The sequence below is a fragment of the Antechinus flavipes genome, chromosome 2 (genome assembly GCF_016432865.1).
Source record: "Antechinus flavipes isolate AdamAnt ecotype Samford, QLD, Australia chromosome 2, AdamAnt_v2, whole genome shotgun sequence".
Taxonomy (NCBI): domain Eukaryota; kingdom Metazoa; phylum Chordata; class Mammalia; order Dasyuromorphia; family Dasyuridae; genus Antechinus; species Antechinus flavipes.
This window is the reverse complement of record NC_067399.1, coordinates 435,414,459-435,485,934: the sequence shown is the minus strand read 5'-3', so window position 1 is coordinate 435,485,934 and position 71,476 is coordinate 435,414,459. Positions and strand designations below refer to the sequence as shown.

Below are 71,476 nucleotides of genomic sequence, written 5' to 3'. Positions count from 1 at the left end.
ACATTTTGTGACTCCTTATTAACAAGATAAGGAACAAACTGCTACTTTTGCCAAAGGAATATCAGAGGATAGTTTAGCATTAAGATGTTAGAAAACTCTGGATTGCAGGCAGGAAATATTCACTGGCAGTAACTTAATCAGTCTTTAATGTGGTATCAGTGTTGTGAGCTTGCACCCAGCCACATACCTCAGATGTACCTGCCTTACTATGAATACTAATTAGTCAAGTGATGATCACATAAAGAGAGAAACTGAATCACTGCTAGTTCTAACAATCTAGACACACACACACACACACACGCATTCTCTATATATATGCATATAGATATCTATATGTGTGTACATGTGCCCTGGATCAAGACTTTAAAAGTGAGACCTGATACAAAAAGAAACTGGTGGAATACAAAGCATCTAGTTCCTTGCCAGCAATGTATCCCCTCTTAGTTAACTACATACAAAGGGAATATCATGGAGGTAGAAGAAAACAAATAATTCTCAAGTCAAGCCACAAGTTGGCAGTAGGGCAGTGATGGAGACTTTCCTGGACCAAGTATGTTAGGCTCAAAGGAGAAGTTCCTGGATGATAGTGACTGCCTGTACCAGTTAAAAGAACTCCTGAACCGAGCAAAACTCAAGCCAAGGAGCAGCAGCAAGGGACTAACCCAAGATGGAAAAAAGTAAATCTGAAACTGCCCCCAAATTGTAGTCTGAATCATGAATCATGTAGATCTGTGAGATCTCTAGTAACTCCAAGGACTTTCTTTCATTGAGGTAACCTCAATTCTCAGGTAATTACTGTAAATAGAGGATCATATAAGTGGCTGAGAAGGGGGGGATCACTAAAAGGGAATGCTCTTGTACCTCTTGAGTGTTATCTCTCTGCCAAGGCACTCACCCCTCAGGGTAGGACTATATAAGTCCCTAAGGAAAATAGAGATCTCCAAGAGAGGGAAGGAGAGGGATGACAGCATAACTCTTTGTTCTGTGATTTCTTTTGTCATGAAGATCTGGATGTTCCAAGGTTTTGCAAGGGTGAATGTTGAAAACTATCTTTGCATGTATTTTGAAAATAAAAAGTAATAACATTTTTAAAAAAATAAAAGCAAAAAAAATCCAGATATTCTCAAAGGAAACACTAGGTGGAAGAATGAGTTAAAATAAAATGTGGGGAAAGGTTTTCAAGATTGAACCTGGTCTGTGTAAATCAAGAGCTCCAGTCTTAGAACACATGTAACATCTAAATGCACCTGAAGATGATCCTCTTTTTCCCCCCAGGGATTTTGTTTGCTTTACCCAAGACATATGTTGGAATTATTTTTGTGTGATTAAAGCCTAGAGACAAGATTTTGGAAAACCCTTCAGGAGACATTATCAGCCCCCGTTTCCAGGGGTTCCATCAACCTGTGATGATGTACTATCAGAAAGTATCCTGGGAGATAGTTGGAACTGATGATATAGATAGAGGGCTGATTGACAGGTATAACTCAGGTATAGTACTAGCCATTTATTGTTTTATTAACCAGCTCAGGGCTATAGGAGACTTTCTTCACACATGGAAGACCAAAAGAAAGTACAGGGGGGTTCTGGAATAGAAAAGGAGAATGCTTGTGGCAGATGAAAAGTATGCAGAAATATACAAAATAAAATTCCTAAAGAGATTGATTGCTTAGAGACACTCAGCCTAAACAAGAGCTTAGAACAGTGGGCAAGAAATCTATTTCTTGAATATACCAACATCAACTTGACAGACTGAAGTAAAGGAAAGAAACTGAAACTGTTTCATCCCCTCAGCTATATCAGTCAGGAAGAACTGAATTCAAATCCACTCTCGGACACTTAACACTTGCTAATTGTGTGACCCTGGGCAAGTCACCTAACCCCAATTGCCCTCTCAAAAAACAAACAAAAAGCAACATGGGCTAAAGAGAAGATCAAGGTTCATCTTCAAAGGAGGAGACTGAAGTAAAAAAAGCTTCTATCCCAAAGAACAACGTGAAATGGCTACCTGCCCGGAGAATGTATAAAAGAAATCAAAAAAGAATTTTAAAATCATATGAGAGACATTGAGAAAAAACTTAAAAAAAAAAAAAACCACTCAAGAAAAACAAGATTATGAAAAAAAAATGCTAACCAACTAGAAAAGAAAGTACAGAGTCTCAAAGATTAGAATAATTCTTTGAAAATTAAAATAGGGCAAGGAGAAGCCAGTGAAGCTATGAGAAACCAAGAAATTACAAAACAAGATGGTAAAAATAGAACAGAATGTGAAACATAAGAAAAATGAGAGCTGAAAAACAAATTAAGAAGAGAAAATATAAGAATAATTGGACTGCCTGAAAGTTGTGACCAAAAACAGAACCTTGACACAATAATACAAGAAATAATCCAAGAAAATTGTCCTAGGGTGATGGAACATGAGGGCAAAGTAGAAATAGAAAAAAAATCCATCAATCAACATCTCAAAAAGATCCTTTGTGGAAAACACACAGGAATATTGTTGGAATCCTTACAAAGTGTTAAGTCATTTGAATTGATAGAGACAATGATTATCTAATTTAGCATGGTTCAGTATGATTGATCTGATCCTACAAGGAGATGTTATGGATCAGAACTTGAAACAAGGTACTAAGTAGAACTGATAGAAACAATGCTTGTGTTCACACCTTTAGAGAGCTCATATAAGCAAGAAGCTCTTAGGGCCAGAGAGCACTCTGGGAGGAAACCCATAATCCCACTCTCGGATCCCACAATCCCACTCTCAGAGAAGGAGCATAAATAGAGCTAGTTCAGAGAGAAGCCCTCTCTCGGAGGCAAGACAGATTCATTCCATCTTCCTTCCACCTTTGGTGCTGGCTGGAGGCTGAAGGGAGCAGAGGCAGAGGACTAGCGCAGAAAGATAGGCCTCTAAGAAAAACTAACTGGGCTATTTTGGAAGGAGAAAATAAACGTTTGCATTTTATCAGCTGACTGCATTTGGAGTGATTATTATTTTTAACTGAAACTAAGGCTGCCTCCAGAAAACCTCTCCAAGAAACCTGCTCCCAGAGAGAACCATTATATTTTAAAGAAGAAAACACCACAGAATATTGTCAAATTTATAAAAACCCAGATCAAAGAAAAAAAATTGCAAAAAACAAGAAAAAAACAATTCAAATATGCTGGAGCTACAATTAGAATTGTAAAGGACTTAGCAGCAGCCACAATAAAAAAATCACAGGTCCTGGAATCGTATCTATTGACAATCAAAAAAACTAGACCTGTGGCCAAAAATATCATATACAACAAAATTATCTATAATATTGAATGAGAAAAAATGAACATTCAATGAACTTGCAGATTTTCAGAACTTTCTATCAATCAAATCCAAACTTAATATAAAAAATTTAATATAGAAGAGCCAATCCAATATCAAAGATCAATTTTAAGGAATTCAATATGGACAAATTGTTTATGTGTTTTTTCACATGAGAAATGTATACCATATATTTAAGATTGACATCAATAATAGGTTGGGGCAGAGTTAGAGTAATAATAGTAATTATGTTATACAAATGAAGTACAGAGGAATAACAGACATTATTATTAGAACAGGGAGAAGAGCTTATAGTACTGAAAACCTACTTACTTCAGGAACAGGTTAAATAGATAATATTACATATATACTATGAAGGGTATAGCACCCTCCAAAATCTATTTAAAAAAAAAAAAGGGAAGCTAGGGTAGGAAAGAAGACAAAGGAAGGATCCTTGGATGGGGGGTGTTTAAATAAGAGCAAGACAAGCTAAGGAACAGAACTAAAACAAAGACTCAGCTGAGATAGGAAAGATATGTGTATGTGGGAGTGGTATGTGTGTATATGCTGCTAATTTTTTGTTATATATTTTGAATCCTCTCTGATGTTCTGCTGAGCACAACAAAGCTTTGCTTTATTTTGTTTTGTATTCCTTTACAATTTTTCTTTTTTCTAAAAAAGAAAAACACAAAACAAATCCCAGGTCTGTCAAAACCTGTCTAAACTTGAGTGAATCACAACTTCTAATCAGGCTGGATCCAGCTCTCTAGAGTCCCTTCCAACTTCATGCCTAGCTTGAGAAGTATTTTGGATTTGGGTTCTTCCCAGATTTCCTCTTACCTTGTATATTCCATCTCTCCACTTCTATTTTCATCCTAATCCTTAAAATCTGTCAGTATTGCATCAATCCTCTTAAAACACAACTTTTATCAGCTATCGCCCCCTACTTGAAAATCTATAATGACACTCTGGGCCTCCATGGGCAAGCATTTAAGGCCTTCAACAAAATGGCCCATACTTACTTTTTCAAATATATCTCTTATTGCTTCTTTCTCTTCTGTTTCATTGTCTAGTCTACTCATTGCTCCTTCCCCAATGCTCTACTCATTCTCCCCACTGTGCCTTTGTTATTTCCAATACTCTGCTCTCTCCACTTATCCAAATCCATCTTTTCAGTTCTAATATCAGTCTCTTAAAGCCTTCTTAATCTATTTTAGTCCATACTGAGATAGTAATTACTTCTTCTAAATTCTTAAGGCACTTAATTATTCCTTTCCTTTGACACCTAAATATATATACCATTTTTACCTGACTTTTTATATTTAAATGTCTTATTCTCCCCAACTAAACTGTAAACTCCTTGAGAACAGAAATTATATCTCATTTCTCTTTGTATCCCAATCACAGGATTCTAACATTTGATCGTTGGTTAATTTGGTTGCCTCTTCCCCTGCTTGGCTATCTCCTCTTCCCTAATGCTTTCTTGTCTTTTCTAAACTTAAAAATCTTCAATAGTTCCTTATAGTTTATAGAATAAAGTCCAAATTCCTTAGCCTGACATTCAAGAACCCTTGTAGACAGCTTCTGGCTAGCCCCTGCAGATATATTGTTCTTAGTTTCCCTATATATATTTTACAGCCCAACTAAACTGAAAACTACCCTCTCCCAAAACATAATACACTTTAGCACCTTTGCTTGTAATGTTCTCCTCAGGCTCCAGTTGTTTCATTCCTTATTGTTCATCATTTCAGTCATATCCAGCTCTTTGTGACCCCATTTGGAGTCTTCTTAGCAAAGAGACTAGAGTGGTTTGCCATTATTCTAACTCATTTTATAATTTATAAACTAACACAAACAGGGTTAAATGACTTGGCCACATGGCTAGAAACTGGAAAATGAATGGATGCCTATCAATTGGAGAATGGTTGGGTAAATTATGATATATGAATGTTATGGAATATTATTGGTCTGTAAGAAATGACCAGCAGGATGATGACCAACCAGCAGGATGAATACAGAGAGACTTAGAGAGACTTACATGAACTGATGCTGAGTGAAATGAGCAGAACCAGGAGGTCATTATATACTTCAACAACAATACTGTATGCGGATGTATTCTGATGGAAGTGGATTTCTTCGACAAAGAGAAGATCTTATTCAGTTCCAAATGACCAGTACTGGACAGAATCAGCTACAGCCAGAGAAGGAACACTGGGAAATGAGTGTGAACTGTTTGCATTTTTGGTTTTTTTATCAGGTTATTTTTACCTTCTGAATCCAATTCTTCCTGTGCAACAAGAGAACTGTTAGGTTCTGCACACATATATTGTATCTAGGATATACTATAACATATTTAACATGTATAAGACTGCCTGCCATCTAGGAGAGGGGGTGAAGGGAGGGAAGGGAAAAGTCAGAATAGAAGTGAGTGCAAGGGATAATGTAAAAAATTACCCAAGCATATGTACTATCAATAAAAAGTTATTTTTATTTATTTTGAATTTTTTAGATTCTTTATTTTTATTTTTTTAAATAACTTTTTATTGACAGAACCCATGCCAGGGTAATTTTTTACAACATTATCCCTTGCACTTACTTCTGTTCTGATTTTTTCCCTCCCTCCCTCCATCCCCTGCTAACATGCAAGCAGTCCTATGCATGTTAAATATGTCACAGTATATCTTAGATACGGAAGGTAGAAATAACCTAGGAAGAAAAACAAAAATGCAAACAGTTTACATTCATTTCCCAGTGTTCTTTCTTTGGATGTAGCTGCTTCTGTACATCATTGATCAATTGAAACTGAGTTAGATCTTCTCTTTGTCAAAGAAATCCACTTCCATCAGAATACATCCTCAAACAGTATCGTTGTTGAGGTATATAATGATCTCCTGGTCCTGCTCATTTCACTTAGCATCAGTTTATGTAAGTCTCTCCAAGCCTCTCTGTATTCATCCTGCTGGTCATTTCTTTTTTTTTTTTTTTTAATAACTTTTTATTGACAGAACCCATGCCAGGGTAATTTTTTACAGCATTATCTCTTGCACTCACTTCTGTTCCGATTTTTCCCCTCCCTCTCTCTACCCCCTCCCCCAGATGGCAAGCAGTCCTTTACATGTTAAATGGGTTACAAATTATTCTAGATACAATATATGTGTGCAGAACCAAACAGTTCTCTTGTTGCACAGGGAGAATTGGATTTAGAAGGTAAATAACCCGGGAAGAAAAACAAAAAATGCAAGCAGTTTATATTCATTTCCCAGTGTTCTTTCTTTGGGTATAGCTGCTTCTGTCCATCCAATTGAAACTGAATTAGCTCTCTTTATCGAAGAGATCCACTTCCATCAGAATACATCCTCAAACAGTATCGTTGTTGAGGTATATAATGATCTCCTGGTTCTGCTCATTTCACTTAGCATCAGTTCATGTAAGTCTCGCCAGTCCTCTCTGTATTCATCCTGCTGGTCATTTCTTACAGAACAATAATATTCCATAACGTTCATATACCACAATTTACCCAGCCATTCTCCAATTGATGGGCATCCATTCATTTTCCAGCTTCTAGTCACTACAAACAGGGCTGCCACAAAACATTTTGGCACATACAGGTCCCTTTCCCTTCTTTAGTATCTTTTTGGAGTATAAGCCCAGTAGTAGCACTGCTGGATCAAAGGGTATGCATAGTTTGATAACTTTTTGGGCATAATTCTAGATTATTCTCCAGAATGGTTGGATTCGTTCACAACTCCACCAACAATGCATCATTGCCGCAGTTAAAAAGTTATTTTTTAAAAAATGACTTGCCCACAGTCACTCTGCTAGTAGCTAGTTAAGTGTCTGAGACCAGATCTGAATTTTGGAAGATGAGCCTTCCTGATTTAAGGCTCTGTGCACTATGATGTCACCTAATAGCCCCTGTCTCATTCCTATCTTTTTTCAAATACCTCTTTAATGAAACCTTCCCTGATCCATTACCCAGAAGTTGTCTCCCTACTTTGAGTACACAAAGAATTTTTGATTTTGTATCTTCTTTCACTTTCTACTGTAATTGATAATTATTTGTCTATATTTTTCTTTCTAGACTAGGTACCAGATTTTACTCTTCTTTGAATCTCCCACAGTGTGCAGAACATTTACATAGAGCATTCAAAAGATATGTTGAAAGAAGCATAGTTTTAGAATGTTAAGCTTTTAGTGAACAGCAATGGAGTATGAGAGAAAGAGTGAATACCAAAAACCAGAATAACAAGGTTCAAGGCTCACTTCTGACACATGCTGGTTTTGTGATTCAAAATAAATTAGCCTCTCAGGATTCTAGGCAACTCTCTAATGCTCTAAGTTGGAAGAGGATTAATGAGTAATGATAAATTGGAAGACAAGAGAATGAAGCCTGGGAGATAAGTTTATATCTATTTTATATTTACTTATGGACTACTTTTTCAGAGTAGTGAGACTTTTTCAGTAAAGGGAATATTTATGTTGACAAAAAAATTACGTATGACAAAATCATAGATTTATCTTATTTTGACTAGAATCTAGTTTTTAATTAAAGATCCCTGAATGAAAAGCTGTTCCCCACCTTTGTATGCTTCAATACCACAGTTCAAAAAAGAACCCCCAGTATTGAGATTCAAGTATTATTACATCTCTGAAATCAGTAACTTTCACTCTCTCAAAGGCTTTGGTCATTAATTTGATAGTAATAAGATTATAGATACACTGTTTTTCCTCTAATAAACAAGTTCTTAGTCAGATATAAGTCAAAGGCCAATAGTTGGAATGAGGAGTGAGGAAGAAATCTTACCACTCTTGGTTCACCTTTTTGAGACAAAGTAAAAAAATCAATATGAGTAAATCACCATGGCGTTCCAGTAATCCCAAACAGAACCACATGGTGGGAGTGTAGCCCAATGGGATCACTCCAAATATAAGGAAATACTCTGACCTCTTGCAATAGACCCTCACTAATAATATCCCCAAATTGTGGTTGAGGACAATTTTTTTTTTTTTTTTTTGTAGCTGAAAAAATAAAATGAAAGAACAGTGTGGTTGTAAGGGGAGTGGGGAGAAGGGAAGCATTAGAGTCAGCATTAGAAGACTTGTCTATAAGCCCACACTCTGCCATTTGCTTATCATTGAATTATGGACAATTATTTTATCTTTTGGGATAATCCTGCTTCCTCAGAAAACAGTGATAACAATGCATAACCTAATCAAATCCTACAGTTGTTGTTAGAAAATCACAGAATCTCAGAAAAATTACAGAGGCTATCAGTACCTGTTCAATCTCTACCTGAATAGGAGTCTCCCTTGCCAAAATCCCTGATAAATCATCTAGTCTTTGCTAGAAGATTCCCAATGGTTCAGAACACACAGTCCCTCAAGACAGTCCATTTCAAGGAAATTTTCTTTGTATTCAGAAAAAATTGGCCTCTCTCCAACTGTAATCCATTCCTCCCAAGGCCAAGCTGAATAAATCTAATCCCTCTCTCATAGAGTAATCTTTCAAATATCTGAAGGCTAAATATCATTAGTTCTTTGAAATTCATATGCCATACTCTAATCCCCTCACTATTCTGGCTACTTCCTTTAGACACAATTCAGATCATTAATATTTTTGCTAGAATGCAGAACTCAGAACCAACAAAGCATTGTAGGCACTAACATCTAAAATCACTCACTTTAGCATCTTTCACTACCATATTATATTCCCTGATTCATGTTGATCTTATATCTTATATAGTTCACTAGAACCCTGGTATTTGGTTTTTTTTTCATAGAAATTACTGCCCAGATGTCAACCCTTCCTCCTCCCTCTCTTCCATGCTACCAGTCATATCTGTAGGACTCTTGCATTTAATTTATGTCTATTAACTTTCATCCTAGTAGATTCATCCTAATGTTTTAGCTTGCAAGATCTTTTTGAATCCTGACTCAGTCATCCCAAATTGTAGTTATCCCTCTCAGATTCAAATCACTTTGATAAGTATATTATCCACCACCTTCATCTGGGGAAAGGGATTAAAGAATGATACATATGAACCCATGATTCAGTGATGTAGGGAAATCCTAGTGAGGAAATACTCTCTAGCAAGACTTATCAACACCTTCACTATAATTTAGTCTTCTACAGTAGGCCTACAATCACTGAGAAGGTTAAGTGGCTTGTTCAGAGTGGAATAGGAAGTATATATTCAAGACAATATTCAAACTCAGGATTGCTCTCACTACATTATCAAGTAATTCATATCAACATCTTCATGGAGTGACATTGTAAAGCTTTGCTGATATCTTGTAAACAATGTTTCCAGCATTCCCCTGATCTGATAAGTTTAGTAAGCCTATTTTAAAAGGAGATGTGGTTAGTCTAATATGTCCTATTCACTTTTAATAAGCCATAAAGTACTATGCATAATTGCTAATTCCAACTACATGTTATTAATGCCAAATGTATTATTAAACAGTCACCATAGCAATTAAATTGATGAATGAGAGCCAAGTCACCATTCATTTTCAGGAAAGCAGGAAGAAAACACACTATGATGAGGACACAATGTTCAATGGATTCAATTATTTGCCAACTATGAAAAGGATCAGTTGCCAGCAAATCTACCAACCTCTCCAATGGATAGGCTGTCAACATTTTGGAACATTCTTTGTTAGTCTTCAAATACAAACTATGGCTCTAACTTAAGAATTCCTTTGCTTTCTAGGGGAAGCCAGCCCTGTCATGAAGCCAAAGAGAAGTACCTTAACTTAATGTAAAGTTGGGAGGCATGGGAGTAATGGAAGATAGTATGCTAAACTGATTCCTGAGTACTAGAAGAGGAAAAAATCTTTCACAGGCATTTTCTGTGGAGTCTAGCTAACAACCTGGCTAGAGACAACATTTTTTATATACAATTCTATTTTAAATACAATTCTATAATTTAAAATCAAAACCAATTATAAACAGCAACAACAACTGGGCACAAGCAAGCAACAGACTGAAAGGTACCACAAAAGTTCTCTCTTTTTTGTAAATTTAAAATTTAAATAGAAAATAGAAAAAGAAAAAAAAAAACATTGCCATGTGTAATATTCTCTTTAAAATGTAATGTTCTCTGTTGAGGTTTTTTCAGGGTCTCTGGAGGCCTTTGTTTTAGTTCAGTAATCACCCACAAGAGTAGCCAGGGGTTAAAGTCCAAATCCTTTATTGTCTCTTTCAAAGTCTTCTCTTCTTTCCTGAGGCCTGGTTAGTTTTCTTAGAGGCCTATTTCTCTCCTTAGTTCCCGAGAACTTAAACTCCTGCCCCCAATTCTTTGCCTTCTCTCCAAATGTCTCTGAATCTCCCTGGCTGAGACTTCTAACTTATATGCTCCACACTGAGTACAAACCAATCATTATATCACTAGGAAACCATTATTTGTTGTAGGATTAAATCAATGCTAAACTAGATTTAACTACTCTCTCTCCTCAATTCCACTCAGTAACTTGTTTCAAAAGTTCTGGCCCATAAAGTCTCCTTGTAGGATTAAATCAATCACACTGAACAATGCTAAATTAGATAACTATTGTCTCTATCAATTCCACTGACTATTAAGTTTCTTACTACTGAATACAAGATTCTTACCTTGTAAGAATCCTTTGTTTCAAGTTCAGAGTTCTGGTCCATAACAGCCATGTACACAGAAAAACATGAGAAGATTCAAAATATGTAATAATAAATTTTCATTTCAAGAAATATAATGTTGGGGCAGTTAGGTGGCACACTGTATAGAGCACTAGCCCCTTAGTCAAAAGGATCTGAGTTCAAATCTGTCCTCAGACACTTAATGCTTCCTAACTGTGTGACCATGAGCCAGTCACTTAACCCCAATTTCCTCAAGAAAAAAAAAACGATTAAGAAATATAATATAACACATTGTATTTAGAGCTGTGTATCTTTTCTCTGCTTACTCATAGGTTTTCTTTTGTTCTCTGCTATGCACTTTTTTACTTTATTCTTTTTTCTCCCTTTCCTCCTTTGCCACCCCCCAGAAGGCTACAATTAAACATAGATATATTTATGTACATGTATTTGTGTGTGTGTGTATAATGTAGAAATGTGTATATATATATATATGTATATATGTATATGTATATACATATATGTATATACATATATATACACACATACATAAATATATATAGATATATCATACATATATATGTATACGTTCATATGCATCTATGTAAGGCTGTACTATACTTGTTTGTCCTCTGTTTCTCTGAAAGTGGATAACATAAATCTAAGTCTTTTCATATTTTTAAAAATCTATCAACCCATCATTCCCTACACTACAGCAATATTCCAATCTTACACTATCTAATTATTTTAAATAGTCTACAATAATATTAATATAGCTGACATATAGTCTAATTTCCCTATTTTTCCTCTTTTGATTAAATCTACTGTAGCTTTAATTTTGACTGAGATGAATGATTACTATTCCGGCTTTTTTGTAATAAATTTTAATCCTGAATATGTTTGTCTACATCTTTTATTTTCTAAACCTGCTAACTCCTCTGCTTTATTTCTACCAGCTTCCTTGCCTTGTTATAACATAATCTATTTTCCTCTTCAAAGATCCCTCTCGTCTTTTCCCTTCAACCTTTCCCTTCTATATCCTACTCCCATTCACTTATACAACCTTCTATATCACTTCTCTTTATCTTGTTTCCTCCCTCATTTATTTTCTACTAAATTTAGAAGATTTTTATATCCTTTATTAGAAGGGAAGCAATAAACTGGGAAAACATTTTTACAGCTAAAAGTTCTGATAAAGGCCTCACCTCCAAAATATACAATTGACTCTAATTTATAAGAAATCAAGCCATTTTTCAATTGATAAATGGTCAAAGGATATGAACAGACAATTTTCAGATGAAGAAATTGAAACTATTTCTAGTCATATGAAAAGGTGTTACAAATCATTGTTGATCAGAGAAATGAAAATTAAGACAATTCGAGATATTACTACACACCTGTCAGATTGGCTAAGATGACAGGAAAAGATAATGAAGAATGTTGGAGGGGATGGATGTGGGAAAACTGGGACACTGATGCATTGTGGTGGAGTTGTGAACGGATCCAACCATTCTGGAGAGCAATTTGAAACTATACTTAAAAAGTTTTCAAACTGTGCATACCTTTTGATCCAGCAGTGTTACTACTGGGCTTAAAGAAGGGGAAAAGGGACCCATATGTGCAACAATGTTTGTGGCAGCCCTTTTTGTAGTAGCTAGTAACTGGAAATTGAAGAGATGCCCATCAATTGGAAAATGGCTGAATAAATTGTGGTATATGAATGTTAAGGAATATTGTTGTTCTATAAGAAACAGCAGGATGAATACAGAGATGCTTGGAGAGACATACATGAATTGATGCTAAGTAAAATGAATAGAACCAGGAGATCATTATACAACAACAATTCTACATGATGATCAATTCTGATGGATGTGGCTCTTCTTCAATAACAAGAGGATCCACATCAATTTCTATTGATCTGTAATGAACAGGACCAGCAACTCCCAGAGAAAGAACACTGGGAAATGAGTATGAACCACAACATAACATTTCTACTCTGTTTTTCTTTCTTTCTTTCTTTTCTTTTTTTTTTCTTTTCTGTTTTTGTTTGCTTACATTTTTGTTTTTTCTTCTCAGGTTATTTTTACCTTCTTTCTAAATCTGATCTTTCTTGTGCAACAAGATAAGTGTATAAATATGTATACAAATATTGTATTTAACATATAACATATTTAACATGTATGGGATTACCTGCCATCTAGGGGAGGGTGTGGAGGGAAGGAGGGGAAAAGTTGAAATAGAAGTTTTTGCAAGGGTCAGTGTTGAAAAATTACCCATGCATATGTTTTGTATATAAAAAGCTATAATTTAAAAAAAAGATTTTTATATCCTTCTAGCATAATATGTATTGTTCCCTCTATAACCCACTCCTACTAAGAAGCAGGGTTTGTACTGGCTCTTCTCCCCTCATCTAATTTCTCTATATCAATTCTTCCTCTCACACATCATTCATATAATATAATCACTCTTTTTACCTTTTCCTACATGATGCTGCTTTTTAGAATCACATCATGTTCAGTTCTACCCATAAAGCTTTCAAAAAATTAGAAGATCTCGTTACACCCACAACTTGCTTTATTTTGGGCTAATCATTTTTCAATTCCTGGTATCTTCACCTGTAAAATGAAGTTGGACTAGAAGATTTCAAAGATATTTTCTCTCCCATGAGGCTAAATCAAATTCCAGGGCCAAAAAAGGGGTTGGAAATAAAAAGCCATATTTTTGTAGTCCCAGATATGGGGGAGAGGGAAGACTGTTGGATATACTAAGTCAATCAGTTGATAAAAGTTTATTAAGCTCCTATTTTATATCAGGCACTATACTAACAGCTAGGGATACAAAAAAAAAAGATTAAACATAGTTCTTGAGAATCTCACAATCTCATGGAGCAAAGAATTTGAAAATAACTATGGATAATAAAAATATTTACAGGAAAAATTGGAAGCAATCCACAAAGGAAAGACACTAGAATTAAAAGAGGGATCACAAGAAGCATAAAAATACTGCAAATATAAGTTACAACATTTGTTAGATGAACACAGAACAGTTAAGCTGAAATCACTACCATTTGTTCTGGAGGATTTTGGAGGTTGGAAGGGTTGGGGTTTGGGGATTGGAAGTAACTGGCGATAAGTGATTATATAGTTAGAAATAGTCTGAAGCTGTATTTAAAACTCAGGTCCTCCTGTCTGCAAGGCTGATGACCCATTACAACATCTAAATACTCCATTCATCATTCATTCTTTTGGAGTTTTAAATCTGGTCATAATTCCCAATCTGACATAACTATGTGTTTGTTCATTTTCCTTAGGCATGCCCTCAGTGTCTTGGCAATTTTCTCACTAGAGCTTTAAAAAGGTTTTAAGCTGTCCCTCTCCTAACATAACCAAGTAAATTAGACTCTAATTTAACTTTCTGTCAATCTTCACAACTAATGCCAAAAATAACAAGAATCCAAAAGAATAAATGTTTATTTCTAATACAAAGACCAAGTTTCCTTCCACTTGAATGCCAGGTCTTAAAAATCACAGAATCTTAAGAATTGAAAAGAACTTCAGAAGGCTCTAGTGAAAACCATACTGAACAGCAATCCCTCTACAACATTCCTGATTATTAGTCATTCAGCCTCAACTTAAATGCCTTAAATGAATAGGAACTCATTCTAGGCCTTCTCTTCTCCAAATTAAAAATACCAAATTCTTTTAAATGATCTTTTATATAATTTCAGATTCCGTCCCCTATCAACCTTAATACCTACAGAATCATAAGATTTCTGAGTAAAAAAGCCCTTCAAAACTAACTACTATAACTCTCTAGGACAATCCTGAACAATAAGGCCTGCACCTCAGAATTCCCAACAAATGGGATCCAATCTCTGCTAGATTTACCACTAATAAGAGAGAATCCTACTACCATCCTGAGGGAACTCATTCCATTTTTGGACAGCTCTAACTGCTGTGAACACAAGACACCAAAAACAAGGGGCCCTTGTTCTCAAAATCAAGGCCTACAACTATACAAGAAGTTTGGGACATTGACCCCTGCATCACAAGAGTAGAGCTCAACCATAAAAAAATCACAAAATGGAAGGTGAAGAGGGAGGAAAAGAAAGAAAATGAGCAAGAAACAGAAAATAACTATAACAGAACAGAAAAGCTATAATAGTGATAGAGAAGACCAAAACACCATTTCAGATGAGGACAAAATGTCCACATGGGAAATCTCAAAGAGTGATATGAATTGGTCTCAAGCCCAAAAAGACTTCCTGGAAGTGCTCATAAAGATTTCAAAAGGCAATTAAGAGAGGTAGAAGAAAAATTGGGAAAAGAAACAAGAGAGTTTAACAGCTTGGAAATGGAAAATGATTCCCTAAGAAATACAATTGACTAAATGCAAAAAAACAAACAAAAATCCACTGAATAAAATAGTTCCTTAAAAAACACAACTGACCCACTACAAAAAAATCCATTGAAAAAAATACCTTGAAAAGTAGAATTAATCAAATGGGAAAAGAGATTTAAAAAGCTAACTGAAGAAAATCACACTTTAAAAACTGGAACTGGGTAAATGGAAGCTAAAGACTATGAAATATATCATGAATCAGACCAACTAAAAAGAGTGAACAATATAAGAAAAGGTAAAATACTTCATTGGAAAAAACAGTTGACCTAGATCCGAAGAGACAGTTTCAAAATTATAGGTCACCTAAAGGCCATGACCAAAAAAAGAATCTAAATATCATTCTTCAAGACATCATATCAAGGAAAATTGCCCTAATATACTAGAATCAGAGGGCGAAATAGTCATTAAAACAATCCACTAGTCACCTCCAGAAAGAGATCCCACAAGAAAAACCCTAAGAAACATTGTTGCAAAATTTCAGAACTATAATCTCAAGGGAAATACTGCAAGCTGTCAGAAAAAAAAATTCAAGTATCAACAAAATCACAAAATATAGTAGAAAAAAAACTAGGGAGGTTATAGAATCTTAGAAAATTGAGATATGATAGACTTCTGGAATATAAACTGAATAAGAATAGAAAGGAATATACTCTTTCTCAGCAATACATGGCATCTACATAAAAATTGACATGCATTTGGTCACAAAAACTTCAAAAATGCAGAAAGGCAAATATAGTAAATGCATCCTTTTCAAATTAGGAAATTTTGCAATAAAAATTACAGTCACTAGAGGGCCAGGGAAAGGTAGACTAAAAACCAATTGAATATTAAATAATTTAACTTTAAAGCATGAGTGGGTCAAACAACAAATCATAGAAGCAATCAATAATTTTAATAATTGTATATGTTTAATATATATTGAATTACTTGTCATCTGGGGGAGAGGATTAGGAAAGGGAGGTAGAAAAACATTTGGAACACAAGATTTTACAAGGGTTAATGTTGAAAATTATGAATATGTTTTGAAAATAAGTTTTAAGAATATATTATCTACCAAAAAAAAAAAAAAAAGACAATATGGAAGACCTTACTATGCATAACCATACTTCTACACAGGGAGTGAAGCCAAGATGACACAGTAAAAGACAGGTACTTATCCAAACTCTCCCCCAAACTGCTCCAAATTCTTTTACATAATGATTAAACAAATTTTAGAGCATTATAACACCCCAAAATATAGATAAAACATTTTCCAGCCAAGGGCAACTTAGAAGCTCAGCAGGAAAGGTCTTTGACTCCAGGGTGAGAATTCATGCAGTCCTGGTGCAGGGTGCACTGGCAGCCCCGTCCTGCTGGGCCCAGCCAGATCTCTGAACCAGGGATAGTACTGGTGGCTTCCAGATTTCTCATTCCAGAGACACCAGAAAGGACCTGAAAGGTCAGAAGAAAGAGTCTGTCCAACCAGAATGGAAGACCAGTACATAATCCTATCTCAAGCCTGGCCCCAGCCCCAGCTTCAGCCCAGAACCCCAGCTTTAATTAGCAGCAATGCTGGAAGCTTCTGGAGCTCTCAGCCCAGGGACACCAGAGAGGACTTGGAAGATCAGTGGAGAAGATCTGTGGCAATGGAGTGGGAGTCTGATGTGCAGTCCCAGCGCAGCCCGGGTCAGTGGAGCTCCAGTCCCAGCCTGAACACTAGATCTTACACCTACAGAGGAGCAGAGACCCTCCTAACAGCTCCAAAGCAGAAAAGAGTGTTTGTGGTCAGATTCTAAAATCCTAAATCTAAAATCCTAAAAGGATTTCTGAAAATACAAAACCCCTGAAACTTGAGACAATGCACTCTCCACCCTGGAAACAGAACCCTATTGTAGCAAAGAGTTAAAAGCAGAGTAATAGGCTAGGAAAATGAGCAGAAAACAAAAAATTTCTGATCATTGAAAGTTATTATGGTGACAGAAGGATCAAAACACATACTGAGAAGATTACAAAGTCAAAGATCCTACATCCAAAGCCTCCAAGAAAAATAAGAATTAGGCTCAGATCTTGGAATAGCTCAAAAGGGACTTTGAAAATCAAGTAAGAGGGATAGAGGAAAAATTAGGAAAATAATTGAGAAAGGGGTAAAAGAAAATACAAAAGACTAATGAGGAGAGTGCCTTAAAAGGCAGAAGTGGCCAACTGGAAAAGGTTAAAAAGTTAACTGAGGAAAATAATTCCTTAAAAAATAGAATTGAGCAATGAAAGCTAATGACTTCTTTAATGAGAAATCAAGATACAATAAAGCAAAACCAAAAAATTTTAAAAAATAGAAAAAAATGTGAAATATTCTCATTGGAAAAACAACTGACCTAGAAAAGAGATCCAGGTAGTAGTCTACCTGAAAGTCATGACCAAAAAAAGAGCCTGCACTAAAATTATCAAGGAAAACTCTCCTATCTAAAATCAGAGGGTAAAATAGAAATTGAAAGAATCCACCAATCACCTCCTGAAAGAGATCCCAAAACAAAAACTCCCAGGAATATCATAGCCAAATTCCAGAACTCCCAGGGAACAAGATAAAAAACTGCAAGCATTCAGAAAGAAACAATTTAAGTATAGTGGAGCCACAGTCAGGATAACACAAGATTTAACAGTTTCTACATTAAAAGACAAAAGGGCTTGAAATATAATATTCTAGAGAGCTAGGACTGCAACCAAGAATTACCTACCCAGCAAAACTGAGTATAATTCTTCAAAGGAAAAGGTGTCATAGGTGTCATTCAAAGAGAGGATTTTCAAGCAGTCATGATAAAAAGATTAGAGCTGAATGGAAAATTTGATTTTCAAATATAGAACTCTGGAAAAGCATAAGGAGGTAATCAGGAAAGTGATATCATAAGGCACTAAATAAAGTATAACTGTTTACACTCCTACATGGGAGAATGATATTTAAACATTCTCATTATTATGACAGTTGGAAGGACAGGAACACTTGTGAGTAATGGCAAGATCTAGTGTGTGACCATTCCCCTATATGTGACTGATGTAGAGTAAAAAAGATGGTCATGGGACTTTTGGGAGGTTAGAGAATTTAAGGGAACATGTACATGAACAGCAAAATCCCCTTAAGGGCAGGAGCTGAGAAAGAGAGGAGGATGGGTGAGCCAGGAGTTAAACTCCTTGAAGAAGAGTATGACCAGAGGTAGGTATATCAAAGCTACTACCACATTCTGATTAGATAGGAGATTTTTAATTGTATGGATTTCAAAAAAGGAAGGATTACTGAGTGAAGAAGGTATAAGAAAAGTCTGGACATACCAAGAGGAAGCTAGGAGTGTTCTGACCCATCACTAGGATCAGTGTGACCAAGTGTGTAAGAGAAGGTACAGCTTATACTAGAAAAGATTGCTAGGGATACACTGTACAAGGAGAACCAGATCTCTATGATAGTTAATAAATAGAATGTAAGAGGTTAAAAAGACAAATTAGAAACGGTCCTTGTCTTTGAGAAACTTGAATGTCTATGTCATTTCCTTTACCTACCAATATAATACTTATGTAAAAAAAAGGGAAGGGGGAGAAGAAGCTAGATTAATCTGGCTTAACTTGTTCTTAGTGAAGCCATTCTAGGTCTTAGTGATCTTTTTTTCCCCTAAATTGTTCCCAGTTGAATAGGCATATTTTCATTAGTGTGGGTACCCTTCCTTATATTAATGTACAATCTTTCCCTGTCTCCCTTATTCTGTATGTGGCTCGTCCATTTCCCCCAGTTCAAGGGGGAGGAGGTGTGTAAGAAGAAGGTGGAAGTGGTGGTTCAACTAGTGTGTTGGGGACCTTGCTGGATTTCCCCAGATGATATACCTGAACTGTCCAGGTGTTAGACCTTGCTCTGACCACTCGATTATACCATCTTCTTTGATGTTCATACTTTTGTCTGTTGACATTTTTTTAACTCCAGTTCTTTTAATTTCTTTATATTTTTTATGTTGTAGACTTCTCATATCTACTCCATCTAATAAATGCTCATTGGAATGCTCATTTTTAATTCCTCACCATTGTAGCATATAATTTTCAGTCATTTAACACTGGTAGAAAACTTGTATTAAAAAGTTAAGCATTTGTTTTTGTGCAATTTTCCCAAACCAATCTAATTCTCTTCATCTTATTTAAGTCTAGGCCTAATTCACTGTCCATTTGTTCATGATAAAGCTATTTATAGATGGTCTCTATAAGTTGTTCCTCTAAAAGGTACTTTTCATCTTCCCATTTTTTTCCTCTGTGGAAGCTTAGGCTAAACTTTGTGTACCTACTGATCTTTTCTATGAAACTCTGCAAGTTCACCAAGAAACTCAACTAAGCAAAGCTATTCTAAGATTACTTTAAAGATAAAAATGGAAGGAAGGCAACGAGACTAAGAAAAATGGAAAATATTTATAAATATTTTTATGATAAACTTTTTGCCACTACCAAGATCAGTAATAGGAACCACTGCACTTGAAGTCTAATATCACAATCCCAGATATGCCTAAAGGAGAGGAAAAAAATTAATAATAAAAAGAACAAAATCAGGAAAAGCAGCTGGTAGAGTTCCATGCTAGAAGTGACACAATTGAAAAGGCATGATTCATAAGACTCTGAAGGAAGAGAAGATATCATAGGCATGCAAAAAAATATGCATATTATTATCAAAAAAGTACACCTGAGAGAATATTGACAACTATAGCCCCACATATCTACTTTTCCATAAATGTGAAAATTTACATGTTTCCAGTCCTGCAAGCACCTTTCTGTGCTTCATGACTTGCAAAGATCAATAATAGTGACCCAACAAAATCATACTCACCAGTTCTTTCATTAATTTAGGATATTATGCATTCAGACTTGATGGCCAACTTGAAGGCAGTACTGACAGTAGGCCTCACTTATCTTGGTTTTCTATTACCTGCATATAATTTTTTATTCTATTCTTCTTAGGCCAAAGATTATTTTCCTTACAAAAGAAAACAAAAACAATATATAAATTGGGTAATTCAATCTTTTCATTATCATCCTATCAACCTTAAGCAATAGTTCTTTTCTCTTGCCCCCAGCAAGGGCATGCCCAGAATTAAACAGAAAGACAACTATCTTAGGAATTACATACTTCTTTAATAAATCCTTTAAAAGTTTTTTGTTTTTTTTTTTAATCCCTCTTTGTTAACTTTACCAAAAATCACCATAGTTCATTCTAAGTTTTAGAACTCCTGGCATTTTTCATAAAATAATGCATTTTTATTCACCTTAAGTTCCTTACCCTTGTTTTCCAATTTCTATATGCATCTTTTTGAGATCTAAGATGATCCCTATTTCTCCAGCCTGTTCTTAGTCTCTTTAGATAATTTTCCTTTTCTTCTTCACTCCTTCACTATTATGTTTGTGCCAACAGATTTCATGCAGGTTCTTATCTTTCTTGGATAAATTTACCTTGAAGAACCTCTGGGTTCCTAGGTTCCCCATGGGGATCCTACCTCTAAAACTCTTTAAGTCTGTTCCCCTCAAATCCATTGTATCCATCTGACTCTGCCCAGCTTTCCTCTTCTCTACCCCAAACTCTAAAATTAAATATCCTCTTATAGTTTCTCCCCAAGATTTCCATAATTGAATTTTAGCAACCAGATTAACCAAGAGTTCTGATTCCTACCAAAAGCTATGATATGTCTATTTGAATAAGATTGCATATAATACAATTACCTGGTTTACATAGTAATATCCATAAAAGATCCTCCTCTAGTTCTGTTATATTTTACAAATACCAGTACAGCATATGGTTTATGGATTTGTTAGTCCACAATCCTAATCTGATTAGCCCATTGTCTTTTCTAGTCATATGTACTTGATTATTGCAGTTATCATAATCTGATATAAATCCTGTATCCTGCAATATGAGGATATCAACTCGAGATTTTTTCACTTCCCTTCAGTTTTAATTTTTCAATGCTCATGGGGATACTAAATTTGCATATCTAAAGGATCATCAGGAAAATATTTTGTTGTTTAGTCATTTCAGTCACATCTGACTTTCCATAACCCCCATTTAGAGTTTTCTCAGCAAAAATACTGGAATAGTTTACTATTTCCTTCTCCAGCTCATTTTATAGATGAAGAATTTAGGCAAGTAGAGTTAAGTGACTTGTCCAGGGTCACACAGCTAGTAAAGCCAGATGTAAAATTCAGGACAAGTCTTTCTGGTTCTCAACCCAGTACTCTATCCATTGTACTCCCTGTTTCACAGGAGAACAGTTTATTTTATGTGGTGTTAAAGTGATAGATTTCTTTTGTGGCAAGGAACAGTTAAGGATTATTTTGCTCTGAAATACTTTTGGCAAATCATTTCTATTACCCTTAGTTTTTATCATAAGTCTCAGGTTATTCTGAACTTTAATATCCCAGAGATTACCTGGCCAGACAAATATTTCATTTTACCTTCACCACAAGGCCATGTTTCCCAATTCTCACACAGCTTGTCACATTTAAGTAGGGCACTGAATAGATATACCTACAGAATCAATAAAATGATACGTAATTGTACATATGAAACACTAAATTAAATTAGAAGAGAGGAGTCAATTTTCACACTAAGGCTAATAGGATATTAATTATTAGCATTTAGTTCTCTACATTTATTAAGGACTAAAGGGTTTATGCATAACATATAAGAGTATATTAGGGTTTAAATCTTCATGAGTCTAACTTATTGCTTTGTCATTTTCACAGGGACTTAAAACATAAAGGATTCAGTAGTAGCATTTTTTAAAAGCACCGAAGAGTTCAAAAGGAGCCATGGAAGCAGTATATCTCTTTAGTAACATGTGAAATGCATTATATACTTTTAAAGAAAACCTACCATATATATGAAATGTGATGGAATATTATTGTCCTATAAGAAATGATAAGCAGGCTGATTGCAGAAAAGCCTGGAAATATTTATGTGAACTGATACTGAGCAAAGTGGGTAGAACCAAGAGAACATAGCAACAATAAGATTATGTGATCAACTGTAATGGACTTGGCTTTTTTCAACAATTAGATGATTCAAGACAATTCAAAAAACTTGTGATGGAAACTGCCATCCACATCTAGAAAGAGAACTACGGAGACTGAATGTGGATCAAAACATAGTATTTTCATCTTTTTGTTGTCATTGTGCTTTTTTTGTTTGCTAGTTTTTTCTCTCTCTTTTTTCCCCTTTTTGAGCTAATTTTTCTTGTGCAGAAATATGTTTAGAAGAATTGCACACGTTTAGCCTATATCAGATTGCTTGCTGTTTTGTGGGAAGGAACAAAGGAACAAAAAAAGTCAAACTATCTTTGCATGTATTTGGAAAAATAAAATACTATTAATTTTTTAAAAAGAATAGAAAGTTATGCATAATAGCTTTGCAGTTTCAAGTGCAACCATCTTTTTATTATGCTTTTTATTCCATAAATTAAAAATAAAATAAATCACATGTAAAATAGATATACATTATTTCACATTTAAACCTCTTTTTCCTTCCTATTTTGTATATGGATATGTTTTGCATTTTGGGGGTTTTGTAAGTACAGAATTTTTTTTAATTTCTTAAAAGAAAGAAAAGGTAGGGAAGATTCTGGGGAAAATGATGGCATAGGTTGGTAAATTTCAAACTCTCCAGATTTCCCCCATAAATAAAACAAATTTGCGCCTCAGGGCGAACATAAACTGGTGAAAATCAAGCAGGACAGGGGTCCCCTAGATACAATCCCAGAAGATTAGCAGAAAAATGCCGGGTTTGGGATTAAGGCTAGCTCTGCAAAGTCAAGTGGAGATCCCTCAGGCTAGATGGGTGTGTCTGGAGCTTCAGCAGAAACCACAAAGACTTTCACCTCCTGGATAGTTTGAGTCCATGAAGACTGTAAACCTCCACTGATTGGGAACTCCAGAAGTGCTGCTGAGCAGGGCCCTGGACAAGAAGAAATCAGCATCCTGTGAGTACAAAGGAAACTTTGGGGCAGAGATACTGCTGGCTGTAGGCACTTGCAAGAGAGTGAAGTTCTTGGTTTGGCATTGCTGGTCAGAGTGGAGAGCTGAAGGGAAGCTTGAGGCACCATCTCCCCACCCCATGATTAGAGGTGCTTACATTAATACCGCTTATTAAAAAAAATAATGAACCTACAAAGAACAAAGAACCATACCATAGAAGCATATTATGGAAACAGGGAGGACCAGGGTTCGTCTTCAGAAGAGGACACTGAAAGTAAAAAAAAAAAAGCTTCTAATCCAAAGAGTAAAGTGAAATGGCTCCCTGTCCAGAGAGATTTTATAGATGAACTTTTAAAAAATTAAAAATCAAATGAGAAACATTGAGGAAAAACTAAAGCCATTCAAGAAAAATAAGGAGCATATTAAAAAAAAAAGTTAACTAGAAAAGGAGGTACAGAGTCTCAAAGATGAAAATAAATCTTTGAAAATTAGAATTGGGCAAGGGAAGGCCAGTGAAGCTATGAGAGACCAAGAAATAACAAAACAGATTGTAAAGAATGAAAAGATAGAATGTGGAATATTTTATAAGAAAAATGATAGATCTGGAGAACAAATTAAGAAGAGTAAATATAAGAATATTGGACTGCCTGAAAGTTGTGACCAAAAAAAAAATCTTTACACAATAATGCAAGAAATAATCCAAGAAAACTGTCCTGGAGTGATGGAATATGAGGGGAAAGTAGGAATAGAAAAAATTCACCAATCACCATCTCAAAAAGATCCTTTGTGGAAAACACATAGGAATAGTATTGTCAAATTCTGAAACACCCAGATCAAAGAGAAAATTTTGCAAGAAACAAGAAAAAATAATTCAAATATGCTGCAATTAGAATTGTAAAGGACTTAGCAGCCACAATAAAATAAAATAAAATAAACCACAAGTACTGGAATCACATCTACTGCCAAGCAAAAGAATTAGACCTGTGGCCAAAAATATCTCCAGCAAAATGATCTATAATTTTGAATGAGAAAAAAAATGGACATTTAATGAACTTGCAGATTTTCAGGACTTTCTATCAACCAAACCCAAATGTAACAGAAAATTTAACATATAAAAGTTGATACAAAAGATCAATTTTAAGGAACTTAACAGAGAAACTTTTTTTTTAATGTTTTCTTAACATGAGAAAATATATACTGTATGTTTAAGATTCACTTCAATAATAGGGCAGCTCAAAAGAAAGATTAGCAGAGTCAAGGTAAAAATAGTAATCAGGTTATACAAATAAGGTGCAGAGAAAGAATAGACACAGAGGCATTAAAACTCTGAAAACCTACTCATATTGGGAATGGGTTAAATAGGCAACACTACATATATGCCATGAAAAGTATAACATCCTCAAAAAATCTATAAAGAAATAAGGGGCAGGGGAGAAAGTGAAGGGTAAGGGAAGAAGACAAGGGAGAGATCCTTGTGTCAGGGAAGGTTAAGTAATAGCAAGGCAAATTATGGAGCAGAATTTAATTAAAGAGGCAGCAGGATAGGAAAGATGTGTGTGATGTGGAGTGTGTGGGTATATGAGTATATGTATATATGTATACATGTATATATAAGTATATATAAATATATCTTTTCTTAATTGTAGTTTGCTTAGGAGTGTGAGGAATGAAAAAGGGGGAAAAAAGAATAAAGTAAATAAGGCAGGCACAGTGGAGAACCAAAAAACAATTTATAAGGAAGTAAAGAAAAAAATGGACATTCATGAATATAATTTCATATATATATATATATATTTTGATCTGGTAACTTGTTATATTTTGAATCCTCCCTGATGTTTTGCTGGGCACACAATAATGTTCTCTTTTGTTTTGTATTTCTTTTCTGTTTTTCTTTTTTTCTTACTGTTTTTTCAAATAAAATAAAATTTAAAAAAAAAAGGTGGAAAAATCAGCTTTTTAGGAGGGAAGAAAATGCCTACACAATAGGATTGCCTTATCAATTCATAATCAGAAAATGTGTAAGCTGAAAAGAACTTCAACAGTCTTCTGGTCTAGTGGTCTCCAAAGTTAGGGGACATGGTATAGCCCCAAAGGAGTACATGATCAACCAATCAGAAGACAGATGAGCAACATTTCACCCTCTCCAAAATCAATCCTTGGGCTTGTTTTCTGGCTACCAGTGGTTGTGCAAACTCCAACTTCTCTCAACACTGAGCATTGGCCCCTTAGAACTTGAACCCTAGCCCAGGCACCAGCGACCATGCAAGCAAAATTCTAGTACTCTCCATACAAATATAAGGCCCCCCCAGATCATCTTGCAATTGTGGCAGGCTTCTCTGGGAAGAAGGTAGGTCAGGCAGACTCTGCATTCTGGAGCATGGTCTATAAAAGTCAGGTTTCCCCTTTTATTTTGGTAGGATAAAGTAACCCCTATAAGGATGGCTGGCACGGATAGATTGCATTCATCCCAGATATCATTCCATAATCTTTCCCAAAAAATCTACTCTACTTCCAAACTGCCGTATTTCTATTCAAGGCACTACTATTTTTTCTGCTTACCCAGAGTGAAAATATATCTATCACACTGAGGACCTCACTATTTCCATCCTCTTACATCCAACCACAGTTGCTAAATCTTAATAATTACTAACAAATAACTGCAACTGTACTCTTCTTCACATAGACACATTTCCTGATATAGGACTTCATTTATCTCTTTCCTAGACCAGAAGTTCTCTTACTTTTTGGTCTCAGGATCTTTTAACACACTTAAAAATTATTTGAGACCCCAAATAATTTTTGCTTATATCCATTAATTATGCCACATTAGAAATTAAAATTGACAAATTTTAAAAACATTTGTTAATGCATTTAAAAATAATAAACCCAGCATATGTTAATATAAAAAAACATATTTTTATGAAAAAAACTGGGTTTTTTCCCAAAACAATTTAGTAATAAGAGTGGCATTATTTCACATTTTAAAAATAAGTTTCTTCAATATCTGACAATAAAAAAAAAAGTGGTATTCCCATATCTGCTTCTGTATTCAGACTGTTACAATGTGTTGTTTTGGCTGTAGTATACAAAGAAAATCTGGCTATGATATTAAATTTGTAACATCACATATGTAATTACATAAAGATATAAAGGAGTATTTTAATTATGAAAATAATTTTGACCCAAGAACCCTCTTGAAAGAGTCTCAGGGACCCTCTCAAGAGTCCACAGAGTATTATACTTTGCTTCCTTCCTTCCTTCCTTTTTTTTTTTTTTGCTTTTTACTGAGGCAATTGGGGCTAAGTGACTTGCCCAGGGACACACAGCTTGCAAGTGTTAAGTGTCTGAGACCAGATTTGAACTCAGGTCTCCTGACTTCAGGGCTGGTGCTCTATCCACTGAACCACCTAACTGCCCCACTATTATACTTTGAGCACCAGTGTCCTAGACTATTCCTACAATAGCTGCCTCATGGGCACCCCTGCACCTCATGTCTCATGTTCCACACAGCTGCCAAAGTAATTTTCCTAAAGCATAGATTGAACCATATCACTTCTCTATTGAAATTCAATGTCTCTCTATTGGAATCCTTACAAAGTGCTAATTTAGCATGGTATTTAGCAAATCCTCTAGCTCACTAATGTATTTAAGTACTCGTTGGACTTCATTCTTTGGGAGATTTTCAGGGTTTAGTATGAGATATCCGAATTCATACCTCCCTTAATCCCTGCCTCCAGAAGGAGGAGTCAACCTTTGGGAGGATCATATATAAAGAGGCTCTTAGCTTCGAGTTAGGGAGTTACTTCAGAACACTGACAGGGGTCAGAGAGGGGCACTCTGGGAGGAAGCCCACAAGCCCTTTCTCTGAGGTAGTTAACCTATCTAACTCCCTTCTATTTACCACTTTGGGGGTTTCTCCTCATCCATTGGCAATTACCTTGGAGCTGTTTGCATTGGACACTGCCCTGTTAGGTTAAAAAACTTGTATTCTCCCCAACTGTAATCCTGATTGCTTTTCTGTTGGTTGGTGACATTAGAGTCCTGAATTTCTAAAGACTCTCTGGGTGTAACAGTTGCTATCATGCCCCATCTGTCTTTTGATTGATACCTTGGAGATGGGCCCTGCCTCTCATTTCTCTGGGTCAATCTACATTCAGAGGCCCAGTGAAAGCCTCGGTTACATTTTGGACATGGGATTCTGGGTTTTCTCTCACCCTGTCTTCTCATTCTATCTCCATATCTACAATGGGCTCTCAACTGTCCAACTTTTCCACACTGAAAACATTGATGATTTTTTCTAGAAGTCCCTTGCCAAGAGGGACCCTGCCTTTCCATATTCATCATAGTTTGGATATAATAAGCATTTGTGCCCACTGTGGCACAGTGTCTTATGATCTCCTCTAAAGGAGCATCTTTGTCTAGTCCCCATATAATTCTTTTGCCAACCTCATTGGCATTTTTCTTAACCAGATATCTGGTCATTATTTCTGTGGCAGCATTATCTCCAATGGTTCTTATGACAGCTGTTTGCAAACATCCCACAAAATCAGCAAAGAGTTCATTGGGACCTTGCTCTATTTTTGTGAAAGCTTTACTTCCATCTTTCTGTCCAGGGAGAGAATTCCAAGCTTTTATTTCAGCCACAGAAGTTTGCTCATACACTGTTATGGGATAATCTGTTCTGAATTCTCTCCATACTGACCTTCACCAATTAGTTGGTCAAAAGTGATTTGTCCAATAGCTCCTGTTTGCCTATTGCATTGGGCTTGAATCCTACATAATTCATGAAACTCTGAAAGCCACAATAAATTTTGTCCAGGTTCTAAACATGTCTTTGCTATAGATTTCCAATCATTCGGGGTTAAGACTTCATAAGACAAATTATCTACTAACATCTTTACATAAGATGATGTAGCCCATAAAGTCTCCCTATTTTTATGTAAGTTTTATAATTATATAATCATCAATAAGAAGGAAAACGCATGTATCTTTTGAAGTGCATGCTCAATTTTTTAAATGGATAGGAATATACAAAAATTTAAAGTTTAGAAACTACTGTATTAATGAATATCTTTCCCTACCCATACCTCAACACCTCAAAGAATAGTGAATAACTCTTTTTCTTTGCTTTTTTCTTTCCAACCATGGTTAAATTACTTGTCCCTGATTTTACTGTCAAGGGTATGAGGTCCCATTTGAATTCAGGTCCTCCTGACTTCAAGGACATTGTGTTTTCTAGCTGCTCCAAATAGCTTTTCAAAAAGTGAATGTTTGGGATCAATGGGTAAGGGTGGTAGTGTGCAAGAAAGGATAGTAGATATGAGAGTGAAATGGCTGCGCCTACCACCTCATATTATAAACCCCTTTCATCACACAACCCTTCCAGTTTCTGTTATGAGTTCAAATGTTGGAGTTCCTGTTCTTCTCAAGGCAAAGCCGGTTTAGAGGCTTGGAGCCCTTCGAATGTCTCCAAATCCAAAGGTTCTGTCCTTCAGCCTCTGCCTCTGCTTTCTTCTGCCTCCAACCAAGACAGAGATGGAAGGTCTCTCTTATCTCCTTCTGGGGAGCCCAGCCACCAACTTGCCGCGGAGAGAGGGCTTCTGGCGTAGCTCCACTGAAATCCGTCAAAGTGTTCTCTGCACCAGAGTCGTTCCTCTCGAGTCCAGCGCGATCAGCCAGCCAAGAGGAAAAAATGTATTCTGCCATAGATCCCTCATCGCTGGCCTTTTATCTGCCTCTTCTGAGAGAATGGGATTATGGGTTTTCTCCCATAGTGCTCTCTGGCCCAATGAGCTTTAAGGGAGGTGTGGACTCCCTGAAAGTAGAAAGTCTACTTTGTGAAGCTAGCATACTTGTGGACTCCAATGAGTAAAGGTGGGAACACAAGCCTTGTCTTGATTAGTTCTACTTAGTACCTTGTTTCAGGTTCTGGCCAAAACATCTTCTTGTAAGATTAGATCAACTCTAATTAGTTAGCAGTTAGTAAGGATTCCAACAAGTTTCCATTACCATCAGCCTTTTTGGTACCTATTTAGTACAATGAAGGGTATTCTATATAGGAGACATTAACAAAAGCATTTTCAAAACAGAATTCAAATTAGATTAAATTTGGTCGATTTGGAATTAGAAATTTTGGTTGATTTGGTCTATAAAATGCTTCTCCATACTGTTGAGGGTGAAAGACATCCCAACAAGATTAGGGTACCCCAAGTCGGTGTCACAAGTATGGAGAAAGAATTCGCAAACTCAGCTTGTCTCCAAGTTAAGGGACAAAAATTTATTATGCTGGCAACAGCCACCTAAATTCTAAAATGGATTAGCAAAGAACCAGAAGCAAGAAGATAAATTTATAGGAAAAGGACAGAAAGATCTGGTGCTTCATGTCATTGATATGCTAATTATGTCTCTCAATATTGAATTTTATGGTTTAGAGATAGAAAAGAAAGAGTATTTCACCATTTGTCTCGAGAAACCCTGTTACCAACAGATTGGTGTCTGGCAGCCAGCATTATCTGTGGAACTACAGCACTTCCAAGGCCAAGGGGACCTCAGAGTTACTGCCACATTTCCCCTAGAAGCTGTATCTCCCCCTCAATACCTATTACTTCCTCTGAATGGCAAAATCTTTTCCATATACTCTTATCCTAATCATTCAGTATCAGTCTGCAAAAGTGGAAACTCCTGTGCTACATTCCTCCCTTATCCCATGAAAAATTAAGATTAAAAATTTGCATTTATGTCCTAAAATTTATGAAATTATATGCATTTATGTCCAATATCTGATAGTCTTGATTGTAAAACCACAGGCAAATTATCTCAATGCCCTTGGCAAAACTCAAACTTTAAGTTCTGAGTTTAAAAATATGATCCTTAAATTATAAATGAGTGGCCAATCTGTATCAGTAAAAGGAGTTTCCAATGAAATCACAGGTTTGAACAAAAAAAAAATCCTTAAACTCTGCCTTATCTTCTCACCCATACGCACATACCCCACCTCTGCCACTCTGCCTATTCTCTATTCCTTACCCTTCTTTAGCATCTCTAACTCACTTTTAATAAACTCCAGATTATTTTATACTCTTTCCATCTTCCTACCCTCACAAAAATATGGCTTTTCATATCATCCTCCATGCTTGGAATATATGAGCTTATTTCTGATTTTTAGAAACTATAGATTCTTTCATAGATTGGCTCCTATCCTATGGGAAACTTTTTCCAATCCCATTGTGTTTAATTTCAATTTATCGTGTGTGTGTGTGTGTGTGTGTGTGTGTATGTAATGTGGGCAGTGGGATGGGAAAGAGAATGATTACTTCTCCTCAGGAAACAAAGCTCCCTCCTAGATATTGGGCTGGGTGGAGGGGAAGGGATTCAAGAAAGCAGATTGCCTCTCCATTCCTCCCTGAACACTAGACATGTGCCAAGTCTTTTGTGGGTTCTCTGATTTCAATGTTTTCATTTGGCAAGATGTTTGGAGTATTTTTTTTCCACAATAAGCTGGTGGGCTCTGCAAAGTTTTTTGTTTTTTTTTAAATTAATTAATCTAAATTAATTTAAATGCAATCATATTCAAATAAATAAAAGATACATTATTGAGGAGGAAAACCAGAAAAGAGGGGGAAGGGAAAGTTCACATGGCTTCCTTATCAAATCACACACACACACACACACACACACACACAAAATAAATAAATGAATATATATATATATAATACATATATATATATATATAGAGAGAGAGAGAGAGAGAGAGAGAGAGAGAGAGAGAGAGAGAGAAAGAGAGAGAGAGAAAGAGAAGGGTAAGGAATAGGGAATAGGCAGAGTGGAAGAAGTGGGGTGTGTGCGTATGGGTGAGAAGATAAGACAGAGTTTAAGGATTTTTTTGTTCAAACCTGTGATTTCATTGGAAACTCCTTTTACTGATACAGATTGGCCACTCATTTATAATTTTCCAGTCGCCCTAATTTATATCTACCACTGGACCCAGATGGCTGGCTCTAGAGGGGAAAGTGAGGCAGGTGACATTGTACAGCCCTCCTTTCCTTAAATCCAGTACACTTGCATATCATGGCATCATCTCCGAGAGCATGGCCCTCTTCAAAAATGAAGGAAAAAATGATTCTGTCAATTCTCAAAGCTAATTATAAAGAAACTCAAAGCCAGTGTGTTGACCAACCCACTATTAGTGAATAACTATTATATGAATGAATTTTTTTTAGCATTATCAGTACACTAAGATTTTCCAAGGTTACTGGGGATACCTTGATCTCTACTAGTAGAAATATTCATACCTATGCAGGCCTCAGGCCTGGATTCAAGACGACCTGAGTTTCAAATCTGGCTTCAGACATTAACTGGCTTGCAACCCTGGACAAGTCACACTTAACTCAGTTTGCCTCAGTTTCTTCATCTATAAAATGAGCTGGAGAAATGACAAAGCACTTCAGTATCTCTGCCAAGAAAGCCACAAATAGAATCTCACAAAGAGTTTGACATAATTGAAAAGGTTGAACCACATATCTATAAGGTCCCAGATATTTAAATTATTGAAGTACAAACATTTCATCACCGTTCCCAAAATTCTCCAGCAAGGTACTTTTTTTTTTTTTTATTAAAGCTTTTTATTTACAAGACATATGCATGGGTAATTGTTCAGCATTGACTCTTTTGTTCCAAATTTTCCCCTCCTTTGTCCCCCCTACCTCCCCCTCACCTAACTGGCAGGGTAGTCTAATACATGTTAAATATGTTAAAATATATGTTAAATCCAATATATGCATACATATTTATACAGTTATATTGCTATACAAGAAAAATCAGATAAAGGAGGAAGAAAAAAAAACTGAGAAGGAAAACAAAATGTAAGCAAACAGAGAAAGTGAAAATGCTATGTTGTGATCCACTCAATTCCCACAGTCCTCTGGGTTGTAGATGGCTCTCTTCATCACTGAACAAGTGGCACTGGTTTGAATCATCTCATTGTTGAAGAGTCCATCAGAATTGATTATCATATAGTCTTATTGTTGCTATGTATGATGATCTCCTGGTTCTGCTTATTTCACTTAGCATCAATTCATGTAAATCTCTCCAGGCCTCTCTAAATCATCCTGATGGTCGTTTAAAGAGCAATAATATTCTATAACATTCATATATCATAATGTATTCATTCTCCAATTGATGAGCATCCACTCAGTTTCCAGTTTCTTGCCACTACAACAAGGCCTGCCACAAATTTTTGCACATGTGAGTCCCTTTCCCTCCTTTAAGATCTCTTTGGGATATAAACCCAATAGAAACACTACTGGGATTCAAAGGATATTGCACAGTTTGATAACTTTTTGAGAATAGTTCCAAATTGCTCTCCAGAATGCTGGGATCCATTCACAGTTCCACCAACAAGGTATCAGTGTCCCAGTTTTCCAACATCCCCTCCAACAGTTTTGTTTCCTGTCATCTTAGCCAATCTGAGAGGTGTTAGTAGTATCTCAGAGTTGTCTTAATTTGCATTTCTGTGATCAATAGTGCATTTGGAGCACCTTTTCATATGATTACAAATAGTTTCATTTTCTTCATCTGAAAATTGTCTGTTCATATCCTTTGGCCATTTATCAATTGGAGAAAGGCTTGAAATATTATAAATTTGAGTCAGTTCCCTATATTTTTAGAGATAAGGCATTTATCAGAACCTTTGAATGTAAAAATGTTTTCCCGGTTTATTTCTTCCCTTCTAATCTTGTCTGCATTAGTTTTGTTTGTACAAAAACTTTTTAACTTAATATAATCAAAATTATCTATTTTGTAATCAATAATGATTTCTAGTTCTTCTGTGGATGCAAATTCCTTCCTCCTCCACAAGTCTGAGAGAGAAACTATCCTATATATTCTTCTAATTTGTTTATAATATCATTCTTTATATCTATATCATGAACCCATTTCATTCTTTTCTTGGTATACGGTGTTACGTGTGGGTCAATGCCTAGTTTCTGCCATACTAATTTCCAATTTTTCCAGCAGTTTTTGTCAAATAGTGAATTCTTATCCTAAAAGCTGGGGTCTTTGGGTTTGTCAAACACCAGATTGCTATAGTCATTGACTTTTTTTTTTTTTCTGTTTACCTAACCTATTCCACTGATCAACTGCTCTGTTTCTTAACTAGTACTAAATGGTTTTGATGACTGATGTTTTATAATATAGTTTTAGATCTGGTACAACTAGGTGACCTTCATTTGCTTTTCTTTTCATTAATTCCCAGCAAGGTACTTTCTAGGCAGTAGTATAACAGTTCTTCCCCTCTTTTTCTCCCTGCTTCTCAAAGATAGTCTGATACCAAAGAATGGCAATTTCCATAGCAAACTCCTATAAAACCATCCTAAAACTTGTTTTTACAAATTAAGGAATTCCTTTGTCTGACTGTTGATTCATGTAGCTATATGTGGATAAATTAAAGAGATAAGTAAAAATTTAAAAAAAAAAAGTACCACAATGAAATTAACAGCAGGAAACTTTTAAAATGTCAGTCTTTTCTCCTCAACCTTCATTTATTTGCTTTCCCTCTTTTTTTCTTTCTTATGAAACCTCACAATTTTTAAGACCTCAGGTTTTTATGCATATTTAACAATCAGTCCATAATTGTCTTTACTAAAACCAAGTCAAAGTGGACTGACCCTTTCAACTTCTATATAATCAGTTCAGGTCTCCTTATTACTGCAGTAGCTATTATGTGGTAGCACAACCTCATCCTTGAAGATGCCTTGATGAATATGTGAATATAGCTCAACTTTCCCATATACAGCAAGTTTATTCCATCTTTATCTTTCTGATCATTAAAATTTACTTAAGTGTAAAACACTTATTTCTGAACTAGTTAGTTGTTACCCAAGGTTTGGGGAAGAAAAATGAAGAGGCAGCCCAAGTACAATGATTTCACTGCATCATACAGAGCTGGAAAGGCTCTAGATGGTCAGACTGTCTCCAATCCAGAGGCATTATCTCTCCACATATCCCCATGGGGGAGGGATGTCATCCAACCTCATAACCTTTTAAGTCTAATAAGTAACTGGCAACTCAGTACTTCCAGAAGCAGTTCATTTTATATTCATCATTAGTGAGCATTACGGCCTAGTTATAGACGGGTCCTTCAGAGGCCATCTTGTCAAACTCTGATTTTACAAGATGAGTAAACTGAGGCACAAAACTGTTAAATCTGAAACAAGAAACGGCAAAGCCGAGATTGAAGCAATATGACTTACCCAAAGAGGTGAAAAGACGTATGATGATCATTTTTAATCAGTCTTGATCCGGAGACACAGCCCCTTCCAGGTAGAGAAGAAACAAACTGATGCGTCTTCCTTGGGGATCGGGAAACCACGAAAAGCCAAATGAATCGGGAAAACTTCCTTTCGGGGTTTCGGGGCACAAACCCATAATGAAGCCACAGGACATAGATGGAGGAGAACTGGGATGGGGCCAGATTCTCAGCCAATCCCAGGCAGTCCAGTAGCCTCCGGGCTTTGGCCGGGAAGGGAAGATGCTCTCAGGGCTCCAGACACGCCAGGCAAGTCCAGCCCAGCAGGTCGCAGAGGCGCCGGAGGCACTTCTAGACAGAACACCTCATCCTGCCCCAAGGACAGACGGTGCGGGTAGAAAGAGGCCAAGAAGGACGCACGGGAGGGAAGAATTGCCATCTCCCAGAGACCCGGCCCCGCAAGGCCGAGGTAGGTAGAAGTTAGCCACAGGACCCAGGGACAACAGACAGCCTGAGCTCAGCTGGTGATGAGCCTAACACTCAAACTGATCCTGCCCTCTCATAGCCCCGCCCCTTACTGCCACCGGGCCCAATCCCTCCCCTGTCATTGACTTCAGGACCCGCCCCATTGCTTCAACACCCAATCCCTCTCTAAATATCTCTAAAGGCCACGCCCCTATTGTGACCCCGCCCCTGTTGCCTCGGGGCCCTATCCCTTTCCCCAGGATCTCTTGCAGGCCCCACCCCTCCAATGACCCCGCCCCCTACTGCCTCAGGCTTTATCCCTTCCCCAGGGGCCGTCTGAAGGCTCCGCTCGTCCTGAACTTCCCACTTGGACACCGTGACAACGCCCCCTCTATGCTTCTAGGGCCCCAAATCCTCCTGGCACCTTCTGCTCTCCGCTGGTAACTGGAAAAAAGATCCGCACCGCCTCAGGGCTATATTCCTAAATAGTCATAGAACCCACACCCCTTCAAGACCGAGAGCTCCGCCCCTCGTCTTCCCGGGTCCCGGAACGCCTTTCCTCTCCATGACAGGAGTTTCCTTGCTGCCTGCGTCTCAAGCACTGCCCCGCACTATTCTCCAGCACTTTCTCCTCTACACAATTCAAACCTCTTTCCGAGATTGATTCTTCACTTCATCTCATTCCCTCCTCCCCTCTCCCTCTACGATGGGCTCCTCCTCTAACTCAAGCCTCTGGCCCCTCCTCCGTCCCCAGGCCCCGCCTCCGGGCTCCCGGAACTTCTGGCTTGCCCTCCTTCCCATCTTGCCTTCCAGCTCCGGCCCACTGCCACAGCCGCGAGATCCAGACGCCACCACAATTGGTTGAGAAGGGGAGGAGGCGGGAACTTCCCGGTGCCTCACTTCTGATTGCCTAGAGACCGTGACCTCGCCGAATTCGCTCGGGGCGCGGCCACTTAACCCGGAAGTTATTCGCGTGTTGGCTCCCTCGCGCTTCGGGAGAATCTGAAGCTTAAGGTCTTGAGAGCCTGAGGTGCTGCAGAGATGACCAAAGTAAAGAAGAAGTGGAGGAATCGGAGGCGGCGCCGGAGAGTTCCGGGGGTCCAGAGCGCACATACGAGGAGATGCTGTTGAATCTGAACCCCATTGCGCAGCCCCTCGCGTCCCGACGCCTGACTCGGAAGCTGTACAAGTGCATCAAGAAAGGTGGCCCGGGGAAGCTTGCGGTTGCGGTTGTGGGAAAGGAGGGGAGGCTCAGGGGGACTGAGGAGAAATGAGAGAAAAGCAGGGAGGAATGGGAGAAGGGGGGGAGGGCGAGGTAAGAAATGGGGTGGTGGTAGTGAGAGGGACAAAAGGGAATTTGGAGCCTCTGGCCTAGAATCGACTTCTCTTATTCCAGCCGTGAAGCAGAAGCAGATCCGGCGAGGTGTGAAGGAAGTTCAGAAGTTCCTTAACAAAGGAGAAAAGGGGTAAGAGCTGAGGACGTGGGATTCCTGACTTACTTGGTAATCGAGATAAAAGCTAACTTTGGTATTGGATTTTGAGGTTATTTCATTTGAACTTTGGTACAGCCCTATGAGGTAGTTATTGTCTCCAAAATTAAATCACTTAAGCAGCTGGGGCAGGATTTGCATTCAAGTCATTCTGCCTGCAAATCTAGCATTCCATCCTCTACCCTGCCTATGGTCCTCATTCCCTAGCCTTTCTCTAAGGCCCTTCCTCCAAAAATAAGGCTAAGTAATAGTACAAATTAAAACCTTCAGCCTTTAGCTCTTTTAGCCATTTGATATTTTGTCAGTTTCTACAACGTGAAATATATAGATGAGTAAGCCATTGAGAGATGCCTTAAAGTTGTCAGAACTGTATCGCCAAGATTTGCTTTCATATCCTATCTTAACACTTAATAGCTTGTGACGAAAAAAAGAGATCAGTTTCCTCATCTTTAAAATAGGGAGGGCAGGGCAGCTAGATGGTATAGTGGATAGAGCACCAGCCCTGAAGTCAGGAGGACCTGAATTCAAATGAATTCAAATTCATTTGACCTGTAGAATTCAAATGTAGCTGTGTGACCCTGGCAAGTCACTTAATTCCAAATGCCTCAGCAAAAGGAAAAAAAACAAAAAACAAAAGCATTTATCATAAAATGAGGAGGGGAGCAAGGGTTGGCCTCAGATAGCTAAATGTATTATTCTTCCCTCCGCAGTCTAATAGGAAAAATGGGTCAACACAGATATCAGTCACTACAAGAGTATGTCATCTTATTTTATAAAACCTAATCCCTGATAATTACCAAGCAAATATTTTATCTAATTGAGCAAAACTAAAAAAAATTAGTTGAAAAAAAAATTGCAGAGAAAAACAACTTTGAAAAACTTTAGAACTCTGGTCAATGTAATGATAAATTGTAACTCTAAAAACCTGACAAAATATTATCACTCACTTCCTACAAGAGAGCTAAAAATGCAGAGGGGGGATACATTTTGGGGCATAGCTAGTATGGGAATTTGGTTTGCCAGACAGTTCATGGTCATGAAAGGGGGGTGTTCTCCAATGGGAGGGGAATGGTGAGAGCGACAAACCCCACACATTCAGGTTTCAACATCCAAGATAGTCATGTATCATTCTAGCTGGAGAATCCTTTTAGCATTTAGCCCACCCCCTATATTTCAGAACAGAAAAAACTGAGAACCAAAAAGGAAAAGTAATTTTTTCAAAGACCCATTAGTCAAAGCCAAAGCTGGAACCATTAGTTGGGTCTTCTGCTGACTCCAGTGCTCTTTCCACTGCACTGCTTTTCACAAGCATAATATCCAAGAATCATTTATGCCTTAAACTCCTTCTATCCCTACCCTTAAGAAAAACCACTTAACTAGAGACACTCCAGATTAAGATTTTTATTCTAACAGGAAATGAAAACAAATAACTTAATTCATTACAGGATTATGGTTTTGGCTGGGGACACATTGCCCATTGAGGTATATTGCCATCTTCCTATTATGTGTGAGGATCTGAGTATGCCATATGCCTACGTTCCCTCGAAAACGGTAAGACCTGTTGTAGCTGCTGTCTACAGTGTTGCCTGTTCTAACAGTATAAATGCATTTGAAAATAAGATGTTTTGGAGGCAGAAATAGAATAAAGTTGATATTATATCTTCTGGCTCAATTCTGGTAGGTTTATTTCTGAACTCCTGAAAAGACACTTTACAGTTGCTATGGTCTTTATTTGAAGTTATTTGGCATATGATAATCTTAAATTTTTAAAAAAGATTTGAAGAAAAACTAGTCCTTTCTTTTATTCCTACTTTACAGGATCTGGGAGCAGCTGCTGGCTCTAAGCGCCCAACTTGTGTAATTATGATTAAGCCACATGAGGACTACCAGGCAACATATGATGACTGCCTAGAGGAAGTAGAATCTCTTCCAGTCCCCTTGTAAAGAAAAGTAGTGTGATATTCATGATGATTTAAGAGTTCTTTCTTGATTGCAAAAGACAGTGGTGCAAGCAAACTGTTTCATTGTGTCTCCAAAGGACAGATGTCCATCATCTTCCCACCAGCATTCCTAGAGTTGTTTTTTTTTTGTTTTTTTTTTAATGATAGCTCAGACAGTAACTTCAGCCAGTAATGATTGTCAAGGTTATTTCTTACTAAGCGGTAAAATAAAATTTTGAAAAATAGCTTCTTGTAGTTTTGGGGGAAGGTAAGAGGGCTCTGGTTTCTTTCTTTCTTTTTTAAGTACTATAACAAATGGAACACTGGTTTCCAAGAGGAAAAATTGCTAACATGCCATTATGAAAGACTGATGGAATCCTTGACTTCACCACCTACTTCTAAAATGAACAAGTCACAGAGCAAGGCTTCTGCCTCCATTAAACTCCCACTCATAACAGTGAGAGCTTTGATTTCCAAAGTCTTATTGGAACCCAACACACATCTCCACCCCCACTCCATTTTTCTCCTTGCCACAGGGATCCAAAATAATTCTACCCAGCATTGAGATCAGGACACTTACCTACACAGTTTGAAGTAAGTTTTCAGACCCATACTAAAATATAACCATTGTTGGAAGCATCAGAGCATCTTCTAAAAATCAGATCACTTGACACGTCACACAGCTAATGTGAAGTGCCTTCCAAGGAACAAAAGGTTCTTAAGAGGTAGCTTTCTGTCTCCCAAAACAGTGGTCTTGCTGCTAATAGATTCTTGCTAAAACAGCTTTTGTTTTCTTTTAGTCTTATTGATAGATTTGGTTTTTCTTAAATCAGATATAAGGCAGTCAGTGGCCCAGCAGCTAGTCTTCTACCCATGCAACCCCCCCAATCTTTTTGTATTAAGTGAAAAACAAAAATAGAGCGGTTACAGAGAAAGCAAGTGATTTTATTTGTTCAAAGTTATAAAACAGCTGCATCCAACTCTATCTAGGCTATTTACATTGTAAAACTGGTAAATACAATTGAAACACTGTACAATAATAAGTGGCTGGCACCACACATTGGCTGGCCTAAGGTTGTAGAGCTAGATCTAGATACACAAACTGCAGTGCAAGATGACAGAAGAGGAAGGAGAAAGAAGGTAGAGAAATATGTCGATGTTATATGTTGCTACTTTAAACAGACACTAAGCAAAACAACTGGCACAGGAGTGCATATAAGACACGTGGCCTTGGGAAGGCAGAACAGAAAGAATAAAGACATCAGGTGATAGAGCAGGGATAGTGTCTGTGCCCAACCTGCAGCTATCCACCAGATTTCAATTCTCTGTTTATCAGATAACAAAGAATGAAGAAACTTCCAAACCACAGATCTTCTTTTGTGACACAGATGTTTTGGGGCAAACAAAAGGACCTTGCCCCCCTCCCCCAAATTCCTACGTAGTGCTGTTAATAGCCAGCTTTTCAAATAACACAGAAGGAATTATCACATGTTCATCCCAGGGTCTTGTCTACCCCACAAAAGACCAGCTGAGGCATATGGGAAAGTCCCCTCCACCAAATAAGCCGACTTTCTCGTTATCAGAATATGATACGTTTGCCATCAGCTGGGTTTTGCTCCATGGGGCAGTAAGGGCATTTCAGTCTGAGGAGAGAAGATGGCAAAGGATTAGAAAACAGTATATTTGTCAATACTATATTAGAGCTTTCTGCCCCTAGGGTATCCCATCTCCAATCTAGTCTCCTGGATTAGTCTTCCTAACATATGTTATGATGTTATACTTTCATTCAAAAACCTACAAAATAAAAATATAATGTCACTTCAGTCCTTCCATGATCTGATTCTAAGCTTCTCCTTTAGCTTTGCCTCATACTATTTCACACATTCTGTGGGATAAATATTCCTTCTGCAGATGAAAGGAATCTCCTTGAATTTCTCATAACATTCTGTGTGGGATATCTCATCCTTTTTATAGAAGAGTGGGTTGGGACACTTTTCATTTCATATCAAAACATTTTCAGGGCAGAGCCTATGTCACATTCAATCCTCACTGTCTGGCATAGAACTTGCATACAGCAGATAGTTAATCAATTTTTGAAGTGAATTTATACCATACATGCTTTCTAACACATAGATGACCATAAGTTCATGTTCTCAAAGGAGGCAGAATAAAACTTACTTTCCTCCATTAATGAGCTTGTTGAGGGCATCCCTAGAGATGACATGACCACAGATGAGTTTGATAGGTGGATTGGAATCTGAAGTCTGCTGGCGAAGGATGGGGCAGGCAAACACAGAATGGTACCAACACTTCATGCCCAGTTCAATCTCAATCTGTTGAGAAAAAGCTGTACTGAGCTCCATCCCCCTTTGCTCCCTCTAGATGCCACCCTATCATGTCTAGCCAGGACTTACAGGCAATTCGTCCTTATGGCTCCAGACTCCCGTGCACTGTCTCTGCTCAATCACCGCTTTGATGTTCATTAACACGGGCAGTGCCACACACCCAGAAGCAAAGCTGCAGAAAGGAAAAAGCTTAGTGCACTGAGACACAAAACCTAGGTTTGAATTCGAGCTTTGCCACCTACTGGCTGGGTGATCTTGGAAAAGTCACTTTCCCTCTGAATCTCACTTTCCTCTAACATGAGGGAATTGACAAAAGAACAATACACACAATGACAACAGTATAACAAAAAGATTTCTACAAGGAAGCCAAACAGTACCTGAAAAATCACTGGAATTTTTAAAATATACTACTTTCCACAGCATCAAGGTCAAGGACTATCAGAACAAAATATTTACAATGTCCATGGCAATTATTGTATGAGATGTTTTTGCCATATGGTAGAATTTAATTTGGAAAATAAAAACAAAAGACATCATTAAAAATTTAAATGAGATCCATTCCAGCTCTAAATTTTATGTAAACCTATGGTCCGCTGTTATCTTCAGACAGGGAAGCCCAGATTCTATTACTACCCAAAAATGCTGGGCCTCTTCTCTCACTTGTGCCCAAGGGACTGAGCTATACCTGACACTGAGGGGGGACTCCACGGATAGTCCAAGAAGAGCACAGGCATCTCGAGTAAAGGTCTCACAGATCTCTGCCCAGTGACTATTGTCCAAGAGGTGACAGTAGGGAGACTTCTCAATGCCCAAGCGGAGATATACAAGGCTTCCCATCATCACCTGGATCTCTGCAAAGCAATACACAGGCAGCTCAGGAAGTGGCTAGGTATGGTGGGAGCTTGACCAACACCAAACCTATATACAATAGCTTTTTCTTTATACCAAGTCCTGGAACCACAGAATTTAGAGCTGGAAGGGAATTTAATCCATCTCCCTTATTTTTCAACCCAGAGATGTGACTTTCCCAAGGTCATACAGGTAGTAAGTGGCAAAGGTAGTAATCGAACCCAGGTCCTCTGATTCCAAATGCAGCATTATTTCCACACCACCATATAGCAACAGATCCCTGGATAGAAGTGGGTCCTAATTATTTTAATCGAGTAGACAATGAAATGGAATGAGTCACTGGGGGAAATTGGCATTCTTATAACTCTAAATTCTATTGAGAAAAATAGGAGCTAATTTTCAGGGAATTCTGACCATCAGTTAACTCCATGTCAGGTTCTCAAGTACCCTAGATCCCTAGCATTCTCACCCCGTTGATGCAGCCGTGCAAAGGGCTGGAAATGCCGGGCATAGTTCAGGGCTTCGAGCTGTTTCTCAGGGCCCCCTGCCAGGAGACGGATGAAGTGCAGTCGGTGCAGCTTAAACTCCAAGGAACTATTTAGCTCCAGCAGACGCTGGCGGTTTGAAATGGCCCAGCTGGGAAGGAGAGATAGGTTACCTCAATACTCAACTAACAACTTCTCCTTAAGTTGTCAGTCAATAAAAACCTTATCAATTGTTCCTCGGCCTCTTCTGAAGCCATATTGGCTAGGAGTACAGTCAGCCTATTAAAGAAGCTGTATCCCAAGGGAAATACCCTGAACTCCGTAACACCACTGAGATGGTAGCTGTAATTCAGGAAAAAAATAAGTAACAAGATGAGGCCTTTGACAAATTAGCATATCACCCAAAGAAGAAAGGAACTTGTGATTAAAAATGTCATGGTGAAATGCTAAAATAAAAATAACTGGCATGTCATCTGCTTTCAATGCTAGGGGTCTGGAAACAGCAGCAAAGGCAGGAAGAGATTTACATAGTTTCTTCAGGTAATACAATCTTAGAAAGGTTAGGTGACAAGCCCAGAATTACAGATCTGGAGAGTTGGCTTTCTAAGAGTTGGGACTCAAACCTACTTTATGGTCCTCCAACTGCAAAGCCAGGGCTCTTTCTAAAGTGTCTTAGAGCTACAAACCCCAACCAGGAGCCAACAAGTCCCACATAGCAACCTTCCCCGCCTCCATACTCTAATGCTGGTCGAAGATCTTGTTCATGCAAAGCCTCCAGAATTCGATTTAGCTCTAGAAAAGGTTGCTTAAAATCCAGATCCACATTTAAAGTTGATTCCTGGGGAGAAATAGAACATATCAGGGACATATATAAACTTCCAAGCATTTTATATGTTAGATGCTATTAGAGATGGAAATAAGTCTGGAGGGGAGGACACTTAAAGCTTTGGTTCTAGTGAGACTCTACCAATTGCCTAAGGACTGAATCTCTATGTGTGTGTGTGTGTGTGTGTGTGTGTGTGTGTGTGTATGTGTGTGTGTGTTGTTCCCCTTTTATCTATACCCTCAGATCTGCTCCAATCCAAATTAACTGGAAGGTAAGTTAAGAAGCCTTCAGTACCTGACACAATTCCTCAGCCACATTCAGCATGCCTTGCTGGTATAGGTGCTCCACAATTGCCATCTGCAAAATCTGCTGCTGCTTCTCTCTAGAGTCCCACACAGTATCAGAGACCACACCACAAATCTCAGCATCAAAGTTCTGATATCAAGGAAAGGAGAGAACCTACTGAATCTTCTCAGTCATGTGCATTTCCCTTTCACTAACAGTTCCAATAACCCTTTCATTTCCTGTCTTACGCTCCCACAATTTTATCTATGACCTCCAAAACCCTCAATTCAGAGTATATGCAGGAAAAGTAATTAGAGTCCACTAAAGAAAAGGATGATCTAGACACTAGGCTTCAAAGTGAAAGTACCTCTTACCCTGTCAATTGCTTTGCCCACTCGGGAAACACTGCTGTGAATGTCCTTATGGTCTGATGCAAGCTTCTGCACTGTATCCTTGATTTTCCGGCAACATTGGGACATCACTACAGAAAGTGTAGCTGAGAGAGGTGTCCCCTGAAGAGCTATAAGGCAAAGCAAGGATTTAGTCAGGCTTTCACTCCAGAAAGAATGCTCAGAGTCACAAAGAGGCCCAATCAGAAACCTGCTCTGACACAGGTTATTTTTCTTCTTCCCTACCTGAAGAAGAAGTTGCCCTGTCTGTCTGCCTGTAAGTCAGCTGAGATTCCTGCATGATACAAGGGGGGAGGGGAGGAAGTAATGCATACGAGATGGGTCTAATGCTAGTAAACTTTTGAACAATTTTCAAAGGAGTAGAATATACTGGATAAAGCTGCCGTTTCATTCCTACCAACCACCATTCACTGAGCATTTGCCATATGTAGGGCCTGATGCCAAGCAATGAATCTCCTAAGACCCAGAACAGAAAACAGAGGAAAGTGGTAACAGTGTAGTAAAAAAACAATGGATTTGGAACTGGAAGATCTGATTCAAAGCTTGTGGCTGACAGCTACTATAAGCAAGTCATTTAATTTCTCTATATCCATTATCTTACCTGTAAAATAGATATAAGACCTGCACCGCCTATACGGTAACAAAAATCGTCAAGAGTACAGGATAGTAGAAAGCATCATTCCTCTGCTTCTCATTACCTATATCAACTTGGACAATTCACTTAACCTCTCTTGGGGGCAAAAATTTCTTGGTCTCAGTTTTTCACCTGTAAAATGAGGAAGTTGGACTGAATAACACAAAAAAGTTCTCTCCAGCTCTATTATCTGTGGATTTTATGATCCCTATATAAACCTTAAGAGCTCCACAATGAGTTACTGATGTTATTTTCATACAGTAGCTGTGAAGGACTTCCAACATAGCTAGAAAGACAAGGCAGGTCTTTCTACACAATACTGGGAAAGTATCATAAAACAGATGTAGGAGAAAAAAAATCACAAAGTGAATTGTGATTCACCCTACATTCTACATCTTTATGAAGCAGAGAGATGGTTTTCTGTTCTAACTACAATTCATAATAATATACAGTCAGGGCATTAGAAGGATATAAAACAAAGTGTTACATTGGATGGAAGGCAGGAAAAACAGGGAAGATTTCCTAAAAAAGGCTGCATTTGAGTTAGGCTTTAATAGATGAGCAGAAATTCAAAAAACTAACAGGAGAGGTAGACCATTGCAGACACAGGGAACAGCGTGAGCAAAGGTGAAGAAGTAGGAAAGTGTTAGGATATATTGGGTGGACAGAGAAAAATTCAAATAAGGCTTAGAGTTTGTGAAAGTAGTATGATTTAAGGCTGGAAAAGTAGGGTGTTCCTAAAATGTGAAAAGTCTTGAGGAAGGAAGAAAAATATAAACTTTATTTGGTAAGCAATGGGAATTATTAAAGAGCTCTGAGTAGAGGCACAGTACAATCATATCTATATATAAGAAAGATTATTCTGGCGTCTTAATGAAGGAGATTGGAAGGGGGAAGATCTGTTAGGAGATCACAATAATCCAGGTAAATAGAAGTAGTAGGCCTAGACGAGAGGAAATACAAGTGATGTTGTGAAGGCAGAATCAACAAAGCCAGTAACTACTTGGTCATGAGAAGTAAGCAAAAGCAAAGAGCCAAAAATACCCTCTTATAATGAAAAACATTAGAGAATACAAGGCAATCTCAACAGATTTTGGATAGAAAATATCATCTGCATCCAAAAAAAGAACTATGGAAATTGAATGTAAATCAACACATGCTATGTTCACTTCTTTTTGCTGTGTTTTTTTTCTCTCCCATGGTTCTTCCCTTTTGTTCTGATTTTTTTCTCCCAACATGATTCATAAAGCAATATGCATTAAAAATTAATTAATTAATTTTGAAAATATAGAGAAATAGTGAAGAGATGCCACTGACAAAAGCAGCAAAGTCAAAAGAAAAGTAGAATTAAGAAGATAAAACCAGTTCTGGACATCTTAAGTGGCTAATTTTTGTAAAAAGTTGGAAAGAATATAGTTTTTATAAACCTTTAAATATTATATAAATGAGTCATTATAATAGAAGAAAGATGAGGACTGAAAATCAGGGTTATAAACAGATGAACTCATTACTGAAGGAGGAGAAACATAAATGTGAAATTGCATTGATCCATGTGGCCAATCCTTCACAACTACTACATTCCCTTTTGACTCCTACATGACTCCCAAAGTAGACATACTGACATATTACTTCCTTCAAAGGCTCTGACAATATAGAAATAGATCATTTAGACTTGGCAAATCCCTTTTGACACATAACTACTAGATCTCAGGAAAACAACGTCCTTACTGGCCCTGGCCCACAACATTGACAATCTCTATCAACTAGTAAGTACTGAAAACTTACATTTTAGAGGTCAAAGGCAATGAAAGTGATTACCTGCACTGGTGAGTTCCTCCCGCAGTTGGCTCACATAGTGCAGCAGCTCTTCTAAGCTCTTCTCACAATGTTGTCCATAACTTAAGAATTTCTGCAGAACTTTGTCAAGTTCTCGCTCCACACATGCACACTGCTCCATTTCTGTGCCCACAACCTAAAGAATTCAACAAACATTTATTAAGGACATACACTATACTGGGAGCTGAGAATACAAAAAGAGTCCAGTTCCCAGCCTTAAGGATCCTTGATATTCTCTTTGCCTTTTCTTCTTATTTTTTTCCAACAGTGTCCATCATTCCCACTTTGTCTTTGAAAATTTCAGTACTAGACTCTAAACTCTCCAGTCACTTGTAACACGAGTTGCAAGTCCCATCAATTGGAGAATGGCTGGGTAAATTGTGGTATATGAATGTTATGGAATATTATTGTTCTGTAAGAAATGACCAGCAGGATGAATACAGAGAGGACTGGCGAGACTTACATGAACTGATGCTAAGTGAAATGAGCAGAACCAGGAGATCATTATACACTTCGACAACGAATGAGCAGAACCAGGAGATCATTATACACTTCGACAACGATATTGTATGAGGACATATTTTGATGGAAGTGGATTTCTTTGATAAAGAGACCTAACTGAGTTTCAATTGATAAATGATGGACAAAAGCAGCTACACCCAAAGAAAGAACACTGGGAAACGAATGTGAACTATCTGCATTTTTGTTTTTCTTCCCGGGTTATTTATACCTTCTGAATCCAATTCTCCCTATGCAACAAGAGAACTGTTCGGTTCTGCAAACATATATTATATCTAGGATATACTGCAACATAGCCAACATATAAAGGACTGCTTGCCATCTAGGGGAGGGGGTGGAGGGAGGGAGGGGAAAAAAATCGGAACAGAAGTGAATGCAAGGGATAATGTTGTAAAAAAAAATTACCCTGGCATGGATTCTGTCAATATAAAGTAATTATTAAATAAAAATTAAAAAAAAAAAAGAAAGTTTCAGTACTAGACTCTAAACTCTCCAGTCACTTGTAACACGAGCCCCCAAAACCTTTTACCCAAACATGAACTCCTCAGCTTCCATTATGAGGAACCCCTTCAATTCAATACAACCATTTATTAAACACTGTCTAAGGCATTATAATGGGCATATAACAAATGTTTCTGAATAAATAACTTTAGCCCTTTAAAGTTTACCTAACAATTTATTCACAACTATCCCATAAATAACATGTTACAAGTGCAATTAGTACCATTTTACAACAAGGGCAACTCAAACAGGTAAAGTATCTGATCACAAATCTATTAATTGCTGGATTTAGGTTTCAAGCCCAGATCGCCAACATTCTTCCCTCTAGTCATAGAATAAACATTTCCTTGTCTTTACCTAATCCCTAGACCACTTCAACTTCTGACCCTTTATAAATTTACTCCCAGAATCTGATCCTTCACTTCCTAACCCCAATTACATAAAAGGACTCGATTGACATCCAGAAGATCCAAGTTCTAGTCCTAGGTCAGCCTCTCATTCCACCTGTGACTTTGGGTAATTTCTTCCCCTCAATTTTGCATATTTAAAATGGAGCAATTCGGCCAAATTTCCAGTCTCCTTTAATGCTAAGATCCTATGATTTTGTAATACTGGTTCTCCCTTCACAATTCTCACTCAATATATATTTTTAGCATAGTGTTAAAATGTCTTTTCATTCATTCATTACTTGTCTCAGCATATATTATTTAAATTTTTTTTCACTCATGTATTTCTTCTCTCAGTGTTATTTAGCACACAGTAAGTACTTAAATGTTTTTTCATACATTTTTTCTATTATTTAGCACATAGTAAATACTTAAAATGCTTTTTCATTCATTTCTTCTCTGTTATTTAGCACATAGTAAGTACTTAAATGCTTTTTCTTTCATTCATTTTTTACCCTAGGACTTGGAGATTCCCAGTTTGGGGTCTTTCTGTCTCTAAAATACCTCATACTTTGTTCATAACAGGCCAGGTCTCCATTCTACTCTATTTGGGCCTAACCAACCCCAACACTCAATACAGAGGACATTATAGGGAGTGTGATTTTTAGTTCTTTCAAATGGCTGTAAATTTGTTCTGCTAATAACGGGACTCATCTAAAATGCAACAGCTGAGCAGTGGTGAGGGTAACCTAGAGAGGGAGAGGTTACAACCAGAGAAAAGATGCGGAGCCTTCCTAAAAGCTATCTAATGGAGGTCTGGTACTCCAACGTGTGATTTCAGTCATTCGCTAGACCTGTTTCCTCAACTATAAAATGTAGGAGTTGAACTGAATGTCTCTTAAGGTCTTTTTTCACAGAACTGATGGAAGGATGTGCGAAGGCAGGAATCTTCCTCCACCCCCGACAAGGAGTCCTCCGACACCGAACCTAGTGGTCTCGGAGGCCGCCACAGGGGTCGAGGATTACCCGGCGTCTAGTCCAGGTCCCTCCCTCGCTTCGATTTCCCCAGGTGCTGGCTCCCTGCCCCCACCCCCACCCCCCAGGCCCCGGTCCCGCTCCCTGGGTCAGGAAGGCTCCCGCCTTCTGGAAAATGCGGCTCTCCCTACCCAGGCCCCCAGCAGTCCGCCTCGTCTCCCGGGCCGGCCCGAGTCAGCCTTAGGGGTGGGGGTGGGCGCTCACCTCGGCCCACCTCAGCCCCGGCCCGATTCCGGCGCCGCTGTCAGCTCAGAACCGGAAGCAGAGGCGGTTGCTAGATGGCCTCGGACTAGTCCACTGTGCCGGCTTCCGCAGGGGGGTAGGTGGTGCTACATAGGACTCATCCACCGCAAGTGGGCGTGGGGAAAGGCTGCTCAGACCCTTCCGAACGCCAGCTAGCCAGCCCCTTTGCGGTTCTGAGAAATGGAGACCCCTCCGGGAAAGTAAGACTAAACCATTTTAATCCACCGGGGTGGGAACACGGCAAAGAGGAAACCAGAAAAATGAACCATTCCCGAGGAAGGATGGGGTCTAGCCATCATGTAGCCATGGTAACCGGGGAGGAACTGCCGGGTTCTCACTTGGGGCTGAGAAAAAGCAGAATGATTGGGCGGGGAGTGGTGAGGGTAGAGGGTTTGGGGGAGAAGCTTCAAGCCTCCACCAAAACTAGCATCGCGTGTAGTCCGGATTTTTTGTCCTCCATCTCCTATTTCATCTCCATCCCAGACCGCATTCTGCATTTCCATAAGGAATCACATGTCTTCCTCCATGCACCCTATCCATCCTCACCTGTTTTCCTCTAGTCCTACGGCTTCTATGTCCCAACCCAAGTCTTCTGTTCCCAAAACCGATGCTCCATCCACTATCCCCAAGCCTTTTTTTGCAAAGGCCATTCCCTCCATTGACATCCTATGCCATTGGTTTTCTATTCATAATCACATTTCCTCTGAATTCACCTTTTCTCTCACTGTTCCCAATCCCAGATTTTCTTTCTCTGTACTCACCTCTTTGAAAACATCCCCATAGATTTATACCCCAAAGAGATACTAAAGAAGGGAAAGGGACCTGTATGTGCCAAAATGTTTGTGGCAGCCCTGTTTGTAGTGGCTAGAAGCTGGAAAATGAATGGATGCCCATCAATTGGAGAATGGCTGGGTAAATTGTGGTATATGAATGTTATGGAATATTATTGTTCTGTAAGAAATGACCAGTGGGATGAATACAGAGAGGACTGGCGAGACTTACATGAACTGATGCTAAGTGAAATGAGCAGAACCAGGAGATCATTATATACCTTAACAACGATACTGTATGAGGATGTATTCTGATGGAAGTGGATTTCTTCGATAAAGAGATCTAACTCAGTTTCAATTGATCAAAGATGGATAGAAGCAGCTACACCCAAAGAAAGAACACTGGGAAATGAATATAAACTGCTTGCGTTTTTTGTTTTTCTTCCCGGGTTATTTACACCTTCTGAATCCAATTCTCCCTGTGCAACAAGAGAACTGTTCGGTTCTGCAAACATATATTGTATCCAGGATATACTGTAACCTATTCAACATGTAAAGGACTGCTTGCCATCTGAGGGAGGGGGTGGAAGGAGGGAGAGGAAAAATCGGAACAGAAGTGAATGCAAGGGATAATGTTGTAGGGATTACCCATGCATATGTTCTGTCAATAAAAAGTTGTAATAAAAAAAAATGATTGAACACCAAGAGCAATGCTCAGAACTGCATTTTAGAAAGATCAACTTGACCACTGAGTGAAGGATGGGCTGGTGTAGGGAGAGACTTGAAGCATTGAACCAGGTCTCAGTGAGAGCCAGCAAATAATGAAATAAATGAGGGAAAAGATTTTAAGATGCAAATGAGTTTGTTACCTGTGGAGCAGATATTCCAGAGAACAGAGGGGGAGGGGTTGGTAGCTTTAGAGATGATATCTGAATTGGGTTTTGGAGGAAGGAAGAGATTTCAACAAGCGGAAAAAAAGCGGAGTGAAATCCATTTTAGGCAGAAGATAAGTATAGGAATTAAAGGATAATATGATGCACCTAGGTGGTATAGTGGATATAGCATCTGCCTTCGATTCAGAGAAGCTCTCAATTCCAGTCCTGAACTTGGATATTTATTAGCTCTGTAAAATTTAACTTCTATCACCTCAGTTTATCTATTAAAAAAAAAATAGCATCTTGCCATCTGGGGGAAGGGGTGGAGGGAGGGAGGGGAAAAATCGGAACAGAAGTGAATGCAAGGGAGAATGCTGTAAAAAATTACCCTGGCATGCGTTCTATCAATAAAAAGTTATTTAAAAAAATAGCATCTACATTTACAGTGTCCTTGTAAGATCATATGAGATAACACATGAAAAGTTCTTTGCAAAACTTGAGTGCTCTAGCTATATAAATGCTACTAATTATTATGTAAAAGCAAGCTAGAGTATCTTCTATGTCCTGCAAGTTTTCCCAAGGCTGTGTCCTAGACCCTTTTTTCTTCTTTCCACACTTTCTTCTCTTTGGGATCTCATAGCTATCTGCTCCAAGTTTTTAAAAATCTATTTTTAAAATCTTCACTAACTTCCTATTGCTTCTTGAGAATAAAATGCAAACTTCTCAGTTTGTTATGACTTTGAAACAAAGACTTCACTTCTCTAGACCTTGTAATTCTTATCTGTAAAATGAGGAGATGGCAATGGGAAACCTCTGACATCCTTTTCAACTCTAGACCTGTAATGTTATTATCTTTATATAAGCCTTCCACAATCTGACTATTCTATCTTCCAGAAACTGTACCTTACCTCCTGATTTATACACTCTTTATTCCTGCAAAACTGGCCTATGTGTTCCTATAAATTTGATATTTCATCTCTCTCTCCATTCCTGGAAAGTCTTATATAAACACTTTTCTCTCCTCTCTCTAAAAAGGTAGATTATGAGATTTTGCATAAGCTATCATAAGTAAGCCTTTTTTGAGAAGGGGCTGTGAGTTTTAATTAGCTGGGGTTTATGTTGTCATAAGAAAAGGGTTTATGTTGTCATAAGTTGTGTGACTGGTGCAAAATAAAAACCCCAAACCATAAAATCTTTTAAAATATTTTTAAAGGAACATGGGAGCTATAGAGCTGTCCAGTTTAGGGAACGCATAGAATACATGAAAAGGAATAGTGTGAGATAAGGTTCGGCAGCTAGGGAGTAATGTATCCAGCAGGGCATTGAATGCCAGGATGAAAAGTACCAGAATGGGATTCCAAGGAAGGCTTGAAAATGTACCTCAGAATTTGTAGGCACTCCAGAGATGCCTGAATGCCTCCTTCCCTCCCTGACTCCCCCACACTTCCTCATGATGTGGGCAGTACATGTGCGCCTAACAGAGCAAATCCGGGGGCAGTGTTCTTTCTTCACCAGGATGCAAGCAGTGGAAGACTGAGAAAGTGAATGATAATTTTCTCCCACTCAGAGTCTGTCTCTCCCGTGGAGTCGTTCACTCACTGGCTGGCTCAGGGCTGAGTGGGTGCTGTGGAGCAAGGACTAACAGAGGTAAAGTCCTAGGCCTCCCAGACCAATCAGTATCTTAGATACCTAAAGCTGAGGGCACAGGAATCCAGGTCTTCCTTTCATCCCAAGAATCAGAGATTTATTCTGAAACAATGCAATAAATACCTGAGGCATATCTGTCAACATCTGGAGAGCTGTAGGGGAGCCTGGGTGGTCCCAGGCCATCCAAGAAGGAGCAGTGCTTTGAGACCATGACTCACTGGTGGGGGTGTGTGAACCCAGAAGGTCCCAAAGCTGAAGGAATCACTACCCCAGGGGCCCTGGCCCTGAACACGGGCTAGACTGATGAACAAAGATGCAGGAAGCAGACCAGAAAAGCCAGGGGAGCAACGATGACCTCATCAGTTTTTTCGGAGGGGGGAATGGTAAACTGGTCCTGCCTGACAATAGACACCCAAGGGAGATCTGGATTCCAGCCCTGAATCCCTCAGGGCAAAAAGAGGGCTTTTTTTTTTATCTTTGTATCTCTGCTAATACCCAGGACAGGGCCTTACTTGTAGCATGTGATTAAGAAATTTAAGGCAGGAAGAAAACCTGGAGGTTCAGCTGGTTCAAACCCTTCATTTTCACAGGTAAGTAAACTTGAGACCTAGAGAGGTAAATAAAGTACAAAAGAGGACTAGATTGGAAATCCCAGCTCTGCCTCTGACAGCCATTCTCTGGGCCCCAGTGTGCTCATCTGTAAAGGACTTCTGAGATCCTTTCAGTTCTCAGTGCTCTTATGGCTTTGGCTCCAGTGTGTACATGTGGGTTTCTAGAGTGAGTGAAGGCTGTAGCAAAGTTAACTAGAAAATTGAGTAAGGGAGTCTCTCAGGGAACAGCTTTAATGTGGGACTGTCTCACATGTCACCCAAACTGTCAACTTTCTGGGAAGCACATTATAAGTCAGGCTAATTTAATTGGGGCCTTATTTCTGGAACAGAATGTGAATCCCCTGAGGTCAGGGACCTCAGTTTCATCTTTTATCTTTGTATTGCCAGCATCAAAGACAACCAATTATATGCAGTAGGTACTTAATAAACACTTGCTGAAAGATACTTTCAAATAAATCTGGAAAGACAAGATCTGATGCAAAGTGAAATGAACAGAACCCTAGAACATTCTACATAATAATAGCAGCATTGTACAATGATCAATTGTGAATAACTTAGCAATTCTAAGCAATACAGTGATCCAAGACAATTCTGAAAAACTTATTTATGATGAAGGGTGTTGTCTGTCTCCAGAGAAAGAACGAGTGAAGCCTGAATGCACATCAAATATACTTTTTCTTTATTTTTCTTGGGGTTTTTTGGGGGAGGATTTTTAGGGACAGAGGGGATCTGTGTTTTCTTTCACAGCATAATTTACATGGAAATATATTTTGCATAACTATGCATATATAATCCAGGTCAAATTGCTTGTCTTTTCAGCAGAGGTAGGGAAGAGAGGAGAGTAGAAAGGGAATTTGGAACTCAACATTTGAAAATTATTTTCATGTCAAAATTATTTTTACATGTAATTGGGGAAAAGCTAAAATATTAAAATTTTTAAAATGTTAGCTACAATTGAATTGATGCCTAATCACCCAAGAATGACTAAACAAACTGTGGTACATGAATGTAATTGCTATGAGAAATGATGAATGAGTATGGAGAAGCATGGGAACATTGACATGAATTAATAGCGGAGAAAAGCAAACAGAGCCCAGAAGACTCTATACATAATGACTACAATATAAATACAAAGAACAACAGCCACAAAACAAGAGGATGATGCAAAGTTACAAAGAATAAGCATGACTCCAGAGACAGAAGAACACATATCCCAAATCTTTGTGATATTTATATGAATATGTCAAATTACATATATTTTCAAACTTTTTCAATGTATTGGTTAGTTTTTCTTGTTTTTTCTCTTCCTCTTTTTCACCCATACCTGTAAATTATTCTTCTCAAAGCACTACTCTTACTTGGGCTAGTTTGGGACTACCAGGGCTCCCATATGTTGCCAGACTTGCCTCAGACTAATAATAACTAGAACATATGTATTATATACTGATTGGCACTGTGCCAAACACTTTACAATTATTATCTTATTTGATCCTCATAAGAGTCTTGTGAGATAGGGATTATTTTTCCCCCATATACATTTTAGGAAACTGAGGATAACAGAGGTTAAATGACCTGCCTGAGATCACACAGCTAGTAAGTATCTGAACTCAAATTTAAACTTATGTCTTCCTGATTCTAGACCCAGTATTCTATCCACTATGACACTAACTGCTTCTTTTCCTTTAAAAATATTACTTGTTATATGGGATGACTCTACAGGAGAAGGCATATTGGGAATCTCTTGAAAGATGATGTCCAGGTTCTTATTTTTGATTGTGATTTTTAGATAGATCAATAATTTTTAAGTTATCTCTCCTGGATCTATTTTCCAGGTCAATTTTTTTTCCAATGAGATATTTCACGCTTTTTTTTTTTTTTTTTAGTTTTGCTGAATTGTATCTTGATTTCTCATAAAGTCATTAGTTTCCCTTTGCTCAATTCTAATCTTTAAGGAGTTATTTTCCTCAGTGAGCATTTGTACCTCCTTTCCCAAATGACCAATTTTGCTTTTTAAGGCATTCATTCTTCTCATCAGCTTTTTGTATTTTGCACCCTAGGAGGATTATTGGGAGAAATCTTGGTAGTACAAAAATAAAAGCTAATAATAAAATGTATTTTTAAATTAAATTGATGTATTAAAATTTAATTTAAGGAAGAGAAAGGAGATAAGACAAGAGAGGCAGTGTTGCACGGTGGACAATGCTCTAGATTTGGAGGCAGGAAGACCTGGACTTTAATTCCTCTGTCATATAGCCTAGTCATGGGCAAGTCACTTAACCTCCCTAAGATTCAGCTTCTTTATCTGTAAAGTAGTAAAAGCTGGCGTTTATATAGCACTTTAAGGTTTGCCAAGTACTTTACAAATATAATCTCATTTGAATTTCACAAAAACCAGAGGAAGTGGGTACCTTTATTAGCTCCATTTTACAGCTAAAGAAACTGAGGCAGATAGGCAGGTTAAATGACTAGCCCAGGGTCACTATGAACATACTAACAGCGCCTACCTCATAAGTTTATTGTGAAAATAAAATGAGATAATATATGTACAGAGCTTTACAAACCTTAAAGCACTATAAACAAATGAACTCTTATTATTCTATCCAGGCCCAAGGCCAAGGTTTTATTCATTCAACAAACATTTATCAACTAACTTCTAAGTATAGTGCTCGGTGCTGGGAGAGATTCGAAGATAAGACACCGTCCTTGCCCAAAGCAGCCGTGCCTCCAGAAAACAGCCGGTGTTTGGGAAAGTCTGTGTGAGATGGAAGCAGGGGAGGGTTGGGAAAGGAAGGCGCTTGGCAGAGGGGCGGCTAAGGGCTGGTCTGAGGGTCTGGTCCGGGACCGCGACTGCCCCAGTCCATCACAACCTCTCCGGCTGATGGAGGAGCTGGTGGGAGCAGCCGCCGTGTTCTTCCGAGCCCCGCGGTTCCGCTCGGCCCCACCCCCTCGGGCCCCACCCCCGAACATCTGGGCCAGGCGGGAGCTTGGTTTCTGGCGCCGCTGCCAAGTTTTGGTGCCGCCTCCCTCCGTGGGCCCTCTCCCGACTCCCCGGCACACTAATTGCAGGGTGGGGAGCCGCGGTGGATATTCCGAAGCCGGGGCCTGGGCCCCAGCCGAGGTGCTGAGCCCGGGAGCTGGAGCCAGCCACCACCCTGGAAAGGGAGCCGTGCTGGGCTGGCCGAGGAGGGGCGGCCCCGCAGAGGTCCTCCTGCTGCCCCGCCTGTCCCTCTGACCTGAGCCCCCCACGGCCCCGGGCTTCAGTTCCGGCTGGGCTGCCTAAAACCCCTGATATTCCTGGCAGCGAGAAGACTTAAGGTGGAAACCCAGGACTGACCAACAAAAGGCCCTGGGCCCTGTCAATCTTAGAGCCTTCCAGATAGGTTCCAGAGACTCGCTGAAATCCCCCCAAAGCCCGGTGCTGGCAAACAGCCCAATCAAGCGTGGCTTCCCTCTTCCAGAGAGCAGTCAGGCTACATTCCCAGGACCCCGTCCCCCAAAGCAAGGTCAGGCTGTCCTTTCCCCCCAGAGGAAAGCATATGTCCAAAAGGCTGCACTCCGCCCTGAGTGTGCACTCACACCCAGCTTTGTACACGTACGCTGGGCCTCCCACATACTTCCTTATTGCACTGACTTTCCCTTTTATACAGCCCACTCCCACCTCCCCCTATTTATATAGATCCCATTACAGAGGCCTCCCTCTTCCCCACCCTTCCCTCCCCTCCACCCCCTAGACACTCTTATCCTTTTCCTTTTAACAAAGCCATCTCAACCCTCTCCACCATCTGGTCCTGGGGATCTCGCCAGGACTGGCCAAACCAAATCCTGCCGCTGTTACCATTGGTAAAAACCTCGTCTAGTTGGAAGTGAAAGAACCGGCCCAAAGGACCTCCAGGTCTTTGCAGAATACATGTTTTCTTAACTGAATTTTCTTACAAATAGACCCAAACCCAGTTCTATGGAGTAAGGGCTGATGTCAGTCTTTTTTATCCTGCCCCAGGCACAAAAATACTAGCAGATATTTACAGAGCACTTTGAGGTTTTCGAAATGCCTCATTCATGAGCTCATTTGATCCCCACCACAATTCTTTGAGATGAGGGCTACCACTGTTACCCCCATTTTACAGATGAGAAAAGCAAGGACCAGAGGGGTTAAATGATGTGCTTAGAATCACACAACTCCCAGCTGGCTAATACTGTCCAGGACATCATGATGCCTTTCAATTGAATAGAAGCTTCTCGAAGGCAGCTGTTTTTATTTTTGGCTTTTGTCCTTCTGTCTCAAGGCCTGGCACAGGGTAAGAGAGCTGTGATTTCCTCAGTTTAGGGAGTTTCCTTGGAAGAACTTCAGTACTACTAGAACTACACAGTCTATACCCCAATGGAGAGTTCCTGGAGAGTTCCCTAATTCCCCAAGACACAGATGGCAGTGAAGTGGACAGAGTTTTGGGGATCTGGAATCAGAAAGAATGAGTTTGACTCAGACACGGCCATGTGAACCTAAGCAAGTCACATGAAAGCTAGGCAAATTTTACCTCAATTTCCTCATTTGCAAACCAGGGATAATAGCAGTCTACCTCCAAGATTGAGGTAATATTTGTAAGGCAATTTCACAAGCTTTTTGACTCTTTTCAATCTTCTTTTGCTTAGTTCTTCTCCCAAAGCTCCTCTTTTAGTTCCCCAGTAAAGTGTTGGAGTTTGGAGGATTTCTCAATAGGATTTTGGAAAGAGAGAATTTGTTCCTCACCTAAACTAGAAAGGTGGGAGAATCAATCAGTGAAGCTCAGAAGATCATCTCACCCCCACAAAGCCTAGAGAAAGTGCCTTCCTTCCTGTAACTCGATGGTGTTGGACACAGGCCTATCAGAGAAAGCAAACCCTAAATACTAGCTGTTATTATTAAGGGACTGGCCCAGTCTCGGTGTAAGAGGCTGAATTTGAAACTAGGTTTCCTTGTTTCCAAACTCAGCATTCTATCCAAGACAGGCTGTCTTGCACACAATAGGTGGGTGATAAATGATGATTGAATTGAATTGAGTTGTCTGTTTGATAAGAAATGCTTTTCTGGTCCAGATAAGGGCCTTCTTCCACTAAGACAAGGTCAGAGAAGCTATTATAGTATGAAAAGATAGATGATAGTGGAAGTATTGAACCTCCTGAAACTCAGTTTCTTTATAGATACAATAGGGACAATACGCCTTCAAAAATCAAGGGAAATAATGGGTTTTCTAAAAGCTTTGCAAATCTTAATGAAAGAAAAAGTTTTTATTACATGGGCTGCAAAGATAAAAAGCAGCAGCCCCACCCCTTTGCCCTCCAGAAGGTCACCCTGAGTGGACAAGAGGACACTGTAGGAAAACTCAGCTACAGAGCTGAGAGGCCCCAAAGGTCCCCAAGATAATGACCAATGTCAAGGCTTAGGAATTCTCATGATGCTGTAGAGAAGCAGCCCACCATCATTGGGAAGATGGAAATCAAGTCCCAATGGACATCGATTCAAGTTGGGGTTGTCCAGGTGCCCCAGGATGCATCTGGATCCTGCCAGTGTCGGGAAGGGAAAATGGGGAAATATCAGCTACCATCAAAGGGTAGAATGACTTTGAACCTTTGCAAACTTGGTCACGGACTTCTATCTCCTTTTGCTTAGTGCTTCCCCCAGAGCCCCTCCTTTAGGTCCCTCGTAAAGTCCTCTCAGTAGGATTTTGGAAGCAGGCTTTGTTCCTCCCCTAAATCTGAAAGGTGGGAGAGTCACTCAGTGAAGCTCAGAAGACCCTCTCCTACCCCTGCAAAGCCCAGGGGAAATGCCTTCCTTCCTGTAACCCAATGGAATTGGATTCAGAGAATCCAGACCTTGACAAGAAAGGGATCTAAAAGCCGGGCTGCGACCCCCTCACCTGGGTCACGTCTGGAAGGCTCTCCTTCACCTTTCCCAAACACACTCCTCTGGGACACCATTTGACAGAAGCAGGCCTCAGCAAAGCGAGAAGAGTCTCCAGTTTAAAAAACAACACCACAACAGCATGGCTTTATTCTTTGAGGGGCGGGGCACCTATGTCTCCCCACACTGGCCCGCAGGGAGTCGGGGACATGACACAGGGGCTCATGGTCTCCAGGCTCCCGCTCTGTTCCAGCCCTTTCCCCCACCACTCTCTGTCATGGGGGATCCTACTCTAACCCTCCCAGCCTCTCCGCTGGATCTCGGATGCAGATCACATAATCAATCCAGGGAGTGGTTAAGCGTCAAGACACACTTGGACAAATGATAAAGGGGGGGAAGCACCCCCTGAGCTTCTGCTTCCAAGCACCAAACGAGGGCAGTGCCCACACTGGGAGCCCTCCTCCCCGGCCTGGCCTAGCCCCACATGGAGCTCTCCCATCTCTCTCTTCTCAGGGCCTACGACCCTACAGAGGAATGGGGAGAGAGAGAAGGGGGCTTTTCCCTCCCGACTTCTCCCAGGGACTCTCCCTGTGGGGTCCTGTGACAGCCACCTACTCGGCTCCAGCAGCACTCAGATTTTGGAGGACTCAAGCCTCGGGCTCCATGGTGCCTGGGGGGCTCGAAGCTCCCTCAGCTCCCTCAGCTCCTGCTCCAGGGTCTGATTGCGGTGATACATCTCCATGTAGCTCACCTGGATCTCCCGCTGGTACCGCAGGACCCTGTTCTTCTCCTCCTGCCACGTCCTCCGCTCCTGCTCAAAGAGCAGGGCCTGCTCCCTGCCCTGCTGCCGCTCCCGTTGCAGCTCGCTCCACAGTCTCTCTGCCCCGCCGCTGCCCGCCTCCCCCCGAAGGCCCTGGCTCTTGGAATCATCCGTTTCACAACCCCCGTCAGGCAGTTCCCCCGGGCCCGGCCCCTCCGACGGGCTCTGGTGGCAGAGCGTGTCCCGAAGCCGGGCCAGCTCACTGTCCTTGGCCTCGGCCTGGGCCCGGCTGCTTCGGAGTTTGGTCTTCAGGCTGAAGATCTCTGCGAGCTTTTGGGCCAGCTCTGCTTGGGCCTCCCGCAGCTGCTGCTTCAAGAGAGAGATTTCTGAAGTTTTCTGGCCCACCTGGCAGAAAAGGAGAAGCATTAGGGAAGGTGGATCAGGGTGGAAGGAGCAGGGGGAGGCGAGGAAGGGTCTCTAGCACTCTCTCTGACTTGGAACTGGAGGGGCCTTCCTTTCTCTGGGATAAGATGATACAGCTCTCTCAGGACTGTTATAATGATTTATAAACTGCTCCAGAAGTGGGAACTGTTCTTTCTCTAGCCTGCCTTTTGTAGGAGTGTTTTTATCTTCGGGGAGCTACTCCTGCCCTTTTCCCTCCACCCCAGATCCATGGTTCCCTCAGCCCAGCTCCTTCCTCCCCATAGGGTGAAGAATCAAATCAGCAGGAATTAAAAGTTGAAAGGAACCATAAAGATCATCTAGGACATGGGTTTCCCCAATTTTTTAGGCACCACACCCATTGGCTTTCAGTTAATCTTCTTGGATCCCCAAAATAATATACAAAGAAGCAGATTCAGGAGTTCCTCATGCATATGTACATAAGAAATAAAAGATGTTGATTTCAATGGGATAATATAACTATTTACCCAATATTCCCCATGTCCCCTTGACAAGCTTCTTGTACCATCCTGAGGTATATATAGACATACAGACCAAGATGGGAATTCTTGCTCTAATTCACCCCCTTCCTTTTCAGAGAAGAAATGGGGGCCAAGCAAAAAATGACAGCTCATAGACTAAGCAAATTAGAGCTGAAAGGAAACTTAGAGGTCACCAAATCAAAGACCACAGATTGAGGGCTGTAAAAGATCTCTTAGGCCATCCAGTGCAGCCCCCTCACTTTCCAGATGAGGAAACTGAGGCTCAGAAGCCTACGAAATTTGTCCAAAGACACACAGGTAATAGGGAAAAACTCAAGTCATCCGACTTAGAATTGCTATTCTTTCCTCAGAGCAAAGCCAGATCTTCTAGCAGAAGGTCTCACTGAATCTCGGTCCCAGTCTTCCAGCCCCGGGTCAGGGGCTGCTCTGGGCCAGATGCCAGCTCCCCCTCACCTCCCACTTGGCCTCCTCCTCCAGACTAGGACTGGTGCGGTCCGGGGAGTGCGGGGGCTCCTTGGCCAGGCCCTGGAGAGCACTGAGCTCCTTCCGCAGCCTCCGCTGCTCCTGCTGAGCCATGAAGAGCTGCAGCTGGAGGCTCCGCTCGTTCCGTTCAGCCTTCTGGGCTATCTCCTGCAGCTTCTCGTCATAGAGACGCTTCAGCTCGGCCAGCCACAGCTGCTGCCTGTCCTCCAACTCCTAGGGGAGAGGGCAGGACCTCAGCGGAGACTGACCCAGAGACACAAACCTCCCTCCCTGGACACGAACACAAGCCCCGTTGAGGGCAGGCTCTTCCAGAAGTCCCCAAATATCCCAGGGAACAAGGGGGGGGGAGATTGGGGGAGGAACAGATGGAGAGAAGAAAGAACATAAGGATAGGGCCTGGATGGCAGAGAGATGGAGGAGGACAGGTTGTGGGGGTGATACTGGGGGACCAGCCCTCACCTGTGCAAACGGGCTGGGACCATCCTCGTCACCGAGGCCTCCCTTCAGCTCTGATAGACCCCCAATCCCAGGCTGGCCCTGCCGCAGGGCCATCGAGTCCTGGGCCATCTGAGCAGTGTAGGTGAAGTCGTAGGGCGGTGGGGGCTCGGGCAGGCAGCCCAAAGCCGCCAAAGGCCCCATTTCGCCTGCAGTCACCAAGGCCTGCTCTTTAGGGCTTCGGGCAGCTCGATCCAGGGAGCCCCCAAGGTGATTGACATGTCCCACAGAAGCACTGAAAGGGCCAGGGCCCCCGCTGCCCCCGCTGGAGGAATCAGACAGGCCAGGGTCGGGGCCGCCTTCATCCAGACTGAGGGCCTGCAGCAGCTGGGCCCGAGCTCGGCTGGCCTGGGGACCAGGGCTCAGGGGGGGGTTGCACACAAGCGTATGGAGGCTTCCATTGCTCTTCCACAGCTTCTGGCCCTTGTGGGCTGCCAGGCTCTGCATGGACAGGAAGCTCTTCCCTGTACCTACCGTTGGTTTGAAGACTGAGGGGCGGATGCGGCACTAGATGGAGAAAGGGGAAAAGATATGTGAGGCTTTCCCTGCCCAATCTCAGAGGTTCCCCACCCAGCTGCTTGGAGGGGACCCCTCCAGAGGGAGAGCCTCCTGTTTCCCTGCCCCAACATCATGCCCCGAGCTCCCCTCTCCATTGGGGAAATTTCCCAAACCACAGCAGAGAAGAAGCCCCCTTTCCCTGCTCTCACCGCAGGGTCCAGTTGTCGGACCCTCACCTTATCAAAGCGGCCCCGCTCGGGCAGGGAGGTCTTGGTGAAGTCAGCCCCCCGGGGGTGCTCCCGGTAGTAAAGACCAGCATAGTTGCTATGATGGTCATCATCCCCCTGCCGGTGAGACCCCCCTGATGGCCAGCGTTTGGTGGTCTTGGAGTCCTTCTTGGCCAGGTGAAGGTAGCTGAGGAGCTCTCGCTGACTCAAACCCTTCCGAAGGAGTCCATCGGGCTGGCGTGAGCCTCGGGCACTCCCCAGGGCAGCCCGCAGCTCCTCAGGGGAAAAGTCCTGTCTCTCCAGCAGGCTACCCACGCTGCCCATGGCGTGGAGGGCAGTGTCACTGGATCTCGGAGGTCTCTGCACTGTTGCCATGAAGCCTCAGCAGGGCTGAAAGGGCCGGCTCTGGGAAGATCAATGGCAGGCTCAGAAGGGTGTTTCCCCCCATCCCTCCCAAGGCAGACATCTCCCACAGGTACAGACCTTGAGTGTAAGAACCAGAGAACCCCATTACCATTCTCGGCCCTGTTCCCAAGAAGGTCTGGCCTTCCTGGCCTACAACAGCACCTTTCAGAGAATAGCTCCATCCAGCATCCAGCCAATAGCATCCACCCACTCTCTCCTCGTCCTCTGCCCAGTACCAGGCAGAGCAGGGTCTCAAGGCTTGGGGATGCAAATTCCCTTCTCTCCCAAACCCAGATCTTCACCAGTGGGAGATGAGGGGGAGGCCTTTGGCCATGGCTGCCCATTCCCTATAGCAAGCGTGTCCTGAGCCAGCACAACCAAGACGCCCAGGGCCTGTGGTCCTCCGTCCCTGTGCTCCTTTTCCCCTGACATATTCTAGATTGAATGTCTAGACTCAAGGAGGGATGGGGAAAAGGTGCTGCCCTTAAGAACTGTGACTAGGTTAAGGCTTTTCACCCCATACACAGGAGAGGTCCAAACACACAGTGGGACCGGTATGAGTGTGGCAGTGAGCGCTCTCTGAGCTCAGATGAACTCCTTGCAGACCTTCCCTCTCTTTTCTTCTCCTTCTGGGCCCCAGTTGAACCTGGGCAGAAGGGCTTGTGGGAGAAGGAAGTAGAGAAACAGAAACAGTCCAATCCATGCCCCAAGGGAAGCATCGGGAAAGGGCTAGGACCCTGGGTTCCCCAGCTGGAGAGACACAAACAGGAAGGGCCTGGAGAGAGGAAGGATGGAGCCGGACAATGGGCAGTGACATCCGGAGCAGGTGTGTATGTGTTGGGGGAGGAGGAGGCAGCTTGCTTACTCATGCTACCTTCACAGAAAACAGAGAGCCCTAAGCAACTCAGACCTTCAGACCCACTTGTTCTGGGGCAGAAGGGGATGCACCTGGGAGCCTAGTCCCTTGATGGACTTCCGGATTGCCCCTTCCTCCCTATCCCCCCTAGACAAAGCCAGCTCCCCTACTCCCTACCCCACCCCAAGCTCCATTCCCCAGAACCATTTCCAGCTTTTGTGTTTTTTGTATGTGTGTGGAGAGCTAGGAGTCAATGAGCTCCCACCAGCAAGTCAAGGACTTGAAAACTGGGGGGGGGGGGAGGAGGATACAAACTTTGGGGAAAGATTCCTATTTGGTTTTCCTCCCACCCAAGGGACTTCCCCCACCCCTCTTTTTCCGGTGCTCATAAAAACAAAAACAACGAGAAATCTTGGTCGGGTGGGGATTGAGAGGGTGGGAAAGAAGTTTCCCCTTCAATCTCCCCCTCTGTTTTCTGGGCCTTCCCATCTGATTCTCGGCTTCTCAGTGTGGGCGGAATTTTTGGAGACCCTGCCATGCCCAGGGTTGGAGGTCCTGGTGTATGAAACAAAGTACCTCCTGGGAGCAGAACAACAACCCAGGAGTCCTCTCTCCTCGTTTGGGTCATAGAGACTAAAGCTAGAAGGAATCTTGGAAATCACCTTCTTTGAACCTCTAATTCTAAAGAAAAGAAAACAGAGAGAGAAGGTAACTTGACCAGGTTCACACAGCAGAGAGCCAAGTGATTTGAATCCAAGTTCTGACTCCAAATCAGTGCTTTCCTCCAACTCCCTTTTCATTCACTCCAACAAGCGTTTCTTAATTAGAAGCCGACTGTGTTAGCCGCTGTGCACTCCTTGGAGTTGACTCTCCACGTCGGAAGTACACACATGCACACACAGGCACCCACACGGGCCAGCCCCACCTTCTGGGCCGTGATGATCGGGGCATCATTCACCCGGTCACCCTCAGGCACATTCCTGCCCCTGCCAGTACAACCCCCAGCCACCAAGAGTGCCCAGGGTGTGGGGGTGGGGAGAAGCTTCAACTGGAGAGCGGGGCTGAAGGGAGGGACAAGAGAGGGTGAGGCAGAGCCTGGGGAAGCCCCGGGTGACTCTGTTCAAAGGCATGTCAGGAGCCAGGAATCAAAGAATTCTTCATTTCCGTTCTCTATTGTCCTCTCAGAAGCCTAGACCTTTTCTGTGCCTTTGTTTCTCTTCCAACAACCACAGGATCATAGATCATGGGTTCACAGAAGTAGGCTGGAAAGGACCTTAGTGGTCATTCAGCCTAGTAAAGGGAATTAAGTCACTCTCCTTTTATAGGTAAACTGAGGCACAGAAAAATCAAGGGGCTTGCCCACTCAGCTAGTAGGGGTCTGAGACAGGATTTTCCTGTCCCCCAAGTCCAAGATCCTATCCACTTTTGTTTCCCATTCAGAGCTGGACAACATCCAGAGGGAAAGGGGACAGTTTGTCATCCTTTGGAACTCTGGCCACGAGGGCTAGACTCCCTCTACTAAAGGCCATTTTCTTTGTTCTGGCATCCAACTGAAAGAGAAGGACTATGTGCTGGTATTCCTCCTCATCTTGAATTTCTAGGGAGAGATTATTGTGGAGGGGGGAAGATAAAAAGGGACAACACATAATCTTGATTCTAATTCTGACAACCCAGACTGGTTTTTTTTAGGTCGGGGTCTCAATTCAGGAGTCTCAGAGCTTGGAAGTAAGAGGTAGAACACCTGTCTAGGGCGGGGGGTGGGGGAGGGTGGGAAGGGTCCTTTGAAGCCATATGCATACCTAGAGTAACATGAGTGCACATTCATACACAGAAAGGCAGATAGACAAACACCACACGCACACACACACACACACACACACACACACACACACACACACACACTCCTGGAGCTAGAGTCAGAAGAAAATAGGCTTTCTTAACACAGGACTTGGGTCTGCTATAATATATTCCCCAGTGAACAGAGCTGAAAGGAAACTCAGGGACCATCTATCCCATCCCTTCATTTTAGAGATAAGATCATTAAGAACGAGAGATGCTGAGCGACAAGGTCATACAGGTAGCCCAAGTGGCAGAGCTGGATTAAGGTCTCAGATCCTCTAACTGCAGCTCCAACCCCCATTTCACTGCACCAGGAATTCTGTAAAGATTTGGAGATTGGAACTGAGCTGGGCTGAGATGGGGAGAGCCAGCCTTAGGCCCATTCTCCAGTCTTAGTCTTTCCTAGTGACCCCATTGGGCCTGCTCAGGAAGTGGTCAAGGTTTTGGGGCTAACCCTGGGACAGAGGGAACTCCAAGGAATGCTCTGGGGGTCGATGTAATCCCTCCATTTAAAGGGATTTCATATCCTCAGCCCCTCCCCCAAGGCTTCAGCTGCTTTTTGAGGTCCACCTTCCACCCCCTAAACTTCCCCCCCTCCCCTCCACATTCCAGGCTGTTGCCTAGACACATTACAGCTAAGAACTCAGGGTAGGGCAGGAAGGAGAATAACCTGGGATTAAGCACCCAGGGGGGGCAGGGAGGGAAGAAGGGAAGAATGGAGTTTCCTGACCAGCTCCTGGGATTAGGATGAGTAAACTGGAGCCTTGGAGGTGAATCAAGGCCTCCTCATGGTTCCCACAGGCAGCCAGAGAGGCTTCTTTGGGGTAAGGCAAATCTAATCTCTCTCCTCTATCCAACCCAGACTAGATTCTACCATTCATTCCCTTTATTATTGAGGCTGAATCCACCTTAGTCCTTAGTTTCCTCTTCTGCAAAAGGAAAGGACTTACTAGTCCCCAGGATTTCTTCCAGCTCTGACATGCTACATTATACGGATTCTGTACAGGACAGGTCCCTCAGAGAGGTAGACACAATATCAAAGGCCCCTTTGTGCCCACTGCTAGCATCTTTCTATGGCCTGAGAGATAAAAGCTGACCGACAGAACACACTCCGGGGGGGAGGGAGGGGGGAGGTGGATGTCCACTCCAGGGCCTTCCAAACTGGAAGACTAGTCATACCCAGCTCTTGACCATCACAGACCAGTCAGTTAGTCTTCTCACCCCTCTGCAATTCCTGGCTAGGTTTGGCTTAGCAGGGAGACCAAGTTGGGCTAGGGGGATGGGTTAGGAGGGAGCAAGCTCCTTAACAACTGGGGGGTCTCAGCCAGGGAAGGGCCCTACCACCTGCTAGACAGATTGTTTTTGCAACAACAGCTTGGGCCTGAGGGCCTGAGGGTGAAGCTGAGAGGAGAAACTGGGAATGTAACTCTCCAGAGGAATGGGGTTGGGCAGGGGCCCAGAAAGTCACTGTGGCTCCAGATAAGAGGCTGGGGCTTTGGAGGGGGCAGGGCCCCTTCAAAGAGACACTGATCCCAAAAGCCAGCTGCCTGATCTCCCTTATACTACAGCCCCATATCAGACTTTGAAGCTGAGGCCAGTACTGGAGGAAATGGGAGCCCTCCCAATCTTTAGTCAAGATGGGGAGGAAGGCAAAGAGAAGAAACTCTAGTATTCTGGGGGCTTGAGACGCCCTTTTGATAATGAGAATGTGAATCTTGGTCTTCCTGGAGAAGAGTGAAAGGAAGACTGATTAAATATCAAGATCCCTTCCAAGATGCTTCTATGGATCACAGACAAGCTAGACAGAGATTCCAGGACCTGGGCTGGCTATGGGCTTTTTGTATTCTTTAGGCACCCAGCCAAAGTCTTCTGAACTCAAGAAAAGATGATGCATTTTATCCATTTCTCAGCCAGGAAAGGCTGAGTCCCAGGAGAGAAATGGAAAAATGTCCTGGGAGAATTCTAGTCCTTAGGGTCTTAGCTGCAGAATGGGGAGAGGGGAGGAGGAAGGGAACTCCCAGAATTCTAATTCTACCTTCTACCTGTCCCATAACTCAGGACTTTAATTTTCCGCATTTGAGCAATGGGGTCAATACAATTTCCTGGCTCTGAGAGCCCTAGCTGGGTTCCTGGAGTGGACAGAGACCACATCCCATTCTGACCCTGAAAGTCCAAATACCTCCCTCACAGGCCAGAGTCACCAGACAAAAGCAGAAAGCCTCAGCTGTGAAATCCTGGACTACTTTGAAGGAAGGGGAAAATAGCTTTTGGAAGGAATAAATGTTTGTGCATACATACATACATATGTGTTTAATATGTATACATTTATGTGCATACACATGGGCGTATGTAACATCAGTCAGGAATATATGGGCGTGTGTGTACACACGCGTGTGTGCATGTGCCTGTATATGTACCCGCGCCTATATACATGAATATTACATACTCATATACATACACACACCAGGAAATTTCTACTCCTTCCGGCCTCCACTCCCCTTTTCGGACAGCCAGAAGGAAGGGGTGGCTCAGCAGGCAAGTCCAGTCCCCAGCAGGTAACCTAGCCAAGCGGCCAGCCCCAAGAAGCAGGGGAGGAAACTGTCCCCACCCATGTCTGCGCCTGTCTAGGAGGCGCCTAGCCCAGGACAACCTCACAAACCTTCCCACACTGGAAGCCACAGCTCCAGGCAGATTTTGGTCCCTGTGCCAGGCCACCTGTCCCAGCCCACCCAGTCTGACGTTGCTGCTTCCACCTAGGTGTCGGTGAAGGTGACCCTCCTAGAACTAGGGCTAGGTCACCTAGTTCTCTATGGGGTTCTTAGCAACTATGCCTGGGTAGGGGGTGTCTTCCCTCCCACTCAGAGTTGGGGACTGAGGCGTGTAGGAGGGAGCAGGTACGGAGAAGCAAAGGCGAGGTCGGACGAGGGGCTCCCCTCAAAGCAGTCTCACAGGATGCAAATAGACTTGACCAAGTGCAAGGCAAATGAGCGGGGCCACCCCGGATCACCAACGCGCATTCCTGGAGCAGCTGCTCTCTCTGAACAGACCTGGGGTAGAATAGAGCTCTTCCCTGCCCCTCCCACCTTTCGTGGTCCCAAGGACTGAGCTAGGGCCGGAATTGGGGAGGGGAGGCAGGGGCGCTGGCCTTTTGAGTCCCAAGGTTGGCCGGCCAGGTCCAAGCTCTTAGAAGCCAAGTACGGCCGGGGACTGGGGGCTGGGAGCTGGCTGCAAAGGAAAACCCCAACAGAGCCCTGAAGCCCAGAATCCCAAACCTCTTTCCGCAACAGCGCGCCGGTGTCTCCGAACTGAGCCACTGAAAACCCTCAATAAGCAAGAATTCTGAAAGGGCACTTGCAGATTTCTTACATCTAGTGTCCCCCTTCCCCGCTAACCGCATTTTACAGAGGGGGACATCGAGCCCCCAAGAGAAGGGGCTATTTGTCCAAGGTCACACAGGGGGCTCTTCCTAAGCGGTCCCGGGGACAAGGCGAGGTACGCTGCTGTGTACGGTGCTCTCCCCTCCCTCCCCTTAATCCCTACCCCACAGTCTAGGAGCGCGTCCAGGTACACTCACCATATTGGCGCCGGCTCTCGCTCCTTGCCTGCCCGCCGGATCCTGGGCTTGGGACCGGGGCTTCGGGGTCCCAGCTCCCCGATCGCTCAGCAGCCTCTTCCCTCTCCGAGATTCGAACCCTCTTTGCTCAGGCTCCCGGCTCTAGAAGGCACTGAAAGCCCGGCCACCGGCTCTGCCGCAGGGACGCAGAGAAAACGCGGTCAGATCCAGGAACCGGAGCCAGAGTCGGCGATTCAAGTAGTTCGTTCTGCACCCAGAGGCAGAGGGAAAACCTGGCCTGACTCAGTCCCAGAATTTGAGACCTGGACCGGTCCCAGAATAGGCAGCCAGCCACCCCAGAAAAGCGAGAATGGAGAAATGGAAGTCCCGCAGCACCACCGCCCTTCTCGTCCGGAAAGTGTGGGCCAAGGTATCCCCCGCCTCCCACTCTCCGGGCTGAGGCAGATTCCTAGAACCATCTCCCTCACCCCTCCTCTCTGGAATACACTAATCCCAGTGCTGGTCCTGCCCCATCCTGCTGCCCCTTGGCGCGCCCTGGGCACACCCCTCCTTCTGACCCAGCTGCAGGAGGTGGGTGGGACAGAGCCCATGCTTGGGAGTTGTGAATTTCTGAGTTGTACGCCCGGCTCCTGGCAGAACCGGCTATTAAAAGTAAAGTGCTTCTTAGCCTACCTCTTTATTATTTCTTCTTGTCTCTTCCACCCAGTAGTACTGCACATAAAACAAAGATAATTTTCTTTGAGATTATGAAAAGAACCCTACAGGCGAACACGCTCAAAAAAGAGACGTCTCACACCCTTACATGAATACGTATCTCTGCACGTATGTTTACATGTATATATGCATTTGGCATCTGCTTTGTTGGAGAGGTCTCTGAGCCGGCCATTCGAGCATTTGCCTGTCCTGGACGGGTGACATTCTTGGCAAGGAATTTCATGGAGCAAATGCCCACTACCAATGCAGATTCGGGGGCCTCTTCTTGCAGAGCCTAAGACATTAAGGTTGTCTTGTCTAAGATCACTCATGGTTAGCATGGGTCGGAGAAGAAATTTGAACCCAAGTTTTTCTGACTCAGAGACGGGCGGTTCATCTAATAATACTTTACATTTTAATAGTATTTTAAGGACCGCAATTGCTTTCTAACATTGTGAGGTAGCTAATGCCAATAATCTTCTCCCATTCTAGAAATGGAAAAAAAACCCAAAAACCAACAACAGCTGAGTCCCAGAAGGCTTGTATTTTACCTAAACTATAGTCACTTGACAAATAGATGTCAGAATGGTAACTCCAAACCCGGGTTCTCTGAGACAGTGAATACTTTCTAAGTCTAAAGCCAGTGAGTACTTTTCCAAATATACACATTTATATGTAGTCAGGAAGCTAGAAGAGACGATCGATAGAGCTCTGGACCTCAAATAAAAGACCTGAGTTCAAAAGTCACTCCAGATTGTACTTACTGGAGATGGAATGTTTTATGTATAAGCAATTCCAAGTGGGACAGTATAGCTTCTCTATAAAATACTTGGAAGTAAACAAGGTGTAAGAATGTAATGTTAGGAAGGGGCCAGGTTACAAAAGCCAAAAAGGATTTCATATTTGATCTTGAAGGTAACAGATTGCTATTGGGAGTTTTATAGAGTCCTCAGATCTGCACAACCTCAGTTGTCCCTTTGACAACTGAGTGAAGAATGGGATGGATCTGAGAGAGGCTTGAGATGATGAGACCTATCAGATGACTATTTCAGTATTCCTGGCGATGAAGACCTGTTTAAGGGTGATGATAGGAGAGGAGGAAACCAGAGCTACTACGAAGATAAAAATGAAAATAGCGGATGATAAGGGAAGAAAAAAAAAGAAGAAAATTCAATTTTGCATGTGTTGACTTTGAGATGTCTATGGGACATCCAATTTGAGATGATCAGCAGATAATAGAAGTCAAGAAAAAGGTTAAGGCTGGATAAGAGGTCCTAGATAATTGAAGTCCAGCAGCACCATCACACTTTTTGTGGGAAAGCTGTGAACTAGGGAGTATTCCACCTCCTAGTCTTTGAGTTCTAGAACCAAAGATCCAAGTAGGGGCTTAGTAGATTTTAGAATCCAAGTCTCCATAGAGGCTAGGCAGTGTGCTAAGTGCTTTACAAATACTATCTCCTTTGATCTTTATAACCCAGCAAGCTAGGCTTCTGGATCTTTCTCCACGTGAAATGGGGATAATAACAGTACATAGCTCAAAAGGTCAAGGAAACTGAGGCAAACAGAGGTTAAGTCACTTGCCCAAAGTCACAGAAATAATAAGTAATTAAGACCAGATTTTAACTCAGGTCTTCTTGACTCAATGCCCAGCACTCTATCCAATTCATCACCTGTCTCCAGTGTGGCAGAGATTTTTGTGTGTGTTTTATTTTGTTTTTTAAAGCTGGTGGACACATGGACACATTTGTAAGCAGCAGAGACAAAAGCAGTAGGCAGGGAGAGATTGAAGATTAGTGAGAGGCTGAGGGAACATCTTCTGAAGAAGACTAGATGAAATAGGATTAAGAATATTTATAGAAGTATTTATCTTGACAAGGACAAAGGCCACCTCTTTATGTGAAACAGGTGAAAGAGGAGATAGTAGAGAAAGATATTTGAGTGATGTAAGATGAGGAGGAGGGAAGAAAATACACAGCACAGTCCTCAGCTGAGATGATTGTGGGAGGGAGGCTTAGGAAAGGATAAAAGAGATCGGCCACTGTGGTAAATGGGAGAATGATCTGATTAGGGAGGATTGCATTGCCAAATGAGGGGCCAGGTAAGATTATGTAATATTTGTAGTTTTTTTAGTTAACATGATTTCATACTTTTCTCCAGTTTTGTTTT

The 71,476-nt window shown here is 41.0% G+C and overlaps 3 protein-coding genes across 5 annotated transcripts; 1 reads left to right on the top strand and 2 right to left on the bottom strand.

The window, feature by feature from the left end:
- Positions 1-35,919: 35,919 nt before the first annotated feature.
- On the top strand, positions 35,920-38,649 carry NHP2 (NHP2 ribonucleoprotein). The gene is made up of 4 exons (XM_051979073.1): positions 35,920-36,177; positions 36,371-36,440; positions 37,910-38,015; positions 38,283-38,649. The coding sequence occupies exons 1-4, from the start codon at positions 36,096-36,098 to the stop codon at positions 38,406-38,408; spliced, it is 384 nt and encodes a 127-aa protein (XP_051835033.1). The 5' UTR covers positions 35,920-36,095; the 3' UTR covers positions 38,409-38,649.
- Positions 38,650-39,328: 679 nt separating this feature from the next.
- Positions 39,329-48,807, bottom strand: RMND5B (required for meiotic nuclear division 5 homolog B). 3 transcript variants are annotated; one of them, XM_051979067.1, is made up of 10 exons: positions 48,720-48,807; positions 46,057-46,210; positions 43,569-43,714; positions 43,204-43,344; positions 42,821-42,921; positions 42,068-42,234; positions 41,435-41,600; positions 40,819-40,921; positions 40,583-40,737; positions 39,329-40,047 (listed from the first exon to the last, which is right to left on the bottom strand). In XM_051979067.1, exons 2-10 carry the CDS (start codon positions 46,193-46,195, stop codon positions 39,984-39,986), a joined length of 1,182 nt encoding a protein of 393 aa, XP_051835027.1. In that variant the 5' UTR covers positions 46,196-46,210; positions 48,720-48,807; the 3' UTR covers positions 39,329-39,983. The 3 variants fall into 3 exon arrangements, with proteins under 3 accessions (XP_051835027.1, XP_051835026.1, XP_051835028.1); XM_051979066.1 differs by having other exon boundaries at positions 48,647-48,784; XM_051979068.1 differs by lacking the exon at positions 48,720-48,807 and adding an exon at positions 44,206-44,370 and having other exon boundaries at positions 46,057-46,125.
- A 9,097-nt stretch (positions 48,808-57,904) lies between these two features.
- Positions 57,905-69,393, bottom strand: N4BP3 (NEDD4 binding protein 3). Its single transcript, XM_051979065.1, has 5 exons — positions 68,618-69,393; positions 61,953-62,348; positions 61,183-61,725; positions 60,694-60,936; positions 57,905-59,701 (listed from the first exon to the last, which is right to left on the bottom strand). Exons 2-5 carry the CDS (start codon positions 62,316-62,318, stop codon positions 59,168-59,170), a joined length of 1,686 nt encoding a protein of 561 aa, XP_051835025.1. The 5' UTR covers positions 62,319-62,348; positions 68,618-69,393; the 3' UTR covers positions 57,905-59,167.
- Between the last annotated feature and the right edge of the window lie 2,083 nt (positions 69,394-71,476).

Excerpts from the sequence above, each read along its gene's own strand:
- RMND5B (XM_051979067.1), bottom strand. The coding sequence starts at position 46,195 with ATGGAGCAGTGTGCATGTGTGGAGCGAGAACTTGACAAAGTTCTGCAG. Across the intron at positions 42,922-43,203 it reads TGGCTGAGGAATTGTGTCAG|GAATCAACTTTAAATGTGGA; the intron begins GTACTGAAGGCT and ends ATTTCTCCCCAG. Across the intron at positions 41,601-42,067 it reads TGCACGGCTGCATCAACGGG|AGATCCAGGTGATGATGGGA; the intron begins GTGAGAATGCTA and ends ATTGCTTTGCAG.
- N4BP3 (XM_051979065.1), bottom strand. The coding sequence starts at position 62,318 with ATGGCAACAGTGCAGAGACCTCCGAGATCCAGTGACACTGCCCTCCAC. Across the intron at positions 61,726-61,952 it reads AGCGGGGCCGCTTTGATAAG|TGCCGCATCCGCCCCTCAGT; the intron begins GTGAGGGTCCGA and ends TTCTCCATCTAG. Across the intron at positions 60,937-61,182 it reads GTCCCAGCCCGTTTGCACAG|GAGTTGGAGGACAGGCAGCA; the intron begins GTGAGGGCTGGT and ends CCTCTCCCCTAG.
- NHP2 (XM_051979073.1), top strand. The coding sequence starts at position 36,096 with ATGCTGTTGAATCTGAACCCCATTGCGCAGCCCCTCGCGTCCCGACGC. Across the intron at positions 36,178-36,370 it reads GTACAAGTGCATCAAGAAAG|CCGTGAAGCAGAAGCAGATC; the intron begins GTGGCCCGGGGA and ends CTCTTATTCCAG. Across the intron at positions 38,016-38,282 it reads CCTACGTTCCCTCGAAAACG|GATCTGGGAGCAGCTGCTGG; the intron begins GTAAGACCTGTT and ends CCTACTTTACAG.